Source organism: Sus scrofa, chromosome 12, assembly GCF_000003025.6.
Source record: "Sus scrofa isolate TJ Tabasco breed Duroc chromosome 12, Sscrofa11.1, whole genome shotgun sequence".
Lineage (NCBI taxonomy): Eukaryota > Metazoa > Chordata > Mammalia > Artiodactyla > Suidae > Sus > Sus scrofa.
Genome location: NC_010454.4, coordinates 55,622,830 through 55,694,918, shown reverse-complemented (window position 1 = coordinate 55,694,918; position 72,089 = coordinate 55,622,830).

The following is a 72,089-nucleotide window of genomic DNA, read 5'->3' as shown; positions in this document are numbered from 1 at the left end:
TAATTACGATTTCTTTAAAGTTTCAAGAAATTAAAGTTTAAAACTCCCTGCTTTTTTTTTTTTTTTTTTTTTTACTTCTGCTGATTTTGTTTCTTGGTTTTGGTTCCTCTCTTTTGTATCTGGCACTTTCTTCAGAGGTCTAGTGATTCTTTGCTGTTCATAGGTAAGAGTTAAGCACTAAGTAACTAGTTGACAACTACAAGCATGAGTTACTGACTTCACTGTATGGTCAGTAAGTGGCCGTTGGCAACCCAATGTCGGTGTGGGCAGAGCTGTCCTTCGGCTGGGTGCAGAAGGATTTCGTTTCTCCACCATTCAGCTCCCAGACTTCTGAGGCTGCTAGGAGAGGTTCTCATCATTCCGTGGATGGACTCTGACCTTGTTCCCCTGGGTTCAGACCTCCGCTGCACCTGGCCCAACTCTAGGGCCAAGGTATCTGAGTTTCAAGGCTCTCAGATTCTATTTTTAATAAAAGTATTTGCCTCTTGCTTTATATTGGGGATAACTGCTGACTGTAAAGGTTAGTGGGGGGTTGGGAGGGGACACTGGATCTAACTGCTTCTTGCAAAGACTTTCAAATAATCCTCTGGTTGTCAACTCTACCTCACTCCTGACTTCTCTGGTATTTGCTTTCTCTAATTCCAAAGGCTCGCCAGCACTCAGCCAGGCAACACTGCCGGCTTCTCATCGGTTCCCTCCGCTGTATGTGGGATAAACCCTCCTCTCATTGCTAAGCCATTTGGCGGTTATGCGTTCACATAAGCAATATAGTCTGGGGCTGTGGGAGTCTTCTGGTTTCATCAAAGATGGAATTTAAGTTTTAGTCTTTTTCCTTGTTGTTTGGAATCATTTTGAAAAGAAAGGAAAACCAAACCATCTTTTTGCTATGATTTTGAAACTGGAAGCCTTGTTTTGTTTTGACAAAAATTACAACTCACAGTGAATATATCGCTGATACAAACTTTTCCCTGGGCAATAACATTGCGTCAAAATATAGAAAAGCAAAATGTTTGATATTCATGGAGAAACTGATGGAATTAGAATGGTGGTGAGGAAATTATTAAGCTTCTTTAAATCTTTGACAGATCAATGGGCAAAAATAGAGAGGTTGAAGATCTAAATCATGTAATTAATTCGTTTGATTTAAAAGCTATGTTTCAAACCCTGTACTTCACAGAGAATAACAAGGAACAAAATACAAACCTCAGTAACAGATCCAAGACCATATGAGAATGTGTTTCATGATGAAGTTGGCATTTCAGATCAGTAAGTAAGAGGTCGATTATTCAACAAATGGTGTTGGGAAAACTGGCAAATGATCTGGAAATAAAGAGAAAGAGACTAATGATTTCTGTCTTTTAGTTACTGCTGCCAATTCTTGGCAGGCGGTTTGATTCCAGGGGCTTTTCCCAAAGAGTCCTTGTTCCCTGGTCTTGCGCACGTCACCATAGGGTACTTTCTAGGCATTCCAAAGAATAATCAGCATTAAGCCATCTGGCTTACCTCGTGATTTAAAGGGCTGCACTATTCTGAAATCCAGGAAGTCCTTCCTACTTTGCCTCCCTCCGTAGGTTGCCATGCATGCATTTGAAAGCATGGAGCTGAGTTTGGATTCTGCCCCCACGGAAGTCTGGAGGGGGCTAGTGTGTGGGTTGAGACTGTTGGACATTTCTGAGCAAGACAGCTTTCTATAGTCAAGCCTTCATAAAGCCCTCTAGGCTGCCCGAGGACCCTCGTGGGGGTCCTCCGGCTGTCCCACTGCCTTCTGAATGAATGTTCCCAGGGCTCAAAAGGCCTTCCAGAAGCTCTGCCTTCTTTCTGCACCTCCCCCATCCAGTAGGGATGTTCCAAATACTTATCAACTGTTCTGTCATTGTCAACCAATCAGAACGATGCGGTATCGGTTAGTCTAGACACGGGATATAATCAGCCAGCCAGACCTGTGCTTAGTAGGTGGACATGAGCTCTCTGCCTACTAGAGACAGATAACTCTTCCAAGAGCAATTTCCCCAAAACTTCATTTTGTTTGAGGTGTGAGATGCTCTCTTGACTTTTACCTCCTGTATCCTCTGAACTTATTCTAGGTGGCCCTCTCCTTCTCTGACACGTTGCTGGCTGATAATTATTTTCCTGGTCTGAATTACCAGGAACATCTCTTGAGCAGTACATATCCGGAGGACAGATGCCTCTACTGGCAGCCCAGACAGGGCTGTGGCCAAGCACATCTCCAGTGACTTCCCATTTCCGAAGCATCTTTCCCTTGTTTTCCATACGTCAAGCTCTCTGTGAACGGGCTTTTCTCTTCCCAGCTACTCAATATCCTCCTTTGTTTGATTATACCAGCTTCTCTTCACTTGAAGAACCCATCTCAATGGTCTGTGTTCTGATGGCTGAAGAGCAAAGAGGGCAAAAGCGGAGGATCCCGCGGAAGGCTTAGAGCCAAGCCCGGCATGGCCAGTCTTCTTTCTGCCCACACGTCACTGGCCAGAACTCAGGAGCACAGCCTCTTACCACTGTCAGGAAGGCTGGCAAATGTCACTAAAATTATTGACAGAAGGAAGAAGTGGGTTCGAGACCTTGTCACCAGTCTCTGCCTCACTATTATCTCCGTCCTTCAGGCTATGGGACATATTCTAAATTGGTGACCAATCTGTGTTAGTTCTCCTTTCTTTTTTTCTTTTTTTTTTGTCTTCTTGCTATTTCTTGGGCTGCTCCCGCGGCATATGGAGGTTCCCAGGCTAGGGGTCCAATCGGAGCTGTAGCCGCCAGCCTACACCAGAGCCACAGCAACGTGGGATCCGAACCACGTCTGCAACCTACACCACAGCTCACGGCAACGCCGGATCCTTAACCCACTGAGCAAGGGCAGGGACCGAACCCGCAACCTCAAGGTTCTAGTCGGATTCGTTAACCACTGCGCCACGACGGGAATCCTCCTTTCTTTTTTTATGTAAAAGAGCATCTTCATTGGAGCAGCCACGTTTTTCTTTTGGGGCGACTTGTCCCTAAATCTTGACATGCCTTGGAATTGCCTCCATTGGCTCGTTTAAAAATGCACATTTCTGGTGCCACCTCCAGGAATTCACCTCTTTCCTAAAAGTTTGGAAATATGTCAGCCAGAATGTTACAAAAGTTTTCAGAAGATGCATTGGCCAAAATGTTACTGGTGGTTCTCTTTGGATTATGTGTGATTTTCTTTTTTCTTTCTCTTTATCTGCACTTTCTAAGTTGTCCGATCTGAATATGTGTTATTTGTATAAATAGGAAGGGGATAAGCTAATTTGTTAAAGTTAATGGCGAGAAGGTTGAACCTTTCTTGTCAAGGCACCAAGGCTGCACCTGTCCTCTTCTGTCTCCTTAGGGCTCTCAGAAGCATTGAGCACATGGTACTCTCTTTAAACAACAAGAGCAAACCCTTAGCAGCTTTATGAGGTATAATTTGCACCCCGTAGAATACGCCCGTAAGCCAGCACTTTGTACTAAATTTACCGCAGTTTGGATGGGGAACGTTTCCACCACCTGAACAGGTTCCTGCCTGCCCGTCTGCAGTCAGTCCCCACTCCCACCTCACCCAGGCAACCATCAGTCTTCATTTTGTACGGATTGGCTCTTTCTGGATATTTCATGTAAACTGAACCATGCAATACACCGTCCTTTGTATCTGACGTCTTTCACTTACTGTAATGCTTTCGAGGTTCAGCCACGTTGCAACCTGTACCCACAGTGTCTTCCTTCTGATACTAAATAGTGTCCAGCGTATCAATACCCAACACTGTGTTTCTCCATGTGTCAGCTGATGGACATTTGGGTTGTTTCTACTTTGGGGCTTTTATGAATAAGGCTCTATGAACATACGCCTACAAGTCTTTGTAGGAACATAACCTTTTGTTTCTCTTGAGTGGACAGTTAGGAACAGAAATGACCTTTTAGGAAGTTTAAATTTAACTTAAGAAACTGCTGGGGAGTTCCCGTCGTGGCGCAGTGGTTAACAAATCCGACTAGGAACCATGAGGTTTCGGGTTCGGTCCCTGGCCTTGCTCAGTGGGTTAAGGATTCGGCGTTGCCGTGAGCTGTGGTGTAGGTTGCAGATGAGGCTCGGATCCCACGTTGCTGTGGCTCTGGTGTAGGCCGGCGGCTACAGCTCCGATTGGACCCCTAGCCTGGGAACCTCCATATGCCGTGGGAGCGGTCCAAGAAATAGCAAAAAGACGAAAAAAAAAAAAAAAAGAAAAAAGAAAGAAAGAAACTGCTGAACTGTTTTCCAAGTGGTTATATCATTAAGCAGTCCCACCAGCAGTGCTTTAGGATGTCAGTTTCCTCACAACCTCCCGAACACGTGGCAGGTTTTGGATTTTAGCTATTTTAGCAGGTATAGAATGAACTGGAATTTCCCTAATGACAATTATGCTGAACATCTTTTCATGTGTTTGTTAACCACTCACATATTTTCTTTGAGAAACTGTCTGTGTAATTATCTTGCCCATTTTTAGTTGGGATGCTTGTCTCTATTGAATTTTAGGAGTTCTTTGTATTCTGGATTGAAATCATTTTTCAGATATGTAATTTGCCAATATTTTCTCTCATTCTGTGATTTTTTAAAACTTTCTAAGCAATGTCTTTTCAGAGAAGTTTTTAGTGTTTAGTGAAATTCCAATTTAGGAATTTTTAATCTTATGGATTATGCTTCTGAGGTCCTATTTAAGAAATCGTTGCTTAATTAATCCAAGGCATAAAATTTCTCCTGTCTTTTCTTCTAAGGCTTTTATAGTTTTAGCTCTTAAATTTAGGACTATAAGGCATTTTGAATTGATTTCTGTTTATTGTGTGAGATAAGGCTCTAAGTTCAGCTTTCAAAAAAAAAAAAAATCCAATGGTCCCAAAACATCTGTTGGAAAAACCACCTTCTAAAAAAATTGTGGTAAAACATACATAGCAGAAAATGTATAATTTTGGCTCAAACTTTGAGTGCAAATTTTTCTTAGTGTCATATAATTTTTTAGTGCAGTTTGTTGAGATTAGTGCATTGACACTGTTCAGCCATCACCACCACGCACCCCCAGACCTATTTTCACCTCCCAAGCAGAAGCTCTGAACTCACTAGAAACAGTCACTACCCATCTTCCCTACCCTCCAGCTCCTGGCAACCACCACTCTACTTTCCGACTCTATGAAGTTGACTCTTACAGGAACCTCATCTTGCGGAAACCACCATGCAGTATCTGTCTTTTGAGACTGACATGTTTCACTTAGCATAATATCTTCAAGGTTCATGCCAACTGCAGCACGTCTGAATTTCCCTCCTTTTCATGGCTGAATAATATTTCATTGTATGTACAGCACATACTTTGTTTATCCATTCATCTGTAGACAGACACTTGGGTTGCTTCAACTGGGGGCTACTGTGACTAATGCTGCTGTGAACATAGGTGTTCGAATATCAGTTTGAGTCCCTATTTTCAGTTCTTTTGAGTATACACCTGGACATGAAATTGTTAGATCATTTTTTCAACCCAAATTCTATTCTTTTTGAGAAACATCATATTGGTTTTTGTAGCAAACATTCCTATCATCAGTGCATGAGTGTTCTAATTTCTCTACATCCTCACCAACACTTGCTATTTTGTTTTTTTAAGTAAAGCCATCCCAATGGATGAGGTTTTTAAAACATTGTTTTTGACACCTTCCTTCTTAAAACATTTTTTTCACATGGCTTTCAGAACTCTACAGGGCTATGTATTTCTTACTACATGCTGGCCCATCATTCTCAGTTTCTTCAGGTGTATTCTTTTTTTTTTTTTTTTTTTTTTTTTTTTTTGTCTTCTTAGGGCCACACCCGAGGCATATGGAAGTTCTCAGGCTAGGGGTCAAATCAGAGCTGCAGCTGCCAGCCTATACCACAGCCACAGCAACAACAGATCAGAGCCACATCTGCGACCTACACCACAGCTCACGGCAATGCTGGGTCCTTAACCCACTGAGTGAGTCCAGGGATCAAACCCGCAACCTCATGGATATTAGCCAGGTTTGTAACCCACTGAGCCATAATGGGAACTCCCTATCTTGGGTAATTTTTCATTCATTTCTTTCTCTCAAACCCCAGTCCATTCAACAGAAAATCATCAACCTACTTGGGATACACCCTGAATCCAGCCGTCTCCTATTCTGCACCTGGCGTCTCAGTCCATGCTGTGCTAACACCTCACACCGACCTGCAGCATCCTCCCTACTCATGTCTCTGCTGCTCTTCTTCTCTTCTCCCCATTGTCAATGCCCCCCACACAGCAGCAGAGCAATCCTTTGAAAACATCCCCCAGCCATGCCCCTCCTTGCTCCAATCCTCCAGTGCCTTCCCTTGACCCAGTAGCATCCGAATCCCTTACCCATGGGATTCCAGCTTTGGCTGCTTTTCTGGTCTTGTTTCCCACCACGCCTGTGGTGGCATGTGGCCACACTGGCCTCCTTGTCCTTCCTTGAACACATTAAGGCGGTGGCCCTTGCTCTTCCCTTTCCTGGAAGGCTACATCCCTAAATATTAAATATTCACATGGCCTCCTCCACCACTGCAAGCCGGTCTCTGAACAAACCTCCTTTCCCCAAAGAGGCGTTTTTTGACTAGCCCTGATAAATAGTCACCCTGTTCCATCCGACACTACCATTTCACTTCTGCTTCATGTTCCATCCTAGCTCTTACCATTAAGTGGCCCAACAGTGTATCATTCTTGTTCTCTTCTCCCACCCCCGTCCTGTGACAGCACAGACATTTCTCCTTTGTTTACTTCTCTACTCCCCAGCACCCAGGACATGCCGATCCTCCCAAGATTTTATGTTATCTTTTAAAAAAACAAGAAAAAAATAATTGAGGCTCCAAATCATTCATTCTTTGGACTAGTAGCCCTTCTTATATACTACTAAAATAGTTCCCTGTTTTTGTTTGATGGAAAGCTTTTCCTTTCTGGCTACATATTCAATAATAATCAAATAAAATGGCCATCAAAACCTAGTGTCCTGACAGTCCAGACTCTTCACTCTGTTAGGACTTGAAAAATCCCCCTGAACGCATCGCTTTGCTCTGTGCTTCCCAGCTGAAGTCATCCACAGGACAGCCCTGGTTTCCAGCCTCTACCCTGGTCTGATCGCAGGAGGAGCATCTGTGCCCTGCAGTGAGAGAGGGAGAAATCCCAGGAGTGTTGCTATATCAGGAGCCTGGCTTCATTACTATGCATCCCCAGTAAATCCTAAGCATGACTTATGAGACTCCTTTTAGGATGATTAAAAGAAAGAAAGAAACTAATGAGAAGATCACACACTTCATTTGTAGCAAACATTTCAGGCCGCCTTCTTCCAAGATGTTTATAAAAGAAACCCCGGGGGAGTGAAGTGGGTGTCTACATCTTGATACCCCGAGTCAGAACATTCAGGAGGTCATATGTCTTAAAGAAGAATGCAGGATGTCCAGGAGGGTCAAAACAGAAATAGATAGTGGGCGTTGCCTGGCAGTGTGTGTGTTGTGGGGGGAGCGGGCGCTGAGGTGATGAGGGGGAGTCATGATGATGATGAGGGTAGGTGGCGGCCAGGTGGTAAAGCATCTACTAGAATCTTCGACGGTGAACGTGAAAGGTTTTAAGCAAGGACATGCTTTAAAGGAACTTGCAGGATGGGGATAGACGAACACAGCAGAGACAGCAAAACCGGCGACAAGACCACGTGGTAATTCGAGGGAGACATAAAGGTGGCAACAAGCACAGTAAGAGAGACACTGAAGTGGCAGCAATGACTGCATAGACTGAGATTGGAAGGTGCAGAAAGACGTGTGAAAGGATCCCAACCCCCCAAGTAGCACGCTGTCGTCCCTTGGAGAGATAGATACACAGAAGATGGAGAATTAGAGCTTCAGTTCTTTAGCTGCCTCTGCAAACCCTAAGAACTTCCTCAGGGCACTAAGGTCTACTCAGCAGATAAGACAAGCTTCTGCTTCTCCTTGGGTTCTGCCTATGTGGCCCCAGTCAGGCCTGTGACCTAGGAAGTGAGCTTTCCAGCATGAGTGGCAGGTGGAGTTTTCCAAGCCTATTGGGAGTAAACCCCGCTCTCACCAACCTTCCCCAACCACAGCGATGAGGGCAGTGAGCTGGGGACAGATGCATGCTGAGAGAATCCTTTATGACCTTGCCAAGTGGGGCAATGGACCAATTTGGAGATGACAAAAAGGTAGATGCAGACAGGTCACAGGTGATGCCAGAAGCCTGACCACAAACCTACTATGACTATGGCACATCCTGCAGAAGCACCACACAAGCCCGTCTTTCTCCAGGGTTGGACCTGGGGCCTCACAAGGATCTCCTTCTGGGCTGTGCCTTCCTGCCAACCCATCTTTCCTCGCATGTGTCTGCCGGAATACTCTGTCCCAAACCCACACAGTGGAGGCTACTGAGGTTTTTTCCTTTTTAAAAGCAGAACTTCATCCCAGACAGCAGCCCTTTGTGAGGATTCTCCATCTGCCAACTCCTCTCCACCAACCTCCAACAGATCCCTTCCCCACCTTTCCCTGCTCCACTCCGTGTCCTGTACTCTCTTTCCATATGGTTTCCGATGGGGTTCAACTCAGAGGAAATATGGGCAGGAGGTTGGGAAGTGGAGGAGAGCGAGGTCAGGATGCATCTTCCCTGCTTCCTCGCGTCTCTGGCACCTGGCCCGTAGCTCCCCTCTATGACTGCAGCCCCTCCAGGTGGCCCCTCCATTCCCCTTCCAGCTCCCATGGGTCCCCCAACATCTTTCCTCCCCATGTTGCCTCAGCCCCGGGGTGGGGGGTGGCCATGGCTTCCCTCCTCTGCAGGTCTCTGGACGACTCTTCCTCCCCTTGGTCCCCCGAACCCAGCCTAGCTCCCAGTAAGTGGTCTCTTCCTGTATTTCTCTTCACTTGAACCATCTGCAGGGAATTTGGTTTCCTGCGGAGGAGACGCTGATGGAAGTACATGTGCAGTAAATCACGCCTGTCATCTGCGAGGTCCGTGGTGCTTCCCATGCTGTGAACGTGGGCACCGTGGAAAGTATGGCTGAGGACTCTAACTCCTGTTGGGGCTCCCATGCTGTCTTCCAGGCACCCACCTATAAAGGTTGGTCCTGATCCCTTAAAAATACACACATGCACACTTGGCGATTCTTCAGAGGTTCTGCCTCTTCTCTTAGCTAAAAGGACTGGCCTCAGAGTAACCTTTATAACTTCCTCTTTTTTGGGCGGCCACACCTCTGCAGCATTTAGACGTTCCCAGGCCAGGGATCCAACCTGTGCCACAGCAGTGACGTGAGCCACAGCAGTGACAGTGATGGGTCCTGAACTGCTAGGCCACCAGGGCACGCCCGTAACTTCCTTTCGGAAACTGACATGAACTGCCCAGTCCCATCTCAAGGCGAATCTTTATTTTCTTCTACCACATGTCAGGAAGTCTAACATCCACGGTGAGGGTGCCATCCTGGTCTATCCTAGGATGAAGACTGAATTTGAGAGGAACTTGGAGGCTGCACCATAATCTGAACCACTCAGAACAGGGTCCCCAACGGAACCCACGTCCCAACTGGGAGCCCTCCCTGCTCGAGCAGCCGACCAAGGGTTCTGTTTCAGACTAGGGTCAACAGGGTACAGAAATCAGGCCCGAACCAGTTTCTGCGAGAGATTTCATCAGCCCTAACATTTCATGGTTCTTAGAGACGTAACTAAAGGCCTGGGGAGTTACAGAAAGCAGCGTCATCCATCGTGCCCACACTCTGCCCACCCCCCCACTCACTTCTTTCTTCTCCATAACGTCTTCCTCCCACTTCTCCCCTCAAGAGGCTCACAATTCACCTTCTGAAAGCACAGTAACCTCCTTCTTTTTCTGAAGATTTATCCCTTGTCTTAGACTGGGTTTCCTGGATGGAGACTCCAAGTTGAGAGTTGTACGTGGGGTTTTTTGAGAGTAGACTTGGCAGATACAGGAGGGTGAGAATGGAAGGAGGCAGTGAGTAAATTCTTCTCTGACAAGGCGTCAATAGTAACTGTTGCATTGTTGAAGCTGAAACTTCCGGAAATCTAGGTTTTAAGTGGTACTCTCTAAAGATTTCCAAGTGGCTACCAGTAGAACGAAAGTAGACGGTGTGCCTTCCATGTGATGCGAGGGACAGCAAATTAAAGTCAACCCAGATGCTTTCCATAGATCACTTAAATTTTTTTTTTTTTTTTTTTTGCTTTTTGCTTTTTAGGGCCACATCCATGAAGTATGGAAGTTCCCAGGCTAGGGCTGAAGTGGAGCTAAAACTGTCAGCCTACATACACCACAGCCACGTGTGATCCGAGCCGCATCTACAACCTACAACCTAGCTCATGGCAACACCAGATCCTTCACCCTCTGAGCAAGGCCAGGGATCAAACTCACATCCTCATGGACACTAATCAGGTTTGTTGCCACTGAGCCACAAGGGGAACTTCCATAGGTCACCTTTTCAAACTGCGACGAGCAGAGCATGCGAATCAGCTGGGATCTTTTAGAATGCAGGTTTTGACTCAGGAAGTCGGGGGGTGGGGGGGGGACCAAGGATGCTGCTTCCACTGATCTGCAGCCATACTTGCAGAAAGATGCTGATATAGACAGATGCTGATGAGAGTGAGATCACACACCCTTAAGCCCTGCTCCCCACAGGTCCACACGCACAACTTCTCAGAATACCAAACACAGCTCTGCAGCTTCCTACCTCTATGCCTTGAGTCACACTGATCTCCTATTGGAAAAGCCCTTCTGGGCACTGCCCCCACTGTCCAAATCCTACCAAATGACCCAGGGCAAGGTCTTCACTTCCTGTGTGTCCAGAAGGCTTCCCTGATTCCCTGAGCTAGTGAATCCCTCCTTTCACTAGATTCCTGCTTTATGGAGCTGCCCCCATTCGACCACCTCTTAAGCTGTCTGTGCACAGATATGTCTGGTTCCCTTAGGCAGGTAAGGATCTCAAGGTAGGAATTCTGTTCCCCTCCACGCTGTTTGCTCATAACACCAAACACAGGGCTTCATTAACATTCAATGCTCCAAATTTTGTGTGCGTGTGTGGCATGAAGTTAATTAAGAAAGGCCCAGTGTATCGGCGAGAAGCGTCTGGAAGCAGGAACCGCCTGGAAGGGCCTACTCCAGTCACACCTTTTTTGGTGACTGAGGTCTCGGAGGTCACTCAGGAGAGTCAGCCAACTGAGGTAGTAAATCAACAGCCAACTGATAAATCCAGACAGTCTGCCTTTGGGCCGACCAAAATCGCTCAACCAGCCAACCGGCAGGACGTGGGGGGAGGGGAAGAGGGCGAGCGAAGCATTCTGCTGATTAACTGAATTCCTCATCGTGAAACCATTTGTTTTGGTCTGATATATATACACAGTAAATATCTATCCACAAGGAATCAATTTCCTTAAAATTTATGAGTCACCTCTCCCATTCCCCTACTCACACATTTTCATTTTTCTCTGTCCAATTTCTGGGGCAAATCTCAGCCCATATTTAAAAAGAGCTGAAAATTGAAAACATACAGCCAAAGATATAAAAGCCATTCCGATGAATTCAAAGTTTACTTTAATTACATTTGATCAGACCACATGGAGACGAACGTTATTCTATCAACTGACGACAGAATATTCAAAGGCTATTCAACTTCTGTTTTGTTCTTTTCTCCTCCATTAGGAAAATTATCTTCCAATCAGGAAGGTGAGACTAACCATGAGTATGAGACGGCTAAGGCCCCAGACAGGAACATCCATTAGAGAACTCCACGCCTGAGTCATTGGATCCAAGGGACTTGAGCCTTAGAAACTGCAGCCTGGGAACCAAAGGTGTGTGCGGTTGTTACTGAGGAATCAACATTCTCTCCGAAAAATGATGAAGGATGAGTCAGGTAACCAAACGCTGAGAATGTGCAAACGCTGACCTGGTATTTCTTGTTTGTTTGTTTTTTTTGTTTTTATCTGCAGTCTCAGAAGGTATCATCAGACGTGCTACCTAATCAGGCCCCAACAAATAATCGATTCTTCCATGCAATAACTAGACTGCATCAAGTTCAAATGTATGAAACAATCACAGATCCAGCCATGCCAAATTTGCATGGGCAGAGGAATAAACATGTCAAGATAAGTTATACTCGACTTTGATTTTTAAAGTGTTATTATTACTAGTTTCTTTTTAGGGCTGCGCCTGCAGCATACGGAGGTTCCCGGGTTAGGGGTTGAATCATAGCTTCAGCTGCAGGCCTACACCACAGCCACAGCCACAGCAAGGCAGGATCTGAGCCACATCTGCAACCTACTCTGCAGTTTGTGGCAGTGCTGGATCTTTAACCCACTGAGCGAGGCCAGGGATGGAACTCATAGCCTCATGGATACTGGTTGGTTCTTAACGCACTGAGCCACAGCAGGAACTCCTACCCCACCTTCAAAGAATTAAATCAGAACAGACCAAGACAAGAAAAAATAGATTATATGAACCAAGCAAACCCCCAAGATTGAGAAGAGAGGGCTTGCCAATTTATACTAACTCTCTGCAAAAAAAGTTCCAAGGATCATCTTCTGACAGCTGGCACAATAACGCCTGAAAACCCTCAAGGGAGGAGGAGGTGGATACCATCTGTGGCCATTACCTGATCCCGCTGATTTCCACTGCCAAGACGAGCTCCATGGGACACAGAATTTTTGATTTTCAAAAATCATGTATTATGGAATATTTCAAGCCCAGAGATGAGCGCAGAAAATAATGTAACATACATCCATGTACTCACTGCTGATATTTGACAAATGTTAACATTTTGCCATTTGCTTTGGGTGTTTTAAAAATAAAACTTCACAGAAACTCTCTAAAGTATCTGTAAGTATCCCACACAATCCTGTCTCCTTATTTCTTTAATTTGTTTTTCATGGTACATGTCTTTGCAAAACGAGACCACCTGCACGTGCCATATTCAGGAAGCTGCCATATAGAAGTCTGTCTTCAAAACACTCTTTGGTTAGTAGAGTGAAGCAGTGATGCTACTGGGCCTCTATGATCCCCTTGGCTCCCTTCTGATGCCTGATGACCCACATTTTGCACAACCACCCAAACCATTAAGACCACATCTTTTCTCTTTGCTTCAGCAACCTTCCAATTTATTGTGGATCTTAGAAGTTTTGTTTTATTTTTTATTTATTTATTTTTTTGGCTGCACTTTATGGCATATGAAAGTTCCCAGGCCAGGGATCGAACCTGCACCACAGCAGCAACCCAAGCCGCTGCAGTGACAACACCGGATCTTCAACCTGCTGTGCCACAAGGGAACTCCCGGATCCTGGAAGTTTCAAGTAATGTCAGATTTCTGGAAACGGTGCCCGAGGCAACCCTCAGGGCTGGTAGAGATTCCAGTCCCCAGTAGCCAACGTACGTGTTGAGGGGCGGGGGTCCTAGAACACCAAGCAATTCTCCAAGTCCAGTCCGGTGTCCTGCAATTTGACTCAGTTCCAACACTGTCCACCTGGAGATATCAGGTCCCGCAGTTCAGTCCTACCTGAATTGTACCCTGCTGAGGGCATTAGAGCTGAACACCACTATTTCAGGAAAACTTGTTCCGTGCCTGTTCCGTGCGTGGAGCTGTGCTGGTTGTGAAAGCACCCTCTGCGGTACCCCTGGAGAGTTTCGGGTGTAGAGGGGGGTCTATTTCGTCCTCTTTAAAATCGGGTGCTCTTCTTTTTGATCTGATAACACTCTCGGTGGATCAATGAGGGATCATTTGAAGAAGCACAGCCACGATATACTAACGTAGATAGATAGATGATATATAGATGATAGATAAATATAGAATATAGATAGATTTCTCTCTTTTGTGTAACTCCAAAACGCGCTCTGTCCCTGTGTCTGTCTGTATATCTACACCTGAGGCAGGTCATGAATCTGGTAAGTCAAATACAAGCATGAGTTGGGCCCACGAGGATGGACAGAAACCCACGAGCCAGGCAGGGTAAGCGTCTGCAGAACTGAGACCCCGTCACAGAGCAGAGCGCCCTATGCCTGGCCCAGGAGCCTGAGAAGCTATGGGAGGTCCCAGGGAGAGCGGAGCACTCGGCCGGGCCTCCTTCCCACAGATGAGGGGAGGGGGCAGAACCAGGACGGTTCGGGAGCCTCCAAGTGGCTGCCACCCCACCTCTGTCCAGCGTGGGCTCTGTGATCCCATCCTCAGAAACCCCCAGGAAAAGGAGTTCTGGGGACTAGAGCACAGCCTGGCCAGGCTGCCACGTCCCCAAGCCTCTGGGCTTCCTGAGCTACAGGAACACGTCTCTGTTACAGAGAAGGGGAAGACCCGGATTTCTCAGGTAGAGGAGGTCCTACTCAGGTAAGCGGTCCTTCCAGCTGATGTCTTTTTCTGAAAAGAAGGGCTACAGACCCTAATTCAAATTAGCCAATACTCCGTGAGTGCTTGTTATGTGCCAGGCACTGGGCTGAGCAACTCCTATGTAACAGCCTCCACCCGGGCCTCCCTGCCTCCACTCTTGGGCCTCTACGACCCACCCTCCACAGAGTGGCTTAAAAACATCAATCAGATCATACAACTCCACTGCTGAAGTCCTCCTGGGGCCTCCCTTTATGCCTGAAACAAAGTCCAGGCCGCTTTCCCTGGTACCAGGAGTTTCAGGCCTGTCTCCTTCTCTGACCTCGTCTCTTTCCATGGACACCCTCACGCCTTTGCTCCAGACACAATGGGTTCCCGTTGTGTCTTAAAACACAAGGCTCATTGCCGAGGTCTCAGTTGCTTAGATGGTTCTTCCCTGTTACCTTTCTTATGGTCTTCACATTTCACAAAGGAAGACATGAAGGATCAGAAGGATGAAGTCATTTTCTCAAGATAATCGGATGGAAAGCTGCCAGGGTGGGGGTCGTGCCCATGCCTGCCTCTTGCCTCTCAGCTGTTCTAAGATCAAAAGCTGTTCTAAACTACAACGGAAATTATGCAACTATTCTAAAGCTATCAATTGCGTAGATATGCTCTAACGTTTTCAGAGCTCAAAGCAACTATTTCTTCTAAGAGACTTACTTGGTCACTCTTTTGTAACCAGGACACACACTCCGCACCACTGCTCAAAGTCAGATGTTTCGGGCATGTTTCGTTGAGATTTACTTTAACAAAGATGGGCGTCTCACTTGTCCTTCTTTAAATATCCTTGACTCAACCCTCTCTTTGACTTTGTTCTCTTTCTTCTTATATTCTGTTTTGAATGTATTTTCTCTTGTATCTTCTGTGTCTTTTCAGGCTACCTTAAATCCTCCTAAGGTAGGCATACAGGACATACACAGGTAAATGTGTGTCCTTGAGGGATGCAGCCGAGATACATTCTTCTGAGTAGCACAAACAGTCAGGGTAGGTAACATGATGAGGTGAAATTTGAGTTTCAGCATGAAGAAGCCAGAGGGGTGGCCATTAAAAGTGACGATCACAAGGACTGCAAAACTGTGCAAAGATGCTTATGGTATAAGATGAGTAGGAAACCAGGGCACAAAATTTCATATTCAGTACTGGTTAGAACAATTCTAAGAAGAAGCCTGGAAGGAAATACAAATGTAGTCTCTTTTGTGCAAATCTCAAGTGTGCAGATTTGAAATTAGTGAGATATATAAATATAATAGCTCACTCTACAAAATCAAACTTCATGACTCCTCGATTTTAAACTATTATGGAAAATCTAAAAACATACACCACACAAACAGAATGAGGTAATAAACCCCTATTCAACCATCAACCGACTTCAACAACTGACTTCTGCCAGTCCCTTTCATCCCTAGCTCCACCCACTCTCTACTCTTCTCATTTCTTCGTTCAATCTACATATATTGAGATGCACAATGTATGCTTCTGACACCCATGTAAGCCATTCCTGCGATGCTAGAAAGTCCCCTAGCATCACCTTTCCTGTTCATCTTACCCCAGCAGAGGAAACCACTGACGTTTTCCACAATAAATTTGTTTAAATCATTCTAGAACTTCAACTAATTAAATCATGAAACTTTTCTGTGTCTGACTCTTCTGGCTCCTTTGTTGCCTCCGTCAGTGGCTCATCCCTCCTTTCTGAAATAGGTTGTGTAAACTTGGTCTTGTTTCCTCTTTGAACATTTGATGAAATTCCGTAGTGGAAACCACTTGGGACGGAAGTCTTCTCTGTGTTGAGGCTTTCTGATCATCGGTTTAGATGTTTGCCAGAAGGCTGTGTTGTGTCAATTTTGTTGACATAAAGTTATTCATAGCATTCCCTTTTCATTGTTTTGATAATTATACAATCTGTAATGATAATCCCGCTTTTATTTCTGATATTGATCAACTGTGCTTGCTCCTTTTTTTTTCCTTAATCAGTCTTGCTTGGGGTTCATCAGTTTTCTTAAATCTTTTGATCAAAAGAACTAATTTGGCTTTGTTGATTGGTGTCCAATTTCATTGTTTTCTGCTCTCATCTCAATTATTTCATTCTTTCTACTTACTTTCAGTCTATTTTTCCAAGCCTTTATAAGGTTTCTGAAAGTGGATATTTAGACAATTGATTTTAGACCTTTTTTGTGTCTAATATAAGCATTTAAAGCAACAGATTTCCCTTCGAAAGACCTATGAGGGAGAGAGAGAGAAAAGCCAAAGGGAATGGCACGCAGGTCAGCAGTGGGAGGGCTGAGTTCGGGCTAGTGGTGGACTGCTTTCTTCCTTGCAAAAGGAAGCAAAAAGGGTAAGATGGGTAAAATGGAACACTTACAGATTTGCTGATGGGAGGGTGAGAGCATTTTTGTCTGATGGCTTACATTTTCTCAGTAAGCCTTGAGGGGAGAGCACCAACTGAGAGTGTGGGAGAGGAGAGGGTGGGGGAGGTATGAGCAAAAAGGAAACTATGAAATAGTCATCTTAGGGTGTGGAGAAGAGAATTTAGCAGTGAAAGGTAACAGATGCATCAGGCAGAATGGAGGCTCCCATGGGGATAACGGCTGTGATTTTTAAAAGCAAAGAAGTTACCTTGATTCTGCAATTTTCCATACTAAGCTCGGCTGTTCATGTGATGGCACGGAGAAGGCAGATACGTGGGTCCAACCATGGCTGGAATTTACTAAGTGAGGTCGGGGGGAGGACTCAAGGGACTGAGAATATTTGCAAAGAATTGAGGATTAAACAAATGAACCATGGTTTTGTAGGCGGCCAATTAGAAAAGTGAGGATAAGGTTTGGAAATTCCCATGAAATCAAAGGATTGTAGCCCTGAAAGAAACCAAAGTGAAAGACCAAGAGATGGTGATTGTAGGGCTGAACTCAGAGGGAGAGTTTTGAGGGAGACACCGTTGCGGGGTGGGGGTGGGCAGGAATATGTGTCACCATGGACGAGAGCAGAATGCAGAGCTGGAAAACATCGGGAGGTGATGGATCAAGAAACGGAGAGGCCAAGGTACTTGCTTGAATCATTGGCACAGACGCTCCTCCCGTCGAGAATGTTGACAGACAGTGGTGGACGGGAGGTGTGGAGACCTGACATCTTCAGGGGCCGATGGCCAGTGACCGGCAGGCTGTCAGATGGCAGGAATGAGGAGGGACAGAGTAAGCGACTTGTGTAGCATATACTTGAAATAAGAAAGAGTTTTTGTAGGAGGGAGAGGAACAAATGGTCTGGAGGTGGCACTTGCGAATTAGGAGGACACTGAAATCACTTCCTGATACTGAAGTCCTTAGGTTGTGGAAGAAAACTCAGCTCCTGCTTGAACGGCCTTCAGAGACACCAGGGCCTTCAGAGAGCACTCACTCAGTATCAGAGAAGGAACGTTTCAAGAGGAGACTGAAGTTAGAGGGGAGAGAGCCGGTCTCAGAGTGGGAATCCCAGAGGACACAGTGACAGGTTTTAGGCAAAGCAGAGGGGTGGAACGTCGACTCAGATCTGAAAGTGCAAAAAGCTAGGACAGGTTGGAAGAGGAAGAGGTGTGTGAAATGACTTGGAAAGGGTGGCCAGGACCACAGCTGTCAAACCTGCCTTGACGCGTCCTTTACAGAGAATGTGTTAGTTTCCCGCTCCTGCTGCTGGAACAAGCTCCGGAACTCAACCTCAAATCGACACAAATGTGTTACACCTTATAGTTCTGGAGGTCAGCAGTACAACAAGGATCACACTGGACTAAAATCAAGGGGTCAGCAGGACTGCACTCCTTCTAGAAGCTTTAAGAGAGAGTCCATTTTCCTGCCTTCCCCAGCTTCCAGAGACTGCCGGCACTCCTTGGCTTGTAGTCCTTTCCTGCACTTTCAAAACCAGCCATCTCCCCAGCTCTGATGCTTCTTCCCCTCCCTTCCCTTTCTAAGGACTCTTGTGATTACAATGGGCTCACCTTAATAATCCACGTTAACCTCCTTATTTTTAAGTTTGTCTGAGTAGCAACCTTAAATCCCCTGGCTCTAACAGAACACATTCACAGGCCCCCAGCACCAGAATGTGGACATCGTTGGGGGGTCCGTTATTCTGCCTACACAGTGTCATATCCAGGATGGAAGAATCTGTGTAACCACTTAAAGGAGCCATGCCAGGTGGAACAAGAAGGGATGGCAGCAGGAGAAGTGAGGGGAGGCAAACCAACTACAGCTGGGTTCCCAGGGGGAGAACCACAGTGGCCCAAGAACTGTTCCAGGACCTTAACATCCAAGGATGGAACCATGCTGGAGCGCGCTGGCTCCCAGGCGCTGCTAAGTATCTGAATCACCTGCAGTGGGTGTTAAAACACAGTGTTTTTCCCTCTCCCTCTCTCCCTCTGACTCAGTGGCTCCGAGGTGGAGCCTAAAACCTGCATTTCTACCAAGTTCCTGGCTGATACTAAGGCTGCTGGTCCAGAAGCTGTGCTTTGAGAACCATAACCCTAATGTGCTTTTGATTCAAAAATTCTGTGATTCAAGATAGTTTGCATCTGCTTGTGTAAGTGTGTGTGCGGTCTTTAATTTTAGTGCAGATCATGCGTTTCAGAGCTCATCCTGAATCTCACCTCCACTACTAATTTATCACGTGACCTCTCTATTCCTTACTCTCCACATCTGTAAAATGGGGAGAACAACAGGACCCACTTCGTGGGGAGAATTTTGAAGAGCGAATGAATGAATAATGTAAAGTGCGCACTAATGCCACGAAAGTGTTAGCTATTATTGAAGAACCTGATCAGTCAGAAAGAGGAAGACCCAGGGGTCTTTAAAGCAGATGGAGTTGTGTTCAGGGAACTGGTTATACAGGTGACAGAGGAGCTAGGAAGTAACGGTGGAGGTCACTGCTACCTTAGGAGTAAGGGACCCCAGAGAGAGATGTTTCCAGGGCTCGGAAACTGGGGCCATGGTGGGGGCCGTCCGGTAGAAGCAGAGTAGGGAGAGGGTGGGCAAAGGTCTGCCAGCCACAGTCCTGGAGCGGCCCACTCATTCACTCACAGATCTTGGTTAGGGATAAAAAGAGCAAAAGGAAAACTCTTCCTGCAGAGTCCCATGATCTGTTCCAGCTCGCGTGTAGATTCAGGCAATCCCCATTCATTTCCCTCTCTTGGAACGAGGAGCTCGGAAGCAACATTTAGAGCAGGCACCAGGAGAACATCCACTCCCACGTGCAATCTGTCCTTGCGCTCAGTTCTGCACCAGGAGCCTGGGTTAGATCCTGAACATGCGCCGGCGTCCTCCGTGGCTTGGCGAGTGCGCTGGGGCTCCCGGGGAGAGGCGCTCACGCACGCACGTGGAGAAGGCCAGAAGGTACTCCGTGAGCTGTGGCACATGGAGCGAAGCCAAGAACATGGGAAGGGGCGAACCCCTGGAGCCAGGGAACTGCAGTGTCTGTCTTGCTGGTTTCCTTGAAGATGCTTCAGGAAGATCGATTCTCCCCAAAGGGCTCTGCTGTATTTCATGAGAAAAGTGCCTCCTTGTGTCATTATGATGAGTCACAGTCAAGGGCTATGTGGTGTCTTTTACAGACGCCGTAGCTCCTGACGTTAGAGGCTCCTGTCAGAAGACAGGGCCATGGGAAAGGCACCTGGAGAAATGAAGACATCGGCATTGACAATGCTGTCCTCACGGGCAGCTGCCAAATGACCCCGAGTGAGCTGGACGTGGACCTGGAATCGGGCTGGACCTCTGGGAATGACCCAGGCCAGACGGGGTGCAGAGCATCAGAATAAGGGAAGGCGTGGGGCACGTGTGTGCTTGACACATGGATGAGCACACGCAGAGCAGCTCGGGATGACCCCGCCACACGCGGCCTCCTGTGATACTGTCATTTAATAAGGTATATATGCATATATACATAATATATAATAGTTATATATATATAATATATATATGCTAATTTTTTATACTTGTTTGCACATCACCCTTGTGGGAGTAAAAGTTCTGACTGTATCATCATCAATATCATTGATCTTTAAATCCCTGGAGAATCAAGCTTGGTGCTTGAAACCCAGTCACCCGGTGGTTTCCTGTGTGGCCAGCACAGACCCCATCCCCAGGCCCCACTCTTGTTGGTTTTGTTGTGAGCAGTGCTCTGTCTCATTCGTCCCTGAGTCCCCAGCTCTCCCACAGTCCTGGCCCAGACGCACTGCTCTGCAGCCGGTTCTTGAGTCAATGGGTCTCCCTGACACACTGACCCACTGACCTCTGGTACCCCCACAAAGTCTCCATCTGCCAGAGGAAAGCAGCTGCATCTCCACGGAGCCAGAATGCCACCGCTTCTTAAAAGTTGGCTTTGCTTGGCGAGCCAGCCAGCGCCAATGATTAAAAAACATTTTTCAGCAAAATCTAGAGCCTTGGTGTTCCCAGCCCACCAGCAGGGTTCTCTCACAACAGAGCTTTCTTCCCATTGGCAGGGGAGAGAAAATGAGAAACGTGGAAATTTAATATCTTCACATTATGCAGATCTGATTTAATCAGAGATGAGGGTGAAGTGCAATAAAAACTATAGTTTCATTAAGTTTATGACTTTCCACACTGTTATGTCAATTATTCTGTTTCCATGGCCACCAGCGGTAACAGCCTCCGCAAAATTGTTACCCCACAGAGACGGGAACAGGAGGCAATGGTAAGAGACAGGCTGGAGTTTCCCATTTACAACCGTTTCCTGTGTTGGAGGTTTCTGGAAAGGAGTCAATCAAGTTGCAAGAGTCCTACAGTTCCTTCTCAGAGGAAAGCCAGGCGGAGAAGGGAAAGCCAGGAGAGAAGCCATGTCTGTCTTTTGATTTTCAACATCTTCTCAGGGCAGTTCGACCCGGAAACTGTGCCCCACCTCAAGCAGTCACGCAGCAAGAGTGAAGCACAAGCGTTTGGCCCGCGGCCCGCCAACATGCTGGCCCGTCCCGAAATCTCGCATTCTTCTCTAGGATTACAACATAAACTAAATTCGTGGAGGAAGGTGGATGGCAGCTGTTTAACTGCTGGACCATAGGGCTGCTGGCCACATGCTGCATGAGCCACGAGGGCACAGGAATCACCAAAGGGAAATGCTGACACGTTGGCTGGTGGCTCCTAACACAACTGTCCCCATGCTGCACAACTCTTGTGGGGGGGATGGGGTAAGATCCACACGGGGGAGGGAAGAGCATACCTGGGGGAGGGGAACGTGGTGGCGACTGTGTGACGCTAGCTGGCTATGCCAGCTGCCTGCCCCCTCCCTGTCCCCATTCTTCCTTACTGGCTGTGCTCTTACTCACCGATCACCCCACTAAGACTGCTCACTCCTCGGAGGAGGGGAGGTTAGCGATGGGACACATTCCTGGCTGATGACAATTACATTGACGGTACAGGGGAAAGTGGTTTTACTTTCCTGATTATAGCAGACGTGTGTGTCCCTCCCACCGCATCTCCTCCCCCCTCCTCTGATTTCAGCCTTAGCTGTGATGGGCCACTCCAGGCTCGCTACCATCTCAAGGACATGTTGTGACATTTCTTTATTTTTCTGCCTTAGGATTTCCTTCAGAGCCACAGATGTCTACTCAGCTCCCATCCTGGCATGGTCAGGAAGAGCAGGGAGATTAATGCCCCTTGGGTTAGCCCTCAAACAACAGGGGATGGCAGCCCAAGGATTAAGAGTGCCCCAGCCTCTGTCCTTCAGATAGAAAAGCCTAAGAGGCACTGTGTATGCTTCTTCCAGGACCTTGAGAAGCAAAGCTCGCTTAGCACAGTAGTGCACCTTACTGGTTACTCCTTTCCCTTCTCACTCTTAGGCTGCTCAACCTTCTTTCTTGGCATTACCTGCATGCATGCACGTCTTCATCGCAGGCTTTGCTCTTGCAGAAACCCAAACAAATACATGGAGAGACCAATCCAAACCTGAGAAATTCAGAGCAGGACTCAAATCTCATCTCTACCCTTTCTGCCTCCACAATCTTTGCCTTCAAAGATAACATTCTTCTGTCCTCCCTCTAAGCTTACTACCTGCAAACAATGAACCTCTCAAAAAACCACTGCGTAGAATCACCCCTAAGTCTTTTTTTTCCCGATGACTCTAAGCGTCTGTAGGACATAGGTGATCCCTTATACTTGTAAGTATCTCCTACCAGTTAGCACAGTACTAAGCAGATGACTAGTTCTATGACTAGTTCAAGGACTGGATCTGTAAAGCTGTGTATTCGTTAAACCATGGATAATAATGGGAGGAAAAAAAAATCTCATTTAAGGTGGAAAATAATTTGACTTTAAGGAATTTCCTACTTAACATATCTAGTCCAGAAAGATGTCCAGAAACCAAGTTTTCTCTCTTTCTCCCTTACCTCCTTGTCTCTGAGAAAGATAAGTCCTCTCAGCCGAACAGAACTAGAATCAGAGGTCAGTGCAGTCTCTGACTAATCCCAGTGTATAACTGACACCCTGAGAATTCTTACCTTTACTGCTTCTAAGGTTTTCCCCTCAAGGTTAGCTCAATGCTCTTCCAGTTGAATGATGATCTTCTTTCATCTGCATCAGCCTAACTTTCAACTTCATCTCCGGTTTCAGCAGCCAGTCTCTCAGTCACAAATCCAGGCTACCCCGGCTTCTTTCTCCCCAACAGAAGTGGCCCCATTCATACTTGCTCACTGGTCTCACACAGGCTTCACATTATAAAGACAATTTTTTTTGGCTGCACTCACAGCATGTAGAAGCTTCTCGGCCAAGGATTAAACTTGAGCCACAGCAGTACCCTGAGCCACAGCAGTGACAAAACTAAGTCCTTAGCTGCTAGGCCACCAGGGAACTCCTAACGACAATTTCGATTTCATGTCTGAGACTCCACACACATCACTGACCTTCTCTGAGTCTCGTCATTAAGTTCGATGGGAAAATGATGCAGATAACTTGGCGGAATGCCTGGGATGTGGTAGGCACTCAATGCATTGGTAGTTTTTCTTCTTATTGGTTACCCTTTCACGACTATCCAAATATCTTGAACACGTCAGTGATGGGTTTTTTTTTTTTGGAAGGCAGCATCATAGAGTAGTCAAGAGAGTAGCTTTGCAGACTTAAATCCAAATTCTGCCAGTCTCTGAGCTGCCCCCCAATGATTATCTCTTCGTTGTCGTCACGCTCTTCTGTAGGAGTTTCCTCCACCGAATCACGGCAGGCTTGAGTGTCCAGGAGAAGATACTAGAAGTGCCAGGGTGTGATTTCTGGGACTAGATTACAAAGACATTAAATTCCCCACCTTGCCTCTCTCTTGGTTTATTCACTCCGGAGAAGGTGGCCAGCTGCAATGTTGCCAAAATATTAGTTCATCCCCGAAGAGCCCACGGTGAAAAGCTGAGGCCTCCTTCCGAACACCAGCGTTGGCCTGCCGTCTGCGAGGGAGCCGTCCTGAACACAGGTCCCCGGCCTCAGTTAGGCCTTCGGGTCCTGAGCGAGGAGTACCCACTCAGCGACTTTTCAATTCCTGACGCAGGAATTGAGTCAGATGACCTTTATTATCATTTTATGCCTCTACGTTTTGGGAGGATGTGTCTTGAAACAATAAATAGTTAATATACGACTTGGGTCGGTATATGGAGGAGTTGCTTGTAGATCTTAATTTCCTTATTTGCAAAGTGAGGACATGAGAGGCACTTACGCCAATGTGTTAAGAGGGTGCCACGCGCTACCACAGGCGTAGCGATTATGAAAGTGCTCAGGAAGCACTAGAACTGTGGCTGAAGATAAACGTTTCCTGATCCTCTCGTGCCTGTAGCACTGGCTTCTGACGTACATGAAGAAGCTGACCTCTTATTTACAGCGCATTTTGTCTCCAGCGGAAGGAATGTTTGTCACAAAAGACAGGCCACTAGCAGATTCAGGAATAATTTGGGCTCCAAGGATTCTGGACCAAGGAACTCTGAGAAGATACCACATAAGGGGCAAAATACTCAACTCTTCTTTGATTTATTAACGTACCAGTATAGTCGGTACCTGTTTATTAGATAACAGGTGTAGCTAAAGCCCGGTGGTGGTAGATTAATCCCCTAAACTTCCTACCAGATTAAAGTCTGCGGCAGCCAATCCTAGGGGTTATGTTTTCTTTGGGCTTAAAGAACTGTTGAGAGCAGAAGGTACCCCACAAACTTGCCCTCACTTTTTAATAAAAAGGACAGTCTTTTGGTGTAATAATGGGCACAGCTAAAATTTAACCCCAGGTTTTTCATACGGTGCAAATCGTAAAGCACAAGAGCATTTAGCCAGCATTCGCTTGGAACTCCTCTTTACAGGGTGGTCTGTAATTTAGCTGATTACTAAGAAGCATTTAAAGAGTCCCCTTTGTCAGCTTAGCTTACGCAGATACCCAGCTGGCTCCTAGGTGCAGTTTGTCTGAGGCTGCCCTTCAGAAGTATAGTTATTTCATTAGCTCCTGCGCTCCGAATTCCTTAAGAATCTAAGAGCTCTTCAGATGTCTTTGGCTGTCGAGGCTCCCCTCACCTACTCTGTGTGCATGAGTGCTGCAAAATGGAGAAAGAGACGTTTCATCTTTGTCTGTCTCTGTTGCAGACTGAGCATCTGAGGACTTACTGCTCGAATGCTCCTCCCCATAGGACTTTAACTGTCTCAGACACATACACAATCAGAACACACTTGGCTTTGTGAGCATATTATACGTGTTATAATACACATTCACAAGTAGCTCCTCCAGAGCGGAGGCTCAGAGATTTCTGCTTACTATTGACTAGAATGAAGGGGTGGAAGAGACAGGTAAAGCCCAAAAGGTTCTCTGGGCTCAGCGTGGACAGCTTGTGGCAGAGCTGGAGCCCGGCCTTTGGTCAGGAAGCATAACACAGCCGGCGCTCTGGGGCTTTGCGAACCACGGCTCTCCGTACCACCTCTTACCCCCTCCCCATCACAACACACGGAAACCCGGACCTAATAAAATGTCTCTGTGCTTGCAGGTACCTCGCAAGGAGCGTCCATTGTGTGTCTCTTGGTGTCAGGAGATCTGTGCTCCTGTCTCACCTCTTCTAACCAGCCAGCCATTTACCTCTGGGTTTTGCTGGTGTTTAACATAGAAAAAATGGAGACCTCTACCTGGTGCAATTTCTCAGCTGCTCGTATGAGTCAGAGGAAGGAGAAAAGCACTCAGATTTAAATGCCACTATGTACCAGGCTTTTTATAGATACAGTTTCATTTCATCCGGATGCAATCTCTAAAGACAAGTGTTTAGTCACTATGTCATAGATAAGAAAGCAAAGTTCAGAGGCCAGTCACCTGGCTGGTCCCCTCTCTAGATGGCACACTCCCAGCCTCTCTGACCACCCAAGACAAGAAGGCTCACCACTCTCCCGGTGCCTAATCAAGGCTTGGCTTGGTCTGGTCTTTGGTGCTCCCACCTTTCTTGTGCTTGTTTCTGCCATTACACCCTAATATTTCAAATTTATAGTATGCCAGTTAAACACCCCTACCTCCCACTCCTTCAGGGCAGAAGTTCTATTTACCTTTGCGGGACCAGGGTTCGCATGGTGCCCAGCCGAGAGCAAGTGTTCCGTAAATATTTTAGAGTAACATTTATTTTGTTGCAGCACTATTTACAATAGCCAAGACATGGAAACATGTCCACCAACAGAGAATGGATAAAGAAGATGTGGATAAAGACGATGTATATGCGCAGAATGGAATAGTCACCAGCCATAAAAAGGAATGAAATGATGCACTAGACATTTTCACAGAAAGTGAAGAAAGCCAGATGAAGACAAACACTATATATCACTTACATGTGGAAGTTAAAAAATTGACACAGATGAAATTATTTACAAAACAGAAATAGACTCACAGGTGGGTGTAGAAAACAAATTCATGGTGACCAGAGGGGAAAGGGGGAAGGGGGTGGGATAAATTAAGCATTTGGGATTAACATGTACACACTACTAGATATAAAATAGATAACCATCAAGGACCTACTATATAGCACATGCAACTATACTCACTATCTGGTAATAATCTATAAGGGGAAAGAATCTGAAAAAGAATATATATACATACATACATATGAGGTTCAGTTTGAATCGCACCACTGCTGTACATCTGAAACTAACACAATACTGTAAGTCAACTATACTTCGATGCAAAAATTTTTTAAACATTAAAAATTTTTTTAAAAAGTAACATCTGTTCGGTCGTGTGTGTGTTTTTTTAACCTAAGAAGTAGAAAGAAAATTCACATGATCCTTAATCCTATCACTCAGATAACACTGGTAATCTTAAGTCTATTACATGTACATTATTTAAAAAAATCCAAGCCGTACAAAAAATGAAAAACAAAAGTTTCTCTTCCTCCATCAACTCAATTTCTTTCCATAAACATGTCAATTTCTCGGATGAATGGATTGAGAAGACGTGGTATGTATACCCAATGGAATACTACTCAGGCATAAAAAAGAACAAAATAATGCCATTTGCAGCAACATGGATGGAACTAGAGACTCTCATACTAAGTGAAGTAAGTCAGAAAGAGAAAGACGAATACCATATGCCATCACTTCTATCTGGAATCTACTATACAGCACAAATAAACCTTTCCACAGAAAAGAAACTCATGGACATGGAGAACACGCTTGCGGTTGCCAAGGGGGAGGAGGAGGGACTGGGGTGGACTGGGAGTCTGGGGTTAATAGATGCAAACTATTGCCTTTGGAATGGATAAGCAATGCGATCCTGCTGTATAGCACTGGGAACTATATCTAGTCACTTATGATGGAGCATGATGGAGGATAATGTGAGAAAAAGAATATATACATTTGTGTGTGACTGGGTCATTTTGCTGTACAGTAGAAAATTGACAGAATACTGTAAACCAGCTATAATGGAAAAAATAAAAATCACTTAACAATTACAATTTCTTCTTCATACACTATGAGAGTCTGATGTGTCAACTTGGTTAGGCTACAGTTCCCAGTTTTTAATCAAACACAGATCTAGATGTTGCTGTGAAGGTATTTTGTAGATGTGATTAAAGCCTATAATCAGTTGACTTTAAGTAAAGATTTCCCCAGATAATCTGGGTGGGTCTGAACCAACTGAAAGGCCTGGGAAATAGAACCAAGGCTTTCCTGAGGGAGAAGAACTCTGCCCGTGGATAGAAGCTTCAGTTCACCCCCAGAGGTCCAGCTGCCCTTCCTGACAGTTTACCCTGTGGATTGTGGGCTTGCCTAGCCAACCCATCACAGTAAATCTCTCTTTCTCTCTCTCTCTTTTTTTTTTTTTTTTTTTTTTTTTTTTGCTGTTTAGGGCCACACCCACGGCATATGGAAGTTCCCAGGCTAGGGGTCGAATTGGAGCTGCAGCTGCTGGCCTACGCCACAGCCACAGTAGCTCAGGATCCAAGCCACATCTGCGAACTACCCCACAGCTCATGGCAATGCCAGATCCCAAATCCACTGAGCGAGGGCAGGGATTGAACCCACATCCTCATGGATACTAGTTGGGTTCATTTCTGGTTCATTTCACAATGGGAACTCCCCCCTTACAATAAAACTCTTAATGTGTATCTCTTGCTGGTTTTGTTTCTCTGGTTGAGCCCTGACAGGTACACAAGACCAATGTCCCGAAGCATAGCACTCAATACAGACTTATTTCAGCACCCAGATGAAGTGATTCTTTCTTCTTACGCTTCATCAATAGCTTTTATTTTACTTCCTCTCTGGATTATGATTTTTTGATGTTTGCTTTTCCTAAGGCCTCTAATTGACTTTCCTTCCTCTTACTGAGAAAAGAAATATATACTTTCTTTGCCATGTTGTTATAATCATCCAGCCACTTAATCATTCTATTTCCATTTTCTTTCATGAAAACGTTCTTTTTGGAATTTTTTTTTTTTTTTTTTTTAGTACTTCTGTTTAATTTTGGCTTGCTGTGCAGCTGTCATCCTGGAATTTCTTTTATTTAGGTTTCTCCATTTCTTGTTACTTACATCTTCTTTCTTGGCTTCTATTCATGTTTTTTCTGGAGTAAATACTCAATCTCCTCAGAAAGGGACTATAGGAAGTAATTCTGAAGTCTCTGTAAGTCAAAAAGGCTGTTCCTCTCCGTCGCCACTTGACTGATCGTATGACTGACTGTAGGATTTAGGTTCGAAATAGTTCCCTCCCAAAACTTTGCCTGCCAACATTGAGTGTTGCCAAGAAGAAGTCTGTTGACTGATGAAGTTTGGACTCTGTGACTCCTTTTTTTCCCTTGGATGTCTTTGAGAATTATCGCTTTACCTCTGGGTTCCTGGAATCCACACGATATGTGCTGATGTGGATCTTTCTGGAAATTAACATGACGCGTGTCAATGTGGTTCTCTCTGGAACTCTACATGACGTGGGTCAGTCTAGATCGTTCGTCGTTTGTGCTAGTCTCCATTAGAAAGGCCCTTCAGAATCCCTAAGCACATGTCTTCACAGCCTTGGAAATGCTGGTGCTTCCATGGGGGACTGCCTTATTTCTCCTCTCCCTCTTCTCTGCAGGCTTTCCCTGGGACTCCACTGGGAAGATGCGTCTCTTGAATCCTCTTTATTCTCCTGCTCCTTATCTTTGCACTCCGATTTTCCACACCTTGGATTTCTTGCGCTGTGGTCTGGGAGATATCATGAATGGTTTCTTCCAGCCCTTTATTCGATGTTTTCGTTTGTTTGTTTTAGCCACTATGTGTTTACTTTCCCAGAGCTTTCTTATTTTTTAAGTGACTTTTTTATGACACATTTTTGTTGTTTTATGATTACACGATCTTCCCAAATGGCTTATGATGTTACTAATTAGAGCTTTAAAAAAATTTTTTTAAACTCATCTTGTTTTTTGACACTGATTTTTCTATTGGCTCATCTTGGTCTTTCTCTTTAGTACCACTGTTTTTATCTTACGCTTAGTAAATGACAGGATGCACTGATTTTTCTAAAGAGCTGCCTAGTTTATATTGGTCAGTTCTCCAATGGGTCTGTTCCAAGGCTAAGTGGGAATATGTAATGGGAGAGGCTTGTAGGTAAGCAGGTGGCCACAGGGTGAGCAGGTGAGAAGCTGTATTTTCTAGGTCATCCGTTTTCTCCATTCTCTTAGATGACTATTTCAAATATCTGCCTCTCTCTTCAAACCCCAGACACCTCCTTCTTCTTCCTGTGACTGGCTGGCGAGCTTGCTTCCTGTTCCACTGAGAGAAGAGCACCACTGAGTAGATCATTCGTACGCTCTCCCCAGCATCGCGGCGACCTCCCTATGGGTCCCTAGGCCTTAGCGTACTTCTTTTCTTCGGGTATTATGGATGAGCTGTCTACGCATCAGCTAAGGCCAACTCCTCCATGTGTGAAAATCCCGTTGGTGCCGACGTCACTATGTATTCGGAATATGACTGCTCCTCACCATCCCACTGCTACCACCCTGGTCCAAGCCGCCATAATGGTTTATTTCAAGATCCCTCTTTTTAGTTCACGGTGTCCTCCGAATCACTCAAAGCCTGTTCTCAAGGCAGCAGGCAACAGGATGCTGTCAAAATTCAACTGAGGCATGGCATTTCTCCATCAGAAAGCCTCCAGGGGCTTGCCGTGTCATAGCAAAATCCAAAACCCACAAATCTAAAATGTATGTATGATGTATGACCATCTATCACCTCTCTGAGATCATCCCCCACTATTTTCCCCCTCATTTACCCCAATTCAGCAATAGTGGCCTCCAGGCTATTTGCGGAACACACCTGGCAGCCTCCTGCCTCGGAGCCTCCACCTGCTCTTTGGTCACAGGTACAAACGGCTTACTCCCTCACGTCTATTAGGTCTTTATTGATAATTCACTCTTTTAGATGAGGTTCTTGTGGAGTCTAATTTTTAAAATTTTAATAGGTAAGTTTATACCATTAACTTTTTTACAATGATTTTTATTTTTTTTCCATTACAGCTGGTTTAGTGTTCTGTCAATTTTTTTTACCGGACGCATGGTGACCCAGTCACACATACGTTAGCTTTTATTTATATAAAATATGTATAGGACCTTAATTCAATCTTGTCACTTTTTTCCCCTTGAGGTTTTCCCGTTTTTGTTTTCCTGTATAAGCTGTCTTCTTTGTTGGGGAGTGAGTGCCGTCCTTCCGGTCCGAGCGGGTTTCTAGTCAGTCCTTGCAAGATCTCTGCTGGCACCTTTCCACCCTTAACATCCCCCAGGTTCCTCAGAGGATTTGGCTTGTGTGTTTTAAGTATTTGTCTTCTGTTTTTATAAATCCTCATTCACTCCTGGGGATGATCAGCCCCTAGCGATTAGAGTCATTCCATTGCAGGTCTGGTTTTTCTGGTCTCTGGTGGGACCATGGTGGTGGCAGTGGTGGGGTCTCTGCCCTCCGGCCTCTGCGCCTACGTCCTGAATGACAGCGGAGCCATTGCCTCTCCCCACGTGGGGCCACGAGGTTTGTAGGCGTTTGCAGGATTGTCTCCGTCGTCCTTCCTTTTGGTCCCTCCCAACCTCAGGTAGCATTTCTGGGAAAGGACGTGAGTAGAGGAGATTCCAATCCTGTCAAAATGCACCCAACTGTGCAGAATCTTGGGATTGTCCATCTTCTTTCTCTGACTGGCACTTTTCAAAGGCTATGTATGCCTTAAAGTTTCTTTTTTTATTGCTGGTGGGAAGGTTTATTTAATTAAACAAATTTATTTATTTATTGCCACAGCAGTGGCATGCAGAAGTTCCTGTGTCACAGCAATGACAGTGCTGCATCCTTAACCCACTGAGCCACCAGGAAACTCCAATATGTAAATCTCTTTCAGCACTCACCTTCTTTTTTTTTTTTTTTTTGTCTTTTTGCTATTTCTTTGGGGCCGCTCCCACGGCATATGGAGGTTCCCAGGAATTGGAGCTGCAGCCACTAGCCTACACCAGAGCCACAGCAACGCGGGATCCGAGCCGCGTCTGCAACCTACACCACAGCTCACGGCAACGCCGGATCCTTAACCCACTGAGCAAGGGCAGGGACCGAACCCACAACCTCATGGTTCCTAGTCGGATTCGTTACCCACTGCGCCACGAGGGGAACTCCAGCATTCACCTTCTAATTCAAATGTTTCCTCTTCAATAAAATGACGTGTTTTTTCCCCAAATACTCTTCTTTACATCCCATCCTACATAAATTTACATGGGTAACTAATTTGGGGGGGGGCTGTTTCTGACCACAAATACTATTTCAGCAAAGGTTTTGTAAATGAGGGAGCCATTGAGTCCAGTCATAATCTGACCCATAAAAGTTGAGGGCTGACCACTTCCTTTTTATTCTATACCATATTATTTGAATTTAACAAAAGCTTACATATGGCCATTTAAAAATGCTATTGGACAATGCTGACTATATGGACTGAAGGTCGTGTCTCTCCAAATTCGTATGTCAAAGCCCTCACCCTAGTGGGATGGTATTAGGAGGCGAGACCTCGGGCAGGTGATGGGGTTCAGATGAGGTCATGGAGATGGGGCCCTCCCAATGGGGTTAGTGCTCTTGAAGAGAAAGACACCTCTCTCTCTCCACTGATTTTTTTTAAAAAAAACTAAAATGTGAGGATTTACATTCACGTCTTTTTATACTTGATAGTCTTATTTAATCCTTTCATTTATATGTCTTAAATTTTTTATTATAATTTTTTGTTGTTCCCAGGGTGAGTCTTATAAGTTAGAGCTGGCGGGGGGGATGGTGCGGGGGTGGCTGGGTTCCACGTTCTCCCCATCACCTGAAAGAAGTACAGTCATGGTATGGGCTTGAAAACGAAAATTTGCCTAAAAGCCCAAACTCAGGGATGAAATGCAGATCGAACAAAACAGAAGGAGCTGACACTAATCCAAGTTTATTGATAAAGGGATGGGCTTCTAAGTTCCTGGTTCTGCTATATCCTTCACCTACTGAAATTCCATTACAAAAAAGCATTAAAGTCATTTGTAGCCTAAAGAGCTGAACTGCCCGTCTGATTCAATGTTCTCTGTTGTAGTAAACGAGAGGAAAACATGTGATCCAGGAAGCATGAAGATGTAGAAAAAAGACATATCTAGCCTACCCAGAGTCTCATCTCAGTCCTGCTGTGTGACCTTATGTAAGTTAAACAACATCTCTGATCTGTACAATGCAGGCTTTTGCTCTGAAGTCCCTTGCAGCCCTTGGGTTCTAGATTTACTATATAAATGTAAAGAGGGATGGATTAAGACATGCCAATGTGTTGCCTGGTATCCTATGGTTTAACCCAAAAAGGAGCTGGACAAAGGTGTATGGAGAAGCCTTTTCCATGTCCAAATCAGAGCTGAGAAAGAAGCAAGTGATTCTGCAGTGAACAGCCCCACCTGCTCCCTACGCTGAGCCACCTGAGTCAGTTCCTGTTGCTGCCAACACATCCCAGCGGGTTCCCCGAATTTCTGGGGGATGTAAAAGAGACGTGCACACGTTCCAGCCCCTTTCTGCTGACTCTGGGATTGCACAGCAAGCTGCAGCCATTATTTTTATTGCTGATGCCACTTCCTATCGAAACAATTTGGTGCTAATAAGCCCCTATAATAGTAAGCAATGGTTTGGCTGAATAATTGTCACTAAATACCATTCAAGGCTTTGTTGCTTCTTGGGCATATTGCTAATTATTCCGCATCTGAAATAACACCCAGAGGCCCACTGAATGCTAGTAACTAGGGTTTCTTCGTGCTCCTGAAGCCCAATGCTGGGTGTGATTAGGAATGCCAAGCTCTAATCCAGTAAACAATGGCTGCTTCACAGTCTCAACTTCCACAAAATCACAGCCTTGTGCAAATTGTACTGGGGCTCAGACAAATCAAGGCATCCGTCTTGGGCCAGAATTGGAGGAGGAGCGTGGTGTGGGTGAGGGTATCCTTGGAGCTCCCCAGGAGGGCTTCTGGGGCGAACAGGGAGATGGTGCTTGCAGAGGAGGTGGAGTGAAATCCACCTCACAACTGGATCGATGCTATAGCTCCAGCGAGGAAAAGCAAGCTGCTAATGCAGGGAGTAAAGACATACCCGAGGCAGGGTGGAGGAGGGGAGATGAGACATCTGCACCCAGAGGAGTCTATGCGGACCCCGCTTTACCTGATCAAGGAAGTGGCCCTCGTGTCTTCCATCTCCGGTTTGGTGCCGCCTCACACCCTTAGTTTCCCTGGGGCCCAGGGAGTGGCCCTCAGGATGCCACTCAGAGACTCACAGGGGTCTGATCAAACCGAGAATCAGAGGGATCTGATAAGAGCTGGAAATCACGGGGTTCTGACCACGCGAGGAATCACAGGGAACTAAGCAGGAGCCTAGGGAGAAGCCCAGAGTGACGGAACTAACATATGTTGCTACATACGTTCTCCGGACATTTTACTTCTCATGTACATATTTTTTTTTTCCTGAATGGTCTCAAATACTCCTCTTACTTTATTATCTGCATGCTGACAACTTTCAAATCTCTGTCTTTAGCCCAGCTTCCTCTCTTGAACCACAAACTCAAATATCAAAATTTCCACCCTGTGAGCAAAAGTGAGACCTGGAATCGATGCTGCCACAGGAATCCTTTTACACAGGGAATGCAAACCATGTATATTTGGAGGTTAATTTGACCATATTACCAAATCTAACATGGTAATTTGAAAGTACTTTCAAATTTTTAAGGTATCTACTTAAAAATAGATACCTTACTACTATTTCATTTCCATTTTTAAGGTATCTAGTCTATAAAATTTTCCATTCACATAAGACAACTAAAGTAATCAAACTGGGGGTGGAGAAGGGATAAATTAGCAGTTTGGGATTAGCAGATAAAAACTACTATCTATAAAATAGAGTTCCCCTGTGGCTTAGTGGGTTCAGGATCTGGCATGGTGACTGCTGTGGTTTGGGTCACTGCTGTGGCACAGGTTTAATCCCTGGCCTGGGAACTTCTGCGTGGTGCAGAATCACACGCTGCAGGTGCAGCCAAAAAAAATATGGACAGCAGTCAACAAAAATTTGCCTGTAAGAGGCCAGCGCGTAGACATTTCAGGATTTTCACGACAGTCTTCCTCACAATTACTCTACTCTGCCCTTGCGGCGTGGAGGCAAATAGAGGCAAAATGTAAATGAATGGACTTGGCTGTGTTCTAATAAAACTTTTTATAAGAAGTAAATAGATAACAGGATGTGGACTGGACTTCACCTGCAGGCTGATGTTTGCTGACCCATGATCGAGGGGCTTTCTTTCACCCCCAGAGAGGGGAGGCCAAAGTGCCTGGCAGTCAATGCTTCCATGCACGACCCTGACAGAGAGGATCTGGAGGAGCAATACTCAGGATTCCTTGCCATTTGGAGGGGAAACAACTTGGAGATTCCTATTTGGGTTGAATCTGAGCTGCTTATGGCAGCCATGTGCCCACGAACACAAGCTCCATTGGCCTTTCCCCCCCTGCCGTCTTCCTCACTCCCCTAGGAGACACGGACACCATCCCCTTCATGAACCCCTTGAACTCAAATTTTTGTCTCGGTAATTGCTGCTGATAAAACCCAGTCCGAGAGGGTGGGTGAAACAAGTGCTTCTGGGAAGCAGACCCTCAGGATGGGTTTCTGAAGTTGGACCCCCTCCAGCCAGATGATCACGAGGACCCTCCTTCCCTTCCGAGGTTAAGGAGGTACGGCCCACCCCTCACCGTGCTGTAGAATCGCATTTGCTAAGATTCGCACGTATGCTTGGTCTGGATAGAATAATTAGAAGGCCATGGACATGCTTATGCAATCGCTCTGGTGCCTGAAAAATATGGGCACGGGAGTAATTATAAGGATTATAGAGTCGGGTGTTGTTTACTGCCATAGAAGCTCTACAGGAAGACAACAACAAAATCAGGTCAACCAATTAGCAACTTAGGGCATGGGGGGAATGCCAGAAATATCCATGGCAATATTTAAAGGGACTTTCATCTCCTGCAGGCAGAGGGCAGACTGTGCTGAAAATCAGACCCAAGACTTCATTCTAAGAGTGGCAGAATTTCAAAGAGGCCGAATGCACAACCCAGGAGGTCTCTATGCTGATTAGTAAGAATTTGAACCACTATATTCCTCTGAGCTCGACGGGTCAACAGAAGTGGCTTTCTCCTCTTACTAGAGGATATCATCTTTTTGCCTAGAGATCAGCAAAGGGGATGCAGAAGGAGCATGCTTTAGAAGAATAAGCTTGTCCTTCTTAGGATCTGCCTCTGTTTTCTCTCTTTGTTTCAAGACTAAGAGTAAGGGTCAAGATTCAGGATGACTTAAGCAGAGACGTGTTATTCCTGCTATGGGGAGAAAGTGATGGTTTTCTAAAAGAGCTGCAGGGCATGGCTCATGTGTCCTGGAAAAATTTAAGAGATATATCTGGGTTCTAGAAGAATGAGGTGTTGGACCAAAGAAGCTGAAATATAAAGATGGGTGTAGAAAGTTTATTTGTATAAATATACTCTCCAATGACGGCAGACTTTACAGTCTAGTGAGGATACTTGGAGCTGGGAAGAATATGCTGTTGGAACGCCTTTTTCTGGAAGCTTTCAAACAATGATGTTTACAGAAAATGAAGCAGAGGTATTGGTATTGCCTTGGCAGAGTTTTGAGAAGGTGTCAATACACTCAGAGGCATGCATGCTAGAAGGGATATTTAAGGAAGCCCAGACACCTCACCAGCTGTCTGTGTTCCCTGGGAGGGTCCATCCAAAGACAAGTACTTTCAGGAAAGAAATTAGGAATGTGAGGAGTAGGGGAACCCAGCCTTGGTAAAAAGCTCTGTGGGAGCTTCCTCTACTGCCCAGGGTTAACAGTTGGAGGTGCTTCAGTAGAAGTAGGCTTCCTAGTACCCACGGAAATGACAGAATTCCAGAATGGCAGATACAGTGTGATGGCTTGTAACCATCAGAGGCACGGTGGATTTAATCATCACAGTGGCAGCAACGGTGCAGGAGCAACCAGGAGGCTTCAGACTGCAGGGCTCTGTGGCAAAGACTAATAGACCACGGTGTTACTGAGGCAGCTTGTCGGGGGCCAACAAGAGTATTTCTCAGCTTATACACCATCAAACCAGACCAAGAGCAGATGATAAGAAGGCTAAAGTTGGCTGCTGAGTGCAACATAATAATCCCTCATCTAGTTCTAGATCTCTTCTCGGTCTGCTTCCAGAGCCAGTTCTCAGATCCAGAATCCTGTAATGGAAAGAAATTACAGGATTTCCTCTTGCAGAAAATCCTACCAAGACTCAGAAAGAACACATAGTACTACTTGCTCCAATCCTTCTTCAAAGGGACCTGCACTGCCAGAAGAGAAATGCCTATACAGTGTACACCGCACGGCGCACGGCAGAAAGGGAAGTACCGACATATTTCAAGAGCTGTTGCATCCAGGGTTTGAGCTGACACTAGTACCAGAGAAACCAATGCACCATCATGATGACCTTGTTAGAGCAGGTGCGTGAACTAGGTGATAAATGGAGTCTTGGCCCAAGTCCATTTCAGAAATGCCCAACGAGTCTGCCAGCCCACACTGCGAAAATTTGCACGGTTTCTGAGGGCTTAATTGGGTTGGATATACTTAGCAGCTGGAAGAACCCTCACGTTGGTTCCTGACCTGCCGAGTGAAAGCTATTATAGTAGAAAGGGCCAAGTGGAAGCCCTGAAACTGCTCGCCATTCCAACCAAGACAGTAAGTCAGAAGCAATAACTCATCGTGGCTGAAATGGCAGAAACTAGAGCTACACTAAAAGACTGCAAGGTTGCAGAGGTGTTTGTCCCCATACCTTCCATTTTTTTTTTTTTTTTTTTTTTTTTTTTTTTTTGTTGTTGCTATTTTTCGCTCCCCATTAGTTCCAGGCTATCAATCGAGCTGTAGCCGGCCTACGCCAGAGCACAGCAACGCGGATCGAGTGCGTCTGCACCTACCACAGCTCACGGACGGATCGTAAATGAGCAAGGCAGCGACCGACCCCACCTAGTCGGATTGTAACATGCCCACGAATATACCTTCATTATTCTAAGTGGCCAGATGGTACAGGATATCCTAATATATACAGCAGCTTTGTTACATGTTCTGGTACCTTTACCAGAACAGATCTACACAAACGGAGGCTCTTGGTATATAGCTTTTGTACTCCATCAAGGGATTGACTCAACATGTTGGTGTAGACAGAAATGGGAGCGCTGACATACTAAACTCAACCCAAGGGTAGATCTAAAATAGCGGTAGGGGAATCCTCTCGGGAGGCATAGCTTGGCACAGTATACCAGGAGCTTAGCACGTATACCAGGCCATCAGAGAGAAGTGGCCTGAGATATTTTCAAATTCTTTGCTGGTGGCAAGTGTCCCATTGGGTATAAAATGAATAGCTTTAAAACACTGGTAATAAACACCCAGCAATTAATTTTCCTAAAAAAAAACACCTTTCACTATGAAATGCGTTGAAATAAATTTAAGCAGAGAGGTACATAACATATATTGCAAAATTGACAAACTTGCACCAAAAACTGTAAAATAAGATCCAAACAGGGAGTTCCTGTTGTGGCTAAGGGTTAGCAAATATGACTAGGAACCATGAGGTTGCAGGTTCAATCCCTGGCCTTGCTCAGTGGGTTAAGGATCCAGCATTGCCATGAGCTGTGGTGTAGGTTGTAGATGTGGCTCAGATCTTGCATTGCTATGGCTCTGGCGCAGGCCGGAAGCTACAGCTCTGATTCGACGCCTAGCCTGGGAACCTCCATATGCCACAGGTGTGGCCCCAGAAAAGATAAAAAAGACAAAAAAAAAAAAAAAAGAGATCCAAACATAGGGAAAGCACCATGATGATAACAATAACAACAATTAGCACTAACGCAGCACTCATATGCCAGATACTATGGTGAATGCTTCACTCACCACGGTTTTGGATGGGAATACCTAATGCCACCCAATGTCGGTTTTCCCTAAATTAATGTTTAAATTGGCTGCAATCTAATTAGGATTCCCCAGAGGCATTTTTAAATTGTATAAGCCGCTTTACGTTTTCATTTGGCTGAATAAATTCCAGTGAACAGACAATAAACAAGCAAAAGAAGCCTAGTGAGAAGATCTGTCTGAACAGTCAATGTAATAAAGTCAACATTGGTTTTTACAGAAACATACAAGTGGGTAAGTGAAACAGGACTGAAAAGGAATTCTATGTATAATACCCAGCAGTACTGTCATTTGCTGGGGGTCGGCAACCACCGTTGATTTAATCGGTTGGCTTCATGAGGTCTGGGCACAGAGAAACAGAGTGGGAGATGCCTGGGCAGGTCTGCCCCAGGAAGGCAGGTCTTACAGGAGCTTGTTTATCCAACACAGGGAGGGAGGAAGAAGGGGTGCATGAAGAATTTTAACACAGGAACCACTCCCACTAGTGTCTGTGGACCAAAAGAGGTCTCCAGATATTGCCCAACTAGACTAGGGGCTCTCTCTTCCATCTGTCAGGAAAAGTCTGGGAGAGTCGGGGAGAAGACTCAAGGAGACTGTCAGAAGGATACGTACGAAGTATTGCTTCCCCAACAAGTATTGCTTCCCCAACAAGTATTGCTTCCCCAACCCAAGTATTGCTTCCCCAACAAGAAGAGGGGAGGGCTCGGCAGAGTGGCCAAGCCATCAACTCCTCATCAATCTGCACCGTGTTTCTTCTTCTAACCCCAGGGGCTCGCGCGCACATGCACACACACACACACATACACACACACACACACACACACAAATCGTCAGGACCAATCAATAAATTCAGTAAAAGCTGCAGGATACAAACTCGACTGGGGAGGTTTGGAGAGTGGGAGGAAGGAGACAGGCGCCTGGATGTGCTCCTGCGACCTTCACAGGAATCACATGGGCCTCTCACTGCTCCTGAAATGCATACAAGGACAAGCAAGTCAGGGCAAATGCACAACTCAGAATGGGCTGGTCCGAATAATTGTAGCGGGCTTTGGGCGGCAGAGGTGGTCCCTAGTTGCCAGGCACCACCCTGGGAGGATCAAGACAGAGGAATATTGCTTCTTGGGATGTGCAGGTCAGACAGAGGAGGCATGGCTCTGGATTGGTTAGTTTGTCCATCAGAGACGTCTCCTGGATGTCTCTGAGACATCCTAAGAATCAGCTGGCCCAGGCAGGGGCAGTCTTCTCCCCAGCCAGAAAGGTTTTTAAAGATGTCAAAACATCACAATAACTGAAAATAACGGCGTGATTGATACACCGTGAAGCTAGAGAGAGTGGAACTGGGATTCAAACCCAGGTCTTCTCACGCTAACTTCGTGATGCCATGAAGTTGCCCACGTCAGCATCAGGACTGAGGCTGACAGCTAGTTCCCGGGAGCTGACTTTGGCTGAGGCTGAGCAGTGGGCCAGATGGGCCTGAAGAGCAGGAGGTCAGAGTTGGCTGGGAACCATCTCACTGCTGCAGACAAAGAGACAACTACTGCCACAAGAAGTGACATTCATGCTTGTCAATCCAAGCAAATCTCCAAAAGGGCTGAACTGTAGGGTGAGAGATATCCAGAATCCATGTCCATCGGACACTCTCTTTACCTGGTTCTGGAGTTTATGTGGGGCAGAGCAGAGCTTGGAGGAGCTTGTGAAAGAGGGAGCCAGGTAAGTCTGGCTTTTGCAGGAAATCAGCAGCAGCTTCCGATGAGCCGAACTTGACACCCTCCATGAAGGAGGGAGAGGGGGGCGAATTAAGGCAGCCTGCGAAGCCCGCCAAAGGCCAGGCGGTTGGGATCTTCCCCTTTCAGGCTCTGACGCTAATGAGGATGGGACGTGGTTAGTCACACAGAAGCGGAGAGTCAGAACTGCTGCCACCCTTTCACAGAGGAAGGACCCAAAGTAGTCCTAGTTAGAGAAAGATTGAGGGGCCATGAGCCAGTGCTGTCTGGTATGAGTGGCAGATGAAGAAGGACCTCTAAGTTCTCTTTCGTGATTTTAGACTCAAGTGGAAGAGGTCCGGACAGCCAGACAACATTAATTTAAAGGTGCACACACTCACGCACACGCACACACACACACCCCACTTCAACACGGCGATACACCTGTGATGCCGTCCCAGAACTCAGTTACCATGAGGGCCAATCAAGGTGACACCCACACTGTGTGGAACAATGTACACACGCAGCTTGCAAATAACAGGGATTTCCATCCATCCTCTGTCTTTTTGTTATCTTCTTCTATCTGTTTCTTTTTGACACGTATTCTCACCTTGTGTGGACAGCTCCTGTGTGTGCTTTCCTCTGTTTGTCTGTTCATTCGTTTATTCTTGACACCTAAATGAGTTTCTCTTTCTGTTCAGGACTCACGTGGGTACTGAAAAGACAAATAAGATGTGGTGCTCCTCCACGGCCGGGATGCGGCGCTTGGGTTCAGGAACGCTTGCCTTCTGCCACGCAGCCGAGACTCTAATTGGTCGATGCCGTGGTGTTTGTCGTGCAATTGTGATTTTACTCTGAACAGGATTTAAAATTGATGACTGTGCTATTTTTTTTTGTGATAAAAAGCATCACACACACACCCACGCCCCATGTAACTATGTTTTCTTCATCCCCAAACACAGGCATTCTGCCAACGCTGATGGGGATGACCACCCTCCTTTGAAATTAATTAAAAACTCCTCTAATTAAATAAACTTGATTTATAGAAATACTTTTTGTAATGCCAGGATTAACTTTCATGGTTTGGCTTTTCTTCCTTTCCTTTCATTTCAGCATCATGTTATGCTTTGAGGTTTTGAAGTGACAGAAAAGCAAGAATATTGATGGCTGATATTTAAGAAGTACTTCATTTTCTGCCAGGCACTGCCCTAAACACCTTTCATATTTTGCTTCATCTAATTCTTACTGTTGTATAGTATAAACCTAGTGGTTATCCACTGTCTCACCTCTGGTTAACAGACAAGGAAACTGAGGTACAGAGAAGTTAAGTTGTTGGAGGTCATGCAGCTAGCAATTGGGCAGAGCTGAGGTTTAAACCCACTCTGCCTGGCCCCCAGAGCCCACTTCCTGACTACTATGCTACACTGGATCAAGAAGCAAAAGTAAGTGCTTTTGGAAATGAAAAATGGGAAGTCTGGAGGGTAAAGTAGCCCCCAGACAGGTGGAATTGAAAGATTACTCCCCAGGAGTTCCCGTCGTGGTGCAATGGAAACGAATCTGACTAGGAACCATGAGGTTGCGGGTTTGATCCCTGGCCTTGCTCGGTGGGTTAAGGATCTGGCGTTGCCGTGAACTGTGGTGTAGGTCACAGACGGCGGCTTGGATCCAGCGTGGCTGTGGCTGTGGCTGTGGCTGGCAGCTGTAGCTCCGATTAGACCCTAGCCTGGGAACCTCCATATGCCGCAGGTGTGACCCTAAAAAGACAAAAGACAAAATAAAAAAAGAAAGAAAGAAAGATTACTCCCTAATGTGAGCAGAAAACTGAAATTACACTAATGGGGCAGGTAGGGCTGAAGCCCAAAGTTATTTTTGCTTGTCAAAAGAAAACGCCTCCCTCCACTATAGGCATGCTTACTACAATTGCACATACTACACAAACCTACATATAAACTTTCCATGTTTGGAGGCCTCTTACAAGGATTAAATTTAGAAACCAAATAACAACAAATTACAGAATTAACCTCAAATAACTAACATAAATGTCATGGGCTCAGTGACGGCTTGCTGAAACAAAATTGCCATGTCTAGTGTGACAATGGTCCCTGCTGCCACAGGAGGGCCCTCTGAACACACATCTGGATGGCCTTGCGTCTTGTGACTACTCTGTCGCCCACCCATCCTTCCCTGGGCTTTGGCGAAAATTTTTTACACAGAGCCTGGGTAGCATGGGGCCTGGCTTCCTGGGCATGCCTCCGCGTTGCGTGGAAGTAAAATGTTGTTGTTCTGACTTAGTAACCTACACGGTAAAAGAAACACTACTTATGGCTGCGCTGAAACAACACTGTTCCTAAGAAAAGGAAAACCAACGCCACAAAGCGAGTTCTGCTCAGGTTCTCACCAGGGCTCGTTTTAGTGAATTTGGCACAGCGTTGAACAAACTTGGGGATCTACCTTCTCAATCTACCGCAGAATGGAAGCAGCAAACTAAAAGAAGGGCGAGGGGCCACCACAGGCAGGAAGACGGAAAACAGTAAGAAATGCCAACTGAGGAGTTGCCGTCGTGGCGCAGTGGCTAACGAATCCGACTGGAACCATGAGGTTGCGGGTTCGGTCCCTGCCCTTGCTCAGTGGGCTAAGGATCCGGCGTTGCCATGAGCTGTGGTGTAGGTCGCAGATGTGGCTCGGATCCTGTGTTGCTGTGACTCTGGCGTAGGCCGGTGGCTACAGCTCCGATTGGACCCCTAGCCTGGGAACCTCCATATGCCGCGGGAGCGGCCCAAGAAATGGCAAAAAGACAAAAAAAAAAAAAAAAAAAAAAAAAAAAGAAATGCCAACTGAAAGCAGGAAAGAACAGTCTCAATCATGGGGCTGCTTAGTGTCGGCCCAAATTATCCCCATCACAACTGGCCCCGTTCCAGAACAATACAACTGACTCTCCCAGTGATGACTGAGGCATAAAGGAAAGCTTAAATGGTTCCTTCACTCTACATGAGGTGTCAGAAAATGTGCAAAGCATTTGTCAAAGATGTTCCATGAAGACAACCGAAGAAAGAAAGGGTTTGGAGGCTTCAAGGGCAAGCTCCCTAAAGTGGCCCATTCAGAACACACCAGCTCCTGAGACATCATAATCGTGGAGAACTGTCAAAACGACAATGTCTCATCTGCACATATTCTCTCCTGTTGGAACATAAGGAACTTGAGAACAGGGACTGGGCGTATATTTCTGGCTTCTGGGATACCTAAAAATAGACTATGGTTCATAGTGGGAACCACATGTTGTCATCATCATAATCACTGTGTATTGTCCCAGGCTCCACACTTAACGAATCCACCCTTGTAAATGCTCCTAACAAGCCTACAGCACGGTCCCGTGGTTAGCCTCACGTTGGGACTCTGCCCGCGCCCATCAGCCTGGGCTGGACTGCATTTCCCAGAGCCTTTGTGGAGTGTTTCCGGTTGGGACGGACCACGGAGATCTCTTCCGCGCCAGGGTTCGAGGGCGGAAGGGAAGCGGTGGCTGCCGTTTTGCTTTTACTCAAGCCCCGTCGCTTCTGGGCGAGCTCAGCCTGTGGGCCTCGGGCAACAGCTGGACTTGCAGCTGCTCCATCTTCCCCTGGGTCCTCCTTCAGCTCTGCCGTTTCCTGGGGTCAGGTGTGTGCTTGGCTATGTGATGGAGGGAGACAGCTTCTCTTGCAGGACGCGGTGTCATTGAAGTCGGAGGCAGCTGATTTGACGCGGTTCCGATGGGGGGTGGAGCTGCGGGGCACTGATGTTCCTGTTCATGTCCGTGGCTCTGACTTGTCTCTTTCCTTCTCCACTTACATCTATATGCCTGCTCTGCAGATCTCAAGTCTCAGCTTCAGAAAGGAAGGCAAGGGCTTTGCAGAAACTGTTTCACCAGATCCCACAGTTGAATAGCTCCAAATCCTTGGTAGACAGATAGCACTGCTAGTGTGGTTCTGCCTCTCTGAATCCCGACTGATGCCCCATTTTACAGATGAATTAAGTGAGGTTCAGGGAGTATGTTGTGTGAGGCTGTAAAGCAACTGAAGGGGTAGAGAGAGCCAGGCTTAGAATGCAGTCTGACTCTAGCACTTGTGTCCTTACTCATTAGGCTATGTGGCCTTTCTAATAAAAATTTGCTAATTCAGATAAATAGAATTCAAATAAATAAAACATCTGAAATGGTAGATGCTTCAAAGTCAGGAAGTCCCTTCCTTTTCTTGAGTACCTACTTGGTGCCCCGAGAGCATGGTCCTGGCATTGGGCAAAGCAGAGGCTCTAGAATCTAGTTTATGAACTGTTACCATGGGCCCTTTCAATCCCATCTGTGATTAAACAACCACCAGTCAGACCTAGCTAGAGCTGTAAGCATAGCTTTCTCCTCCTTTGAAGACACTTTCAGAAGCATCCTCACAGACGCAACTGTCTAGTAGAATGCGAAGGCAAAGATAAACATGCATACATTAGTGTCAGAGAGGGCTCTGGGGCAGTGATTTTATTCTCCATTCAATGTGCTTCAGTTAGTGAAATACATGGCTAGTCATTTCTACTTAAAGTTACAATAGAGAAGATTAATCCAGACATGCCATGTCTTCTGAATAGAAGCATGCAATTTGCATATACCAATGCTGCTAAACTCTAAAAAAGTAACATGACATTTACTTTTATTTAGGATTTTTTGTTTGTCTTTTTAGGGCCACACCCATGGCACATGGAGGTTCCCAGCCTAGGGGTCCAATAGGAGCTGTAGCTGCTGGCCTACGCCAGAGCCACAGCAACGTGGGATCCAAGCTGCATCTGCGACCTACACCACAGCTCATGGCAACACTGGATCCTTAACCCACTGAGCAGGGCCAGGGATTGAACCTGCAACCTCATGGTTCCTAGTTGGATTCATTTCCACTGCGCCATGACAGGAACTCCCATTTAGGATTTTTAAGTGGAGACCTACCACACTTACCCTACTATGGAAGATTCTCTGTCATGGAAAATGCTCTGATCTGAAAGTCAGAAGATCTCAGGTTTAATCCTGGGTGTACCATGAAGAGCTGTGCAACGCTGGGCGAAGCATTTCCCTTCTCCGGGCCTCGGTTGGCCTGTCTATGACAGGAGGGTCTCTAAGTCGCATCTACAGGCCTCTCTGACTCTTTGTAACATCTTTTGACTTGCCTGATCATTAGCATTTGCCATCCATGTATAGATGAAAACTTCAATGAGAACTTGAAGGTTTATGACATTTGTTTCCTCCAGGAACTGTGTAAACATCAAATAAAAACAATTTGGTCATATGTAAATCCAGTCCCAGAGTAACAACAGCACTAGCTCTTTACATGGACCTGAATCTTCCAAGGATGCTACTCCATCAGGAGCTCTTGCGAGGTCTTTTCTCTGGAAAGTGGAGTAAAAGCCTATCTGATTAATTCTTGAACCTCAAGGAAGGCTCAGGAATGTCAAGACATAAAAGAGATGTCTGCTCTGTCATTCGAAGATAAGAGTTCAAGTCTTTTGAGATGGTCCAACATCTGGAATTACATCAATATCTGGTTTCTTCTTATTCATCTAATATGTGGCAGAACTGTGGTTCCTTGTAGGTAACCAAGAAAGATACGGGGCATAGTCTCTCTCTGCAGGGAGCTTCTGGTCTTGCGGAATTTCTATTGATGAAACAGGACCTTAGAGTTAGAAGGGCCTTAGAGTAATGGTCTAACTCAGTGGTTCTCGAACTCTAGCCTTCATTGGAATCCCCCAGGGCATCCAATGAAAACACACATTTCAGTCCAGGGACCTACCCTTGAGTGTCTGATGAAGTAGGTCTGTAGAAGTGCAAGAACTTTCACCTCTAACACATTCCCACACAATCGCCGATACTGCTAGTTCAGGGCTGTACTTGAAGAACCACCAGGCTCAGATTCTCCCCGCCTGTACCCATGGGCCCCTAATGGAGACTGTAGACATTCCAACTGCTACTCCAATTTTATAATCTAGCCTTAAACCCTTGGAAGGTTTATAAGAAACCACCCACTGGAATATCATAATAAAGAGTCATTTTTATTAGCACAGCTCCCACTAAGGTTTTATTTGCCATGGTTTGGTTCCTAAAACTTCCTACTGAGTTGAGCCACAGTTGACAAGGTTTCTAGGTTGCTTTAAACACTGACATGTTCATTTTAAGGGTCAACCTCAGTTTGGATTGAACCACTGCCTTTTCTACCTTTGATTTTTTTTTTTTTTTTAATGGTCTCACCTGTGGCATACAGTTCCTGGGCCAGGGATTTTTCATGTGGCATACGGAAGTTCCTGGGCCAGGGATTGAATCCAAGCCACAGTTATGGCAGAGGACCTCTGTCACAGCTGTGGCAATGCTGGATTCTTTAACCCACTGCACTGGGCCAGGGATGGATCCTGTGCCCCTGCAGCAACCTGAGCCACTGCAGTTGGATTCTTAACCCACTGTGCCACAGCAGGAGCCCCTGCCTTTGACTATTTTGAATCCGATTCAGTCAAGGCATTTCCTACCATGCTTAAACAGTGAGGGAGAGTTCACAGTCCATCCTGCGGTTGAACAGCTTTTCCCAAGTGAACCCCAAATCCACCTTCCCATTGGTTCTGGTTCTCTCCTTCGGAACACCACAGATCAAGTCTTTACCCTCTGCTGCTTAGAAACGGTTGCAGCATCCAAAGGCAGCCATCATGTCCTCCCACAGAAGCATCAATCTCTCTCTCATCTCTAGGTTTATCACCTCTGCTTATGTCTTTATCTCAGCTGGGACTATATGACTTGGCCTCAGCTGTTCCTGAGCTCAGAAGGGGCTTGGGGATAAACTCAAACTAAGGCTAAGTTTTTCATCAATCCCAAAGTATCTACTGAATACTTCCTACACGCCAAGCACTATGGAAGCTTTGGCTAAAGATAAGAAAAAGACAGTCTCTGCCTCAGTCTTCATAGGGTTCACAGTCTCATGCAAAAAAAGGTCCTTCTTGACCTTTTATTTTTCTCTTGCAGACGTACTGAATATTTACATATTTTTACCATCTTAAAATTCAAAATTTCCCAATACTTTAGCATTATTTCACCTGAAAGTTGCAGGCTATGTAATGTGAGACTCCCCCAATTAATTATTCAACACCCACTTACTGAGACATATTGAGAAGCACTCAGGAGTGTGGTTAAAAGTCACTGGAGAAATCCTTTAGGAACTTGAGAGTGTAATAGTTGAGGTGAACTCAAAACTGTGATGGTTTTAAAACATGACCCCAAATTCTCTGACATTCCCCCCAGCAGGGCAGAGGGGAGCTGTTCCCCCTCGCTTTGAATCTTGACAGGGGTGTGGCAGCTTTGACCAGAAGAGTACAGTGGGAGGGAGTGGGAGGGATCGGGAGCTTGGGCTTATCAGACACAACCTAGAATAGATTTACAAGGAGATCCTGCTGAATAGCATTGAGAACTATGTCTAGATACTCATGTCGCAACAGAAGAAAGGGTGGGGGAAAAACTGTAATTGCAATGTATACATGTAAGGATAACCTGACCCCCTTGCTGTACAGTGGGAAAATAAAAAAAAAAAAAAAAGAGTACAGTGGGAGAGTTTTCTGTGTCTTTCAAAGCTGTGTCATAAAAATAAATGCAACTTTCATCTTGTTCACTGGAATATCCACGATGGAAACTGTAAGTCCCATATGAGAAATCTGACTACCCTGAGGCTGCCATACTGTAAGGAAGTCCAGGCTACTTGTTAAATACCTGTGTGGGCATTTCAGTTGAGGTTGTCTCAACAGAGATCCCAGTTTGTAGCCAACATCAAGTGAAGATAGCTCCAGAATACTCCACCCCCAGCCACAGGGTCTCCCCAGATGAGTCTCCAGACATCTTGGAACAAAGACAAGTCATTCCCATGAGGGCTGGACCCATATAACCTATGAGCATAATACAAGTTGTTTTATGCCACTAAATCTGGGATTTTACTATGTAGCAGTAACAACCGAACAAAAACGCACAACCGAGAAAAAGAATGTATGTATATAGGTAGGACTGGGTCGCTTTGCTGTACAGTAGAAATCAACAGAAAACTGCAAATCAACTATAATGGAAAAAATAAAAATCATTAAATGAAAAAGTAATTTTTAAAATTCATTATAAAATGTAAACACAACAACACAACCACGTCTGTATTCACTGCTTCTCATCCTTGTAAACTAGGATCAGAACTTTTCCACATCTTCCAAATCTCTATGCCTCCTCTTTTTCTGCTCCCATTGGCTACCCTGTAATCAACCTACCTCTCTCCATCTCCCCCCGCCCCTGTGCACACAGCCGTCTTCCTCTCCACATACACCTAGTTCTCCCTGAAAGTTGTCAGATCCTGTTGCCTCTTTCAGCCTTTGCCAGACTAGGCAGTGGATATGTCACAGGAACAGAACACAGAACAAATCATGATATAATTATCACACCTTTAAGAGCCTCCCCACTGCAGAATGATTTCCAAGCCCCAACGGATGATCTGCTTCTCTCAAACAGTATTTGTAAAACCATTTTTATAGTCCCATGGAGAAGCAACTCTGTCCCGTTCATCAAACAAATGATCGTGGTCTAATTTAGAGACCCTATGCTTCTTACTTAACTCCCGGTATTCCGTCTGGGAAAACTGAGCTTCCTTTTGTGAGGCAGGGAATCTGGGTGACGACTTCCTAAACTGAGTTAGGATGCTTTCAATTCTGCACTCAGATTAAACCTGTAAGATAACCCTAATACCTTCCAAACTGTTATTTTGTATCCTTTTGCCTTCTGAGCATACAACACTTACCACATAGCGCTCGACGGAAGATGAGAAAGCTCATGTTAAAACAAGATCATCTCTAGAAACTTGACAGCATGCTAGCTGAAGCCTGAGGACCATACAGTTACCACTGGCTGGTCCATAAAGAAACTGCGACTCAGATGAAGGCAGAATTCACTGTCCTGAAGCATGATTCAGGGAGACAGAAGAGGTGGTAAAGATACTTGCATTCACCTGGTGGAGTCCTGGTCAGAATGTGAGAGACGGGGGTCCCCAAGGAAGCTTCCCGAAGGCTTGGCTGCTCAGAGAACTGTGACTCCATGAGCAGGGCAGGGCCATAAAAGATGACATGTCTCTCCCCCAGCTCATGCAATGTCAGCTGCCAACTAACCAGCATCAGTTTCAAGAGGAAACAAGAATCACTGCAATACCAGCAGTTACAGTAACAGAGAAAATGGAGCTTGAGAAGAGCTTCAAGTCCAGGTGGCAAAAACTGGCAAAATTTACTACCTCTTATGGATGTAGAGCCCTTATTCCTGATGTCATATAAAGCCACAGCATCTGCACAGATCTAGGTACATTATTTTGATCGTGGGCATGGTTCCACAGGTGTACCCATAACAATGAAAGTTGTCCAACCGTACACTATAAATATGTGCATTTTTTCACGTAACACTTACACCTCAATAAAGCCATGAAAAAGCCGGCAAGATTGGAACCAAAAAAAATGTAACTTTTGATTGTTAGAGGTACTTTCTGAATGGAAAGACATGAATGTCCATAACCCCTATTATTTGATAGCTCCTGAGTATACTGCTCGCTTCTAGGGAAAGGGAGAATAAAATTAGCATCCGGCCTCATCTCAGTCTTTCCTCCAAAACCATTAGGCGGGATTCTTCTTAAAGGGAAGAATTTCTTTTGCCTCTTTGACATTTGGTTGAAATATCGAAAATAAAGTGTATGTAGCAGAGAGCACTTGGAGGATTTGGTTCTTCTTTTCTGTCAGGAAAGAAAGACAGGCACCTTGCTACGGAGTGATTGATAGCAACGCGGACGTGAGAAAGTGTGCTGTCTGCTTGTTAAAGGCCTCTTCCAATTATCGGAAGACAGGCTCATTTTTTGAAGAGGTGGGGACAGGAAGTGGTGGTTGCAAACGCCATGTCCCTGTGGGGAGCAGAAGACATGTTCGGAGCTGTGGCTCTTCTGGGGTTTTACAAACCAGAGGGACCATCCTGATAAGACACAGCACAGAATGGGAAGCTCAGGAGAACTGCGGTTCCCACATTCAAAGCCGAGCATCCAAGCAGATCACCATCTTCTTCTTAGAGCAAAAATAAAGTACCTTACGTTTGAAAAATGCGGTCGTGTGTGTGTGTGTGTGTGTGTGCGCGCAAGTGTCCTTACTCAATTAGTTCATTTATAAGCACTTACTGAACTGTCTGTTGGATGTCAAGAACACAGATGGGCTAATAGAGATAAACAGAATATATCCTTGACAGCTTAGAGCTTGTATGCTCCCTGGGGAGACAGAAGAATAAGCAATTAAAAGACACCTTACCAGACGGTGAAATAAAGCTATGTATAAGGCACAACAGGAGAAATCCAAAAGGCTTGGCATGAAAGAGGACCACTGAGTATTGACTCAAGGATGAGCCAGAATTGGAAGAACAAAGAAGATACACGGATATGTTCCTGGCACACAAAGGAGCAGTGGGTTAAACATATGAAGACTTATGTGTCAGCTATGTGTTATGTGTGGGTTCACGCAAGACAAATGAGAATGTGGCCAATGCCAGGGAGGTCTGTTTGTCGAGTGCAGCACAAGCAGCAGCAGTTTCGGTGAGTGAGGAGTTGCTTCTTGATGTGGAGGGTAGCAGAACCTGAGAGAGCAATGGTGAATTTCAAGGGCAACCGACGGTAGGCCAGCAGCTGCACCAAACACCGGGCTGGAGACTGCAGGAAATACTCATTGTCCCACGGAACAACAGGGCTCATCCAGACGTGCTGGGCCAGGAATGGGATCATCTGGCAACCAAATGCCCAGCTAGGTGGCTTTACCCAGAAAAGACACCGCCCATTCATGAAACTGCCCTTCTGGTATTGTCTATAGACGCAGGTGTCAAGTCCTAAGGCTGCCCTTGAGCTTAAGACCTTGATGAGATGATTTCAGAAGAATCTACTCATCTAGTTTGGTGAACAAATTCTAGACATAGATAGAAGCTTTATTGTTCAAAGATGAAAAAAATAGAAACAAAATAATGTGGGACCTATGAAAAGATCCTAAACACAGATGGATAGTATAATACTTACAAAGCAATGGAAGAACATTTTTTTAAAAGATTTACTGCAGGAAACAGACATAAATTTTAGACATTTGTCTTGTGTTGTCAACAATATTAAGACAAAAGACAACACAGTGAGATCAAAAGGCAGCTGCTAACAGGGAGTTATAAAAAGGGAACTTGATGAGATAAGCAGAGAACGTTACTTTCAAATACGTGAAAAGGGTTTTTTTAAATGCATAAAAAATAAAAGAAAAAATAAACAGTGCAAAAAAATCACATTAGCAATGTGGAGGGCAGTTTTGAGGAACTCACTCAAAATTGAGAGGAAAAGGAAAAATAAAAATTATAAAAAGGATAATGCGGAGTTCCCATCATGGCTCAGTGGTTAACGAATCCAACTAGGAACCATGAGGTTGTGGGTTCGATCCCTGGCCTCGCTCAGTGGGTTAAGGATCTGGTGTTGCTGTGAGCTGCGGTGTACGTTGCAGATGCGGCTCGGATCCCACATTGCTGTGGCTCTGGTGTAGGCCGGCAACTACAGCTCTGACTGGACCCCTAGCCTGGGAACCTCCATGTGTCATGGGTGTGGCCCTAGAAAAAGGCAAAAAGACAAAAATAAATAAGTAAGTAAGTAAGTTATGGTAGAGAAGGGGAGACCAAAATATTCTTTCTGTGCCTGCTCTAGTTAAGATGCTTCTTATTAGAAGGGAGAGAAGCCCCGAGGAGGAGAAATTGTTCTCTTCGTGCTCCCAGATGTTTCCACCACGGACCCTCACATGGTCTCGTCAACATGATGACGCGGATGAGATGTGTGGGCAGGAGAGGTGGCCCCGTTAATCATGTCCTCCTTCTTGAAATATCTTTCTCGCTTGGTTTCTGGGAGCTATTACTCTGCTGATTTGCGTCCCATATTACTGGCTACTTCTAAATCTTCTCTGCTGGTTCCCACTTTTCTTCTTAACCTTTAAAATCTGAAGTTCCCCGAGGCTAAGCTGTTTTACTGCCTTTCTTCCTCCTCTTCGCTTATTCCCATCCCCCCATGACGACCCCATCCGTCCTGTGGCTTTAAACCTTGTTTACAACCTGACGACACCCGCGTCCGTCTCCAGCGTCAGCATCTCCCTGAGTTGCCAGGTGCTTTCTTCCCCCATCTCTGTTTTTTACATGCAGCCTGAGAAGGTGAGACCTGAGCGGTCGGTTTCCGGCCATCCCCCATCCCTTCGTTCCTCCACTGGTCCAGCAACTCCCATCAGCTCTGCCTTCACAGTTTATCTTGAATCCCGTCGCCCCTCTCAAGACCTCCACCAGTACCAGCGTGTCCGGTGGACCACTATCTTTCTCGGCTTCTGCCTGGGTCCCCGAGAGAACTCTGTTTCCCTTTCTGCATTTTCTCAATCCTCTACACAGAAGTCAGAGTGACGCATCTAAAACAGAACCAGCTACGTCACTCCCTGCTCTTCCCTGTCCGGGGAGTCTCGACCTACTTACATCAACTCCAGGGTCAGACTGTGACCTGAAAGGCCCGCAGTCCCCCCGTCCAGACTTTACCTCCTGCCCCTCTCCCAGCCGCTCACCAAGCCTGGTCACCCTGGGCTCCTTTGTGCCCCTTGAACACTCCAGGTGCCCCCCCCCACTTCGGGCTTTCATATGTGCCTTCCTCCCACAGGGAGAGCCAAGCTGCCTCCAGCTTCTTTCTGGTCTCTGCCTCAAACTCACTGCCTCAAAGCAGCCTCCTTAACCATTATATATATATATATATATATATATATATATATATACACACTCAGGGAGTTCCCACTGTGGCACAGTGGGTTCAGGATCCAGCATTGCCACAACTGTGGTGTAGGTCGCAGCTACCATTCAGACTCAACCCCTGGCCTGGGAACTTCAATATGCCCTGGGTGCATCCAAAGTGGAAAAAAAAAATAACAGGTTCCCTGACTCTTTATTTTCCTTCAGAGCATGTGACGCTATTTGACACAATGTTTCAGCGAGCTAAAACTTTGTTCATCTCTCCGACAAAATATGAACTCACAAGGGCAGGGCCTATGTCTCCTTCATCTGTTGCTGTATCCCCATGCCTGGTACAGGGTCTAGCACACAGTAAGTGCTCAATAATCAGTTTCTGAATAGACGAATGAATGAGTGAATGACCAGTTCTATTTTCAGAAGGTTGAAGAAAGAAAACCCCGTGGGACCGAGGAAAACTCTGGCCATCTGAAAATGCCACATGAGTTTTGAAGCAAGTTGAGAAATACGAGGGGGAGGACAGGCTGGGAAGAAAAAAAGCAAGCTGCAAGTTAAAAAAAAAAAAAAGTTTACAGTGCCTTGTTGAAAGGAAAAAGGGTAAAATAAGAACAAAGAATGAGGATATTGGGTTACCTACTTCGTGAGACAGCAGGAACCCTGAAGAGGAAGGCATATAATGTAATCAGGAGAAGGACCTTCTAAAAGGGTAAAACATATTATGGAAAAGCAGAGGAAGAAAGAGGAGATGGAGAAAGAATACAACTGTGACTCCATTGTGTTTACAAAAAGCGTGATGCCCTTAACTGAGTGTTTGTGTAAATGGTTTTGCTTTTCCTGGTGGTGGGAAGGAATTGCAAATACTGTATGTACGCTATGGAAATTCATTTTGCAGTTTCTGAAAAGCCTGGGAGAAGTGAATGCAATAATAGATGCGAAAGTATAAAGGGTTCTGCAAATGAAAGGTACTGTCATGAAAAGAATCAAAAACCAGGATGTGAGATTTAACTCTGGGGAGCCTGTTCTGAATTCCAAGTAGCCCCAGATCCAGGGCCATGAGCAAACCCAGAACTCCTGTTGCTGGACAAGTAAGGCAGCCGCTGATGGCTCGCCCACGTAGCTGCACTAGTGGGAGGTAGGCAAGGAGGAGGCAGAAGCACCCCCTGGAGACCCCTTGGCCTTTCGGAATGCTCAGAGCTAATCTAGCTTAAAATATAAATGCATCTTCTGTGCTATCTCACCGCTCCAGAAGGCATCCCCTTGGCAGTAATGATTGTGAACCATGCAGGTGAACAGATGCAGACAGGTAGCGTCAGGGATGTGACTCAGAAAGTGCCTAAACAGGGATATGGTGTTCCTGAACAACCAGCAGATGACAATGACAACTCCTGCCAGAAGGACAGCTTCTGTCCTTGATCTAAACACCCTCCTCCTCAATAACAGGAGAAAGCTGTCCTTCCTGCCTTCTCCCTCAAGTTCTGGCATTGAACTCCGAAAGGCACAGCCTGCAGCCCTGCTGGAAATGTAGCCTGAGAGCATCAGCGCTGTGGTGAAGGCACTGTGCAGACGGGTTCTTCAAGGCCAGCTCTGAAATCCTGCAATGACAAAGTCAAAGACCCACCCCTGTCCGTCCTGTGCATCTTGAGCATGACCCGGAGGCAGAGCTGAGCCTGGCGCACCAGTCTTGATGCTCTACATGCTGGTGGAAGGGACTACCCTTTCACCCAACAAAGGACACGCCCTGCCAAGGAGACTGAGGTTGGGACAAACACAGAAGGCCCAGCTTCCGCCATGTCGGCACACTCCTTCCCCTTGTGTCTTGAAAGCAGAGCCTTGGGCAGCCTCTCTCGCTCAGATATGAGGTGATGTTGTCTCCTCAGGGTCCCCTCTACCTCCCAGAAGCACTTGACTATTTCTTTCCTGCAGCACCTTCAGGCTCAGCCTCCCTGCTGCCAGCAGAGGTTGGGAATTGGAGACTGAAGCTGCTCCCTGGGGGAACACTGGGTGGCCCCGTGTCCTCATTCAGGGTCTCTGGGCCAGTGCTACAGGCACAGCCCCAAGCCTTTCACATATTCTGGATGTACTTCCAGGTTGAGCAAACGAAAAAGCAGTCACACCTCCACTTGGGCCCTGAGATGACGCTGACAATTTCCTCTGTCCAACTTTCTAGCACAGAGCTGAAGCTTCTCCCAGCACACTCTACATGGGGATGAAAATGGATGAACCTGGGAAGATGCTGTCTTTCCCTCTGTGCCAGGGAGACATAAGAGATCTCTCCATGCTGTAAAAACAGCCAGTTTTAGACTCAAAGGGCAGCGTTTATTCCTGCTGCAAAGTTTACATAGTTCTTCTGGATGCCTGGGGCAGACAAGAGGATCAGGTTGGTATCTGCTCCTTTCTCTCAAATATCTCGGCAATTTGGAGCCTGTATCAGTCAGAATAGGTTAGGTTATAATGCAGTAATGAAAAGCACCCAAAATTTCATTAGGTTCAAACAATAAAACGTATTTCTTGCTCATACTGTGTGTCCACTGAAGAGGGTTCAGCTCAGTGGAGCCACTGGGAACCCGGGCTAAAGGAGGAGCCACCATATTAAATGTTCTAGGGCATCATATCAAAAGGAAAGGAGCTCTGGAGAGGGTCTTGGGTCAGCAGTTCAGTGCTCTAGTCTACAACTGACATGTGCCACTGCAGTTCATGGTGCATGGGTCAGAACTAACTACTCAGATGCATCTAGCCACAGGGGTCGCGAGGGACAACCCTATCCTGATCTGGATGTAAAGAGAACCAGAAATGCACAGCAAACAGTCCTAATGGTGACCACAGTGTACACAGGGTTAGCAAACCAGCTCCTGGAGGCCGGTGCTCCAGGAAAAAAAGACTCCTACCCTTTGTTCCAAGCTCAGAAGCAAGCCTTCATCTTTTCCTATTAAATGCGAAGTCAGGAGGCCTTGTGATGATCTTAATGGGAGGGTCAGGAGAGGAAGTGGTGGCCAAAGGGCTTTCTGTGGGAGAGATTTCGTTATCCCCTGGTGGCATTTATTGAACAACATTTACTATGATGGATGGCTCTTGGAAGCATGGCATTTAAATGTTTATTGATCTCATAGTACCCTGGACAGGCCCCAGGAGATGCTCAGAACTGGGCACAGAGCCAGGATGGCCAGCTGCCCCGTATCAACCAGGGCTGACAGATGCCCCAGAATCCAGCCCACTAAGGGCACACTGTCTTCCTCACCCCCGCGGGACACACGTGAAGCCTTAAAGTTCAATTGTCCCCAGATAAAGGCCAGGCTGCATCAGCCCAGAAGGATGAGTCCTGTGACAAGCTCTTCTTGTTTTTCTTCAAATTCACACCAAGGGTTTCTTTCCTTGCTAGCTTTTCAATTGTGTGATGAACGTTGGTGCTAACAGGTACAAGGCCTTCTGTCCAGTGCCCCCCAGTACACTTTCCTGCATCCTGGGAGCACACACCCACTCCAGTCTCCCTCCACGACGCTCCAGACCCCCCAGAACCAGAGCCTCACTTCCAGCAAAAGCTCTGTGTGGAATTTTCTCTTGTATCTAAGCGACGCCAAGGACTGAAGGAAGCCAAAATGTGAATGTAACAACAGGTACGGTGGAATGTGGAGTTACGAAGTCATGCTGGTTTGGGGAGGGGAAACCAGGAGCGCTGCGGAACCTGGGCAGAGTGAGAGGGGTTACTTGAGATCTCAGGTGAGTTGGTGGGAGGTCCCTGGGAGAAGAGGCTGGCACTGGGCAACACGAGGACGCAAAGGGAGACTCTGAGAGGGGTCACACACGGACCAGCCTGAGGACCACCTCGCCCTGGGGAGACGCAGATGGAGGGAGCGATGTGCATTTCCCAAGATCTCACAGCCAGCCGGTGATGGGCAGAACTGTATACCCTTTGCACCAATACCAAGTGGGAGCAGTGAAGCTGCAGACCCCTGATGGCCAAGATGCCACCATGTCATCTCAGGACTCAGGGGAGCACCGGAGAGGCAAGCAGCTCACTGCCCAAGGTCTTAAAAATTCAGAAGAAAAAGGCTACAGGTGCCCCAGGGCAGGGGAGGAACAAAAGCAAAATGCAAGTTACTCCTTTCACAAGACTAATCCTTGCTGTATCATTCAAACTCTGGAGGGAGCTTCCATCACAATGAGATCTTACAGCTGGGATATCGTTGGCAATAAATAGTTAAATCCCAGCTTTTGACTCTGAAAAACCTTTTCCTATAATACCATATTTGTAAGGACTCTTTGAGTTGCAACACATACAAGTCGAATAGGATTAAGGAGGGAAAAAGTGAATTATTGGCCAAATAATGAAATAATGAAAAGACAGTGACATAGATGATGAGGGTATCAACTCAACTGAGTAGTATCCTGAGCTACTCATCAGGAGTATCTCTGTCTCCATCATTCTGTCCATCCCTCTCTCTCTCTCTCAATTTCTCCTTTTTAGCCTCTGTTTTCCTTTATTTTTCCTTCAATCTCGCAAAGCTGACTCATCTCAGGTGTCAGCACCACAGCCGCGGACAGGACAGGAAGCTCATTCTTAGACCCTAACGCCGCCAGCAGAATGAGCACTGCCCTTGCCCTTTGGTCCCAGAAAACATCCCATGATTGCCTCTCTTTAGCCCCGCCTTGGTCCTCTGTCCATCCCAAGTCAACAACTGCCCGTGGACAACTCAGTACAGTTGACCAGCCACCTGGACCTGGAGGTGGGTGTTGAGGGCTCAGCCTCCCTGGAATGGCAGAGGATGGATGCCGGAAGAAAATAAGCCTGCCTCTTCCCAGAGGGAGAAGAGATGGGTAAGCAGGCGAAACACCAGCTGCTCACTCTGCACACCTGCTAACCATCCATGGACCAACTAGGTGGTGAAACTCTTGCGCTGCTCCCTAAGCATCCATGAGTTACTGTTAAGTGGCTGTTTAACTGAGGGAGTTGATTGTAGGCCTGAAGAGGCCGAACCCAAACAAACACTGACTTCCCCTCTTGGGCACCATGGTGGTCAAAAAACAAACGAAAAAGCGCATTTCCCTCTAAGGTGATCCATGCGTCTGCTCCCTGGGGGTGTGATTCTGGTCATTGTAGAAGGAGATGGGGGACCTATTCTATCTACCAACTCCAGGACTCAGTGGAGGTTTTCAAAACCTTTGAGTTGCTTGTAAAATCAGCTGCTTTGTCCAAATCTGCAACATTCAAATTAAAATCTCTACCTGCCTAATTGTTTACAGAAACCCTCACAAATAAGATTAACATGAAAAAAAAAAAGACAAGATAATTAAGTCTGATTGCTCCAGAACAGGCTGGTGACAGCCCTGGAAGTGTGCCAACACTAACTGACTGGGGACATTTCCCATACAGTTAATTGCAAACGGTCATTGAAGGCCCTTGAAATTCTCTCAGGTCCCCGGAGCTGAAGTGTGGAGAAGGGATTTAGAAGTGTGAAGGGGACCGGGGCTTGGCAAGGGGACCCACTAGGGACGTCTGCTCCTTCCCCTCCTGGAGTGCTGTTGATGCCAGTATTTGTCACATATTGTCACTTCGCTGGACCTTGGTCTTCTAGACTGTAAAACGGCTGTCAGGGGTGAGGGTGGAGAGGTCACGCCGGAGAGGCGTGGACAATCAGACCTGATCTCCAGCTCCGATTACGCTTTTAAATTTTTTTATTTTATTTTTATTAGAGTAGAGTTGATTTATAGTCTTGCGTCAATTTCTGCTGTACAGCGTAGCGACCCAGTCATGTATATATGTACACACACACACACACACATTCTTTTTCTCATACGATCTTCCATCACGTTCTGTCCCAAGAGACTGGATATGTGATAAGCTTTGACCATGTGCAAGGCCTGCGTTGGAAATGGCAAGGACACAGGTCTTCGAGTCTGTGGAGCTGAACTGCCAATGGTAACTTAAAAATGGCAGAACGAAATGCAGTGGGCTGCCGCTGACAGGCTACTGGCTCTGCGGGAAGGTGGATCAACTGGGCAGGGAGGAAGAGCAGGAGAGTCAAGGAAGACTTCATTGGGAGGTGCCCTTGACGTGGGGTCTCGATGACCAAGATTTAGGTGTGTGAGGAGGGGAGGGGACCAGCCGGAACAGAGAAACTAGGGGAAAGGGCGCCCCAACGTGAGAGTGAGGTTGGAACGTCCTGTCCATTAGAGTGTGCTCTGTGCTTCGGGTGCCATGAACCAGAGGCGCCATCCTTTTACCCTGGCGGGACTCGCACAGGACCAGGAGCCTCACAGGGACCCGTGTCTCCCCTGCTTCAGGAGGCAGATGGGTTTCAGGTACAGAGCAGCTTCGTGACCGGGTTTCGCTGCTGCTCCTTCTGTGCAGATGTTTCCTGATCTCCACCCACTGCTTGGCTGATAATGAACTTCAAATGTGCTCTGCCCGAGACCTGAGCTTCAGCTGACTTCCTGTCCCCTCACAATTTCAGTGTGCCCATGGCTTCTGCTTCCTCATAGCTTCTGCCTCTCACATTTTCTTCTGCCTCATGAAAACTGTATGGTCCCTTCTTTCTGCATTTTTTTTTTTTACTTTGGCTTCCCACAGCAGTGGGTGATTTCCTACCTACACACCCAGTTGAAACCCTCACGAAGGGGAACCTCACGAGCTTGTGACAGAAGACAGCACCCGTCACCATCTGGATGTTGACCATGTGTGCAGTCCGAGTCAAACCAGACACATGGGGTGGAATGTGGACACCTGCCGGTGATTTGCTGGAGCCCTTTGCCTCACAAGCAGCTAAAGGAAAGCACTTCCCAGAAGGGCTTAGGGTGTCAGGTTGACCGGCTTGTCTAACGCAAAAAGATGCGGCGAGACAGAAACAGACGTATGGTTACCACAAGGGAAGGCAGGGGAGGGACAGAGTCAGAGTTTGGGATCAGCAGATAACTGAATATAAGGTAGATAAACAACAAGACCCTACTGTAGAGCACAGGGAACTATATTCAGTATCTTGTAATAAACTATATGGAAAAGAATCTGAAATACATATATTTCATATATATATATACATATTTGCTGAATCACATTGCTGTACACCTGACACTAATACAACACTGTAAATCAACTATACTTCAATTACAGGAAAAAGATATAGAGATACAAAAGGCAGGAAAATTGGCTTAGAATAAGTGCATGGAAGAACTTGAATTCTAGACCAATGCTGCTCAACCTTGAGCATCTATTAGAATCACTTGAACTACTCAGCCATAAAAAAGGATGACATCATACCATTTGCAGCAACATGGATGGAACTAGAGAATCTCATACTGAGTGAAATGAGTCAGAAAGACAAAGACAAATACCATATGATATCACTTATAACTGGAATCTACTATCCAGCACAAATGAACATCTCCTCAGAAAAGAAAATCATGGACTTGGAGAAGAGACTTGTGGCTGCCTGATGGGAGGGGGAGGGAGTGGGAGGGATCGGGAGCTTGGGCTTATCAGACACAACTTAGAATAGATTTACAAGGAGATCCTGCTGAATAGCATTGAGAACTATGTCTAGATACTCATGTTGCAACAGAAGAAAGGGTGGGGGAAAAAACTGTAACTGCAATGTATACATCTAAGGATAACCTGACCCCCTTGCTGTACAGTGGGAAAATAAAAATTAAAAAAAAAAAAAAAAAAAGAATCACTTGAGGCTACCCCAGTTTCTGATGTAGTAGGCCCGGGTTGGGCCTGAGATATCTCATTTTTGACGTTGCCAGGGGGTGCCAAGGCTGCTGGTCCAGAGACCATGCTTTGAAAACCACTGACCTACGCTGATTTAGGCTCGCTCCCCGGGGCCAATCTGGCCTGCTGGCCATGGGTATGGCCCATGAAGAAGAATGGTTTTCACATTTTTAGATGGCTGGAGAAAACAAAAATTTTGTGACATGAATATTATATGAAATTCAACTTTCAATGTTCATAAATAAAGTTTTATTGGCCCTCAGCCATGTTCATTTGCTTATGTATTGTCAATGGCTATTTTCATGCTACAATGGCAGAATTGAGAAGACGCAACCGAAACCATAGGACCTACAAAATATTTTCTGGCTGGATTTTTACGGATGAGGTTTGCAGACCCCTGTCCTGGACTAAGTAAGGAGTATGATATTATTCTAAATGTCATACTCCTTACAAGATTTATCTGAAAAGAAGAGAGATACATAATTTTAGAAGTTCCCTTGAGGAATTCTTTGACACACTAAATGGTCTGGTCCTCAGGTTTCTGCCTCCCGGGCTAAGGGTGGAGTGCCCACTCTCCCCCAGGACCATCCAGACAAACCCTCTCAGCCCTGGGATGAGAATCTATTTCTTGGAAGCTGGGGCAGTCAGGGAACTGAGTTTCTGGATTGTCAGCGGAGCTGGGTCCTTCCCAAACCACAGCTGCTCTTTATATTCACTGGTTTAACAGATCATCATCTATTTCCTGCTTAAAATAATTAGTGGGATTGTGGCCTGCTCCCTGGGCCAGTGCCAGGGGAGGGGGTACATGTCAGCAGGGTGCTTCCTGGCCATCTGGGCGTTGTTACCCTGCAGTCCCAGAGCCGACTTCTTGGAACCTTCCGACCTGTACACTGACGGACTGTGGTGCATGAACCAACGTAAGAGGTGTGCACAGGGATACGAGGCTTCCTATTCCTTCACCGTCATCCACTCCGGTGTCTGAAACCCTGATTTCCCCTCCTCCTCCCATCCTCTTCATTCCCCACCCTCAGCCTGGGAAATTAAGCCCACGAGGTCCCACCATGGGGCAGCGGAAATGAATCCAACTGGGAACCATGATGTGGCAGGTTTGATCCCTGGCTTCGCTCAGTGGGTTAAGGATCTGGTGTTGCTGTGAGCTGTGGTGTAGGTCGCAGACAAGGCTCGGATCCTGCGTTGCTGTGGCTGGGGTGTAGGCCGGTGGCCCTAGCTCTGATTTGACCCCTAGCCTGGGAACCTCCATATGCCATGGGTGGAGCCCTAAAAAAAGGCAATAAGATAAAAATAGAGAAATAAATTAAGCCCAATAATAATCATCAATAACCCTTAGTGAAGGCTTCTTTTGTGTCAGGTACCGTTCTCAGACTTGTGTATAGATTATCATAATTAATCCTCAGAAGAAAACCATGAGGAAGGATTATTATCACCACCCCCCAAAAAAAAAATGAGTCACAGAGAAGCACAACTGCCTCATGTCAAAGAGCTGGTAAGCGGGAGACTCTGGGGTCTGATTTCAGATCCCTGCTCCTACCATCATGAGGCATTGCCCCTCAGCCATGCTATGGATTCACTGGGCCTGAGCAAAATTATCTCTGGGAGGTGAAAAGCAGCTAACCCCCATCTCTATTTTAAACGTGAAAGGTAAAAGCTAATAAGGATTTTCAGGGAAGACATCTTTGTGACCTTGAGGGAAGACATCTTTGTGACCTTGAGTAGACAAGGATTTTTTAAACGGGACGTGAAAGAGATAAGCATACAGAAAAAGAAAGATAAACTGGTGAATATCAAAGTTAAGACCTTCTATTTATCGAAAGACACCATTAAGAGAGTGAAAAGATAACGCCTTTTTATGGGCAAAATATTTTAACAGATTCTTCATAGAAGACGATACCCAAGTAGCCATTAAATAGACAAAAAAAAGTGCTAAATGGGAGTTCCTGTTGTCATGGAGTTTACACTCTGCACAGTTCAGAGGTCCTGCTGTGGCTCAGCAGGTTATGAAACTGACTAGTGTCCATGTGGATGCAGGTTCCATCCCTGGCCTTGCTCAGTGGGTTAAGAATCTGGTGTTGCCATGAGCTGTGGTGTAGATCACAGATAAGGCTCAGATCCTGCATTGCTGAGGCTGTGGCACAGGCTGGCAGCTACAGCTCTGATGTGACCCCTAACCTGGGAACTTACAGATGCCACAGGTGCAACCTCAAAAAAGAAAAAAAAAAAAGTGCTCAATTTTATTAGTCATCAGGAAAATGAAAATTAAAAAAAATGATGTGAGAAGTTCTCTTGTGGCATAGCAGGTTAAGGATCCGGCACTGCCACAGCTGTGGCATAGTCCGAAACTGTGGCTGGGATTTGATCCCTAGCCCAGGAACTTTCATATGCCATGGGTGTGGCCAAAAAAAAAAAAAAAACATAAAACAATGAGGTTATACACTACACCTACATCAAATGAAAAACAAACAAACAAACAAAAAAAACCTAAGCTTTTGTCTTTCAGCAACCAAGTGCTGGCAAGGATGTGGAACCTGGCACACTCACACTCTTGGCGGGAGTGTAAATGACACCATCGCATGGATAACTGGCAGCATTTACTGGAGTTAAGTGAGGTGCACCCCGTGACCCATCAGATCTGTTCCCAAAGAAATGTGCGCCTATGCTCATCAAAAGAAAGGGACCACAAAGCTCACGGCAGCATCATGTGCAACAGCCCCCCCCAGTGGAAAACAAGCAGCTGTGCATTGACAGGAGGGGGGATAAAAAGGGGTACGGACACCAACGGAATACTATGCCGTGATTAGACACCAGCAACACAGCTACTCACGACATGGATTAATCAATCTTACAATGTTGAGCCAAGGAAGCCAGACACAACACTCGGACAGAGAAAGACGATCTGGGTGCTGCGAGGCAGAGCAGTGGTCTTAGGGTGGGGGAGGTGTAACTGGAAAAGGGGGCTTCAGGGCCTCCTGGGGCGCTGACCATACAGACACGTTCAGTTTGTGAAAGTCATACGGTATTCTTATGTGCTCTGTCTTGTGTGCACATTTCCATTGTATGTATGTTGATAAAATAGCTATAAAATGTTGTTATTGGACTCACAGGTACTATGGCTTGTACCTGAATCAGCTGCCCTACGGTCACGACACACTCAGCTTTCCTGGCCTGGCGTGTATGTAGATATGAAAACCCCTTTGTGGATTTCTCATTAAGTGAGAAAAATCCCCAGCCATCCGCCTTGGAGATAACGCATCCCGAAGGCAATTTCCGAGCTTATTCCAAGCGGAGGTAAAGCTCTCAAACATCTGTCTTTATTCTTTGACATGGAGAGAGGCTTGTGTGGTCTGATCCATCGCCCATATCCTGACGGTCAGCAAGCTTCCCTTCTTCATTCAGGGAAGAGACTCTGGCGAAGCTCACAGGGAGATGCTTCCCGGGCCTTGGCTCCGCACTGTGACACCCTAACAGATGGGTGAACTAGAGGCGAGATTCAATCCCTGACACTCGGGGAGATTAGAGGCTGGAGACAAACAGGCATAGCTGCAGGAGCAGCTTGTCCTGGTGGGCTCCACGGTACTCTATGTTAAATGCGAATTAGTTGCTAAGCCTTAAAAATCAAATTTCACCAAAAACTCTAGGGTTTTGGCTTTTCAGGAAAAATCAAGTGCCATCCACCTCATCGTGGCCCACAACCAGCTCTCTCCCCGTGGCCACATTAGGTTCTGGGTCCTACAGACACGAGGCTGCAGCTGCCGATGTGGAAAGCTGAAAAACAGCAATAAAGAAAGACTCCTGATCTGATGGACTTTCTGAGATATGACTCTGAACGTTTCGTCCATTGGGTCAACCATTACTGATGAGTCAGGCCCTGTGTTAGGTACTAAGCCAGTTATTGAAGCTTTTTGGCTTGAGTTTCATCATCTTTAAAATAGGAGATTGAATTACTAGAGTTTGTACAATCCCCTGCAGCTTTAAAGGCGGATCCCTCTGTGACTTTCGTGCACTTGGGAGAAGCGTGGTGTAACTCTGTCTCAGGAGTAGGCCAGTCTTTCCGAAATCAAGTGCCTCAATCTGTGTGCACCACATAACCCACCCCATCTTGGTCACTGGCATCCAGCACTGCCTTTCTCCTTGAGTATTGGAGTCTAGGAGTCTAGGAAAAGGGACCTAGCAAAAATCTCTCAGTAGCCCTAGGAAAAGAGACCATCCATGTAAGAAAACATCCAACTTCCCGACTTCTACTTAAAGATGGGATGGGATGGTTTTATTCTAGAAGCCTCACCAAATTTCCCCATTTTTCATACCACTATCTAGAAATCCCCAACTACCCCGACTCCAGACCCACTGAATCAATGTCTGTACTTTCACAACGACTTTGGGTGATTTAAGGCATTCCTGTTCCAGGCAGGCTGTTTCAGAGGCTTTCCTGGGTTCCAACCCGGGTTCCTTTGGACTCCATGACATCGCACCCTCACCACCGTCCCAGCCAACAGTCAGGAGGCGGGAGGACAGTCAGTAGACCTGGTCTCCATCGTCCTCCCCGGGCCACGGACACCATGGATGACATTCACACTCACGACCCCAGGGCCTGTCAGCCCAGCTCCCCACGGCTCCACCCTTTACTCTCCTACTCAGAAAAGCACCTTGGGTTCCAGCGAGAGGAAACGAGGGCTTCCTCTCTATAGCTTATTATACATTTTCAAAAGCAAACAAGGCACGTGCTTGCCTCCTGTCAGAACTATCAAACGACAAATGACTGTGACCCTCTTCGCAACTGCTCAGGACATTCCAGTGGAGGGAGACAGAGCAGAGAAGGCGAGCCTGTGGCCTGGGAAGAAGAGAGTGCGTCTGGGAGGGGCAGAGCTGGACTGCCTGGGCCCCTTCCAGGCAGATGCTAATGAGCCGCACAGCCCTTAACCTTCCTGCAAAGAAGCAAGCCGATGATGTGATGAGCTGTCACTGTTCATTACGGGGACAGCAATGGGTCCAGAGGTATTCACAGGCATAAGACAGGGGCTATGCTAGGGGCAGAGGGCCTGAAGAAGGGGGGTGGGGGACGAAGGGAGCTGGCCTCCAGATCAGCTTCGGCCCTGCATGTCTGCTGGGCAGTTTTTCCTCACCCAGGCTCTGAGGAGAGGCTGCTCGACAAGAGGGCTTTCCTCCTGCATGTGGCTGGCTGGCAGGCGTGGCAGGGGCCTGTGCACTGGCCACCTGAAGAAGCACTGTGGGAGTCACTCTAAGGGCACCAGCAGCTCCAGGACAGGGGCTACTGGACAGGAGAGAAGACAGCATGAGAGTGTGGACTGGGAAGGAAAAACAAGCTTTTCTGCTGGGCCTCATGAGAATTCCTTTCCTGCAGGTAAATCAGATCCCCACCCCCACCCCCCGATGTCCCAGGCGAGTCACGGGGTCCTCAATCTGAGGACAGGAAGCAAACCACACGATCTGATCTGTTCCAGATCCCCTATCATCAGAAGCAGACTCAGTATCCCCTTGTCACAGATGAGGCCACCGAAGCCCCAAATGGTCAAATGATGCTCCCAAGACTGGACCAAGATTGTGTGGACACGGGAGGAACTAGACACTGTCTGCATCTCCGTCTCTCTCTCTTTCCCCACATCCAAACCCTCAGTACCACAGCAGGTCACCAGACTGCCATGAACAGGACCCGTTGCACTGCCCATGTCCCCTGGCTCCTGTTGGCTCCACTTGGAGAGGGTCATGGGGGTTGGACCCAAGTCCCTGCAAGGGGCTCAGCTGGGGAAGGACGCTCCATCTGGATTCTAACGGAGGTCCAGTTGCCAGGCCAGGAACCAGAGGAGGGCGGTGCATGTTGGGAGAGGCAGCACAGAGCCTGGGCGTCCGCTGGAAGGAGGATGCTGAGAAATGCCAAGTCTGAATTCATGAGGTGAATCAGGTCAGGGGGACCTGCAGAGCCTGGAAGACTCCAGGAGCTCTCAGGCCCGAGATGAAAGGCGGACACACCCACACAGGTCAGCTGGGCACTGTGCCCGGGCGAGCGACATTCCAAGTCCACAATCAGAGGCAGCAGGAGCAGCAACAGGTAGGAACACTGAGCAAACCCCAAGTCGTGGGTCTCTCCCCACATGCTGGAGGAAGGCGGGGCAGAAGAGAGCCATCTCTGGCTCCGGTAACACAGCCAAGGTCTCTTAGCATCTGTAACCAGGAGACAGGAGAGGGGCCTGAGAAAGCGAGACTAGGAAGGTCAGGAAGACGGCAAGGTATGCTGACCAGAGAAATGGCATCAGTAGTTTACCAGGACAGACTTTAGGCTGGTGGGGGTGGTGGAGGCGGGTAGTGGTTTGGAAGAGGAGAATCGGACGGGAACATGTTTTGTTTGTGATAGAACAAAATCCAGCTTTCAGTATGTAAGGTACCAGACCGCCCGGAGGGTTGAAATGCCTCATCAGAGGGAGGTCAGAAAAGAGCCTTGAACTTTCTCAGCCCTGACCTTGCTGCATGGCTTTGGATGGACTTAGGTGGACAGAGCGAGTATACAGAGGTGCCATCAAAAGACTAATGTTCTCAGGGTGCTCTGGTTGACAGGGTAGAAAGGAAGGAGTTGGGCTAGATTAGGGCAAAGATAAATGAGTATAAATTATGTGCTGGGTGGTTTATCAGCTTGAGCGGGAGAATCAGTCTAGGACGTGTGTCTCTCTGGATGTGTGTGGATGTAGATGATATAATTCAGAAATGGCAGCGAGGCCGCATTAAGGTTGAGAGATGGTGCAATTAAAAGAGTCAAGAATCACCTCTGTGAAGGCTCCTGCATCATCATTAACTCAGCCACATTACCTTCCACAAACATCGCACGAGGTCCTGCTTGCACCTTCCAGTGACTCACAGAGGAGCACCAGCTGCCGGCGGCGTCTCCTAGGCTCCTTGGGGAAATTAGTGATTTTCCTACTTGACCAGCCTCTAAGGTAACCAAGTCCTGCCCAGCACAGCTGCAACTGTTTATATAGCGTAATCCCAGATGGGCGGGCAGGGAACAAAAATGAGAGGGCCGACGGCTATCCAGTGGTGGCCAAGATTTTTATTCCCACAGGCCTGGGGTAGGGCCTGGGATTCTGTGTTCTTACTTTTTTTGCTTTTTAGGGCCACACCCGCTGCATATGGAGGTTCCCAGGCTAGGAATCGAATGGGAGTTATAGCTGCCGGCCTACACCACAGCCACAGCCAATGCAGAATCCAAGCCACGTCTGCAACCTACACCACAGCTCGTGGCAGCTCCGGATCCTCAACCCTATGAGCAAGGCCAGGGACCGAACCCACAACCTCATGGTTCCTAGTCAGATTCGTTTCCACTGCGCCACAATGGGAACTCCTGAATCTGTATTTTTACGATGTCCACGCGGCAGATTTCCCAAACTCGGGGTGCTGGTCAGTGCTAGAGACTGAGATGACCAGTATTGACCAGTAGGCCTTATGGTGCGGTGGTTAGGAAGGCAGACTTTGAATTCAGACAGGCCTGCATTCGACTCCTGGTGCTGCTACTGAAAGACAACATAAGCTCATCTTTCTGGGTCTCAGTTTCCTTACTGTAAAAATGATCCAACTGGATTAGAAAAATCATCCTTTGATTGTAGGTTTGTTCTCTGAGGGCACAGTGCAGAGGAGAGGTGAGTTTCTGGGGACTTGCACCCACACCTAACATGAGTTACTACCCAAAGGTGTATCCTGTCTGTCACCGAACTGTCACCAAACTGGCTTCCCAAAGTCTGCTTGAAGACAGAGGACCTGTTGTTGCTGACACCGCTCTTGGGACCAGGGGACTGAGCACAGCCTCCTGGGTTGCTCCTCGTCAGAGGCTGCCAGACAGGGTGTCAACTGCTGATGGTGAAGGCCACATGTCACCTCTGGGGGCCTAGGGCTGGGTACTTGGGGGGCGGATGGAGGAGCAGCCATCAAGAGTTATCTGCCTTTATGTGGAAAGACCCTGAAAGCAATGCTTTTGTTGGGAATAATGAGCAGGGACTCTACTTATACATTTTAGGGCAACATGGTGATGCTTATTCCGGGGTAGAGGGAACGAGAGGGGGCCGAGCTAAACCTCTTCTTGCAGTTGTCTGTGGTGCTTCCGGTTCACTCAAGGACCTCAGGAATGTTCCCTCCAAGGGACAGGGCTGTGAAACAGAAGGGCATTCGTTCTCTCCTGCTCCAGAGAATGACCCATGAGGACCCATGACCGAAGTCACAGGGCAGGTTAGTTCCGGCTTAGCATAAGAGACAGGAGAGCAGAGGGCTACGTGCCTGAGCATTCGAGTCGGCCAGCCGTAAGACCTTAGGCGAGAAACTGGACTGGCTGCAGCCCAATCTTCTCCTCTCTAACATGGAGATAAAGTCTTTAAAGTGTTTAGCACCGTGTTAGGACACATTGTCTTTGGTTTCATTAGGATTAGAAAGGGCATTTTAACAGCGTGTTCTGACAGCTGGCGAAGCGGCCAGGCCAAGGCTGGGAGTCTGGAAGGTTTGTGCAAACGATCACCTGACAAGGAAGAGAGATCTCCGAGTGGAGGTGGGCCTTGTCTGACCCTAGTCGGGAAGTGCTTCTCTGCGCAGCTCAGAAACTGCAGGTCCCCTCTGACTTTTCTTTCTGAAACAGAGGTCTTACTTCGTTTTGCTTTGCTTTTCTTTGCTTCCCAGAGGAAAGGGCAAAAGAGCAGGAAAATGTACCAGAAGTATAGAAGTTCTTTCACATGGATCCTCAGGGTGGCAGTTTCTGAGGTCTCCAAATGGAGAAAGAAAAGAGCAGAGAGCCTGTCTCATCTCCAGCATCCTGCCTGCTTTAGGCTGAGTGAGCAGAGGCTGCCTGGTGCAATTGCCTATAGGACTGAGCATCGCAGAACTGTCTCTATGGCAACCCATGGCTAAGAGGTCCTGGCTGGCAGATCACAGCCGGGCACAGTTAACCTCTCCCTCGCCGATGTCAGAAGACCCAGCCACCCCAGGGGATGCAAAGCCTTGGTATTCACTTCTGAACTAAAGTATCTGAGGAGATATTACAACCTGTCAAAGTAACTTTTGAGGTAAAAATTGGTATATAACACTGTATTTGTTTTAGGTGTAATAACATAATAATTCAATATTTATATACCCTACAAAGTGATTACCACAATAAGTCTAGTTAGCATTCATGACAGTAGACTGGCTTCCTTCACCCATTTCTGCCTCTCAGCCTCCTTCTCTGGTAACCAACAATCTTTCTCTACCTTATAATCTGTTCTCTGTATCTATGAATTTTGTTTTGTTTGTTTAGATACCACATACAAGTGAATCATATGGTAGCTGTCTTTCCTTGTCCAACTTATTTCGCTTAGCATAATACCACAAGGTCCATCCACGTGGTTGTAAAGGGCAGGATTTCATTCTTTTGATGGCTGAATAGTATTCCATCATGCATTCCATTCCATCTTCTTTACCCATTCATCTACCAGTGCACAATTATGTTCTTCCCATGTCTTGGCTATTGTAAATAATGCTTCAATGAATTACGTGTGCCTGTTTCTTTTTGAATTATTATTTTTTATTCTTCAGGTAATATGCATAAGTGGAAGAGCTGGATCATTTGAGAGTTCTATTTTTAATTTTTTGAGAAACTTTCATACTGTTTTCCACAGTGGCTGCACCAATTTACAGTTCCACCAACAGTATATGAAGGTTCCCTTTTCTTTATGTAAATGAGGGCTCCCATTTACAGAGAATGCCTTTTCTTCAGTCTCTGTGTGTTCTTACCACTGAAATGGGTCTCTTGTAGACAACATGTGAGTCTTGCTTTTTTTTTTTTAAATCCATTCAACCATTTTGTGTCTTCTGATTGAAGAATTTAGTCCGTTTACATTTAAAGTAATTATCGATAGGTATTTATTTATTGCTATTGTGTTGTTTTCCGGTTGTTTTTCTAGTATGAAGACTCTATTTCTCTTCTGTTGTGGTTTGATGACTTTCTTTAGGGTTATCTTTCAATTCGTTTCTCATTATCTTTTTTGTATCTCCCATACGTGTTTGCTTTGTGGTTTCCAGGAGGTTCACATATAACAGTCTATACATTTAACTGTCTGTTTTAAGTTGATTAAGTTGATAACTTAAGTTTGAATGCATCCTAAAAATTCCATATTTTTAATCCCTCCCCCCATGCTTTATTTTTGATGTCATATTTTGCATCTTTTTTTTTTGTATCCCTTAACTAATTATTACAGTTATAGATAGTTTTACTCCCTCAGGTTGAAACTCCAGGACAAGTGAATGGACCCTTTTCACAAGAAGACTGGGTGTGTGTTTCAGTCTGCTGTCTGTGCAGTGCCCTGGGTGTGATAGCCTACTCAGAACTATCTTTCCACTTTTTATCGTCCCAAGGGGCCCAGGCTCTCTGGCCACCAGGGCCAGGTGATCAAGGGGCATCCTCTGTGAGGACTGTGCTTACCCACTGGTTTTAGCAAGGTTGTAGGAGATTTCCGGGGCTGGCGCACACCTCTAACTGCAGAGTCAGGGAAACAACACTGGGGCTGGAGCACACCTGCTGGTTTCCCATCTTGGATGGCCTCCAAATCAAGAAGTGCTGTTACAGCAGCAGAACCTGTTCTCTGCATGCCCAAGCACATGAAATAGGGTGAACTGTCTTAAGTGCTCTGGTCGAGGAAGGGATGGAGAGACTGTACACTCTCCACCCTCTTAGGTTGTTCACGGTGCATTTCTGGATCCAAATCAGAACGTGGATGTTCTCAGTGTCAAAGAGTCACTTCAAAAGTCTGATTCCACAGATGTGTGATGAGTGGTGAAAGAGTTAAAGGCACACTGAAAGGAAGGTTGCCCCCACAACCTTTTGCTAATATGATTGACCAGAGTCCAAGCCATATTTACACATGAGTGGGGTCGAGCCAATTTGAAAAGTATAAGAAATAAATCAGTCAAACGATCAACCTCTCCTCTCTCTGCCCACCCCTCCCATGTGGTAGGATTGATGAATGAACTTGGAGCCTGCCTGAGGCTGATGAAGTCTCCTCTCCCTCTTGCACACCTGTATGGACTCATCCTTGCTGTGCTGAGAGGGGATAAAACTCCTGGACTTGGATTCTGGCTCTAGGAGGAAATGGAAGCCAAACTTGAGTTTCCAGCTAAGTTTTATCTCTAACTCTGCTCTTTCAGAGAGCTGTGCATTGGGGTTCTTTGCTCCCATATGGCTTTTCCCTCTGTGTACCTCTTTTGGGGGGAAGGATCAGAAGATCAGAGTTTTTGGCAGTGCAGAGACTTGCCCAGAACAACAAAACCTGCTCTTGACTTAATAATATGCTATTCAAAGATGGGTGAAGGCATCACAGAGGAGGTGGCTTTGGAGCTAGTCCTGAAGGATGGATAGAAAGCTGACAGACAGATGAGGGTGTTTACTCTTCAGGCTCCCTGAGAGGTAGGGAGGGGAGTATATGGGCCAAGGTTGCCTAGGAGCTTTCCTACAGCCACAGAGGCATACTCTGCTTCTTTGATGTTCTCCCCATCTAATTTGAGTTGTCTAAGTGATGGATGGGCTGGGAGGGCTGTTTCTCA